This window comes from Halichoerus grypus, chromosome 5, assembly GCF_964656455.1.
Source record: "Halichoerus grypus chromosome 5, mHalGry1.hap1.1, whole genome shotgun sequence".
Lineage (NCBI taxonomy): Eukaryota > Metazoa > Chordata > Mammalia > Carnivora > Phocidae > Halichoerus > Halichoerus grypus.
The window spans coordinates 93,476,664-93,547,309 of record NC_135716.1 but is presented as its reverse complement, the minus strand read 5'-3'; the positions used below and the strand labels follow the sequence as shown (position 1 = coordinate 93,547,309).

At 41.5% G+C, this 70,646-nt stretch overlaps 3 protein-coding genes across 9 annotated transcripts in view; all 3 read left to right on the top strand.

Annotated features, from left to right (window-relative positions):
* DCLRE1B (DNA cross-link repair 1B) overlaps window positions 1–494 on the top strand; it is a 7,202-nt gene extending 6,708 nt beyond the window's left edge. The window contains exon 4 of the mRNA XM_036088472.2: window positions 1–494. This exon is cut by the window's left edge and continues 2,445 nt beyond it. The gene's annotated coding sequence lies outside the window, so the exon portion shown is untranslated.
* Window positions 495–15,432: 14,938 nt separating this feature from the next.
* Window positions 15,433–64,641, top strand: HIPK1 (homeodomain interacting protein kinase 1). 7 transcript variants are annotated; one of them, XM_078072575.1, is made up of 18 exons: window positions 15,438–15,560; window positions 16,074–16,228; window positions 25,693–26,770; window positions 35,284–35,407; window positions 42,383–42,502; window positions 43,309–43,395; window positions 44,087–44,271; window positions 44,586–44,748; window positions 45,674–45,899; window positions 49,686–49,807; window positions 50,942–51,076; window positions 53,701–53,843; window positions 54,256–54,438; window positions 54,941–55,147; window positions 56,647–56,888; window positions 58,535–58,665; window positions 59,369–59,437; window positions 59,789–64,641. In XM_078072575.1, the coding sequence occupies exons 3-18, from the start codon at window positions 25,695–25,697 to the stop codon at window positions 60,275–60,277; spliced, it is 3,702 nt and encodes a 1,233-aa protein (XP_077928701.1). In that variant the 5' UTR covers window positions 15,438–15,560; window positions 16,074–16,228; window positions 25,693–25,694; the 3' UTR covers window positions 60,278–64,641. The 7 variants fall into 7 exon arrangements, 6 of the variants coding, with proteins under 6 accessions (XP_077928703.1, XP_035944352.1, XP_035944354.1 ...); XR_013447974.1 differs by lacking the exons at window positions 16,074–16,228; window positions 59,369–59,437 and adding an exon at window positions 59,570–59,697 and having other exon boundaries at window positions 15,433–15,560; window positions 59,789–59,923; XM_078072577.1 differs by lacking the exon at window positions 16,074–16,228 and having other exon boundaries at window positions 15,433–15,560; window positions 53,704–53,843.
* Window positions 64,642–66,104: 1,463 nt separating this feature from the next.
* OLFML3 (olfactomedin like 3) lies at window positions 66,105–69,089 on the top strand. The gene is made up of 3 exons (XM_036088473.2): window positions 66,105–66,498; window positions 67,172–67,457; window positions 67,786–69,089. The coding sequence occupies exons 1-3, from the start codon at window positions 66,385–66,387 to the stop codon at window positions 68,604–68,606; spliced, it is 1,221 nt and encodes a 406-aa protein (XP_035944366.1). The 5' UTR covers window positions 66,105–66,384; the 3' UTR covers window positions 68,607–69,089.
* The last annotated feature ends 1,557 nt before the right edge of the window (window positions 69,090–70,646 follow it).

Genomic DNA, 70,646 nt, shown 5'->3' with positions numbered 1-70,646 from the left:
TGTTCCTCATCTGTAAAACAGGGACTGCAAGACCTACCTCTCCTGGTTGCTCTGGAGGTTGGATAATTGGTAAAATTCTTAGCTCAGTGGCTGCGCCATGATGGGTATTTCAAGTATTGGTTCTCTTAGACTCTGGTTCTCTAAAGAGATTATTCCGTACGTAAAACACAAAATTTGGAAGTCATATAAAAACAAAGAAGAAAAAGTCAATTTTAATTCCTCCATGTACATCAGTTGTTTCCTTCTAGTCCTTTTTTGTATGTATAAATGTATTATATAATTTTTTTTTCAAAATTGAGGCAATACTGTATATAGTTTCAATCCTGCATTTTACTTACTATCTTAAACATTTCTTTGTACCATTAAATATTATTTGAAATGTAATTATGAATAGTTGTATAATACCTTATATAGGTAATACCATTTCCATATTCAACATTTTATGTGCCCTTTTTTCGCAATTATACATATTACAGTGAACATCTTTATGCATCTCTCATGGCATTTTTGTTTATTTCCTTAGAGTAAATTACTGGAAGTGGGATTACAATTTTAAGTTATTTTGGGGGGGGGCGGGAAAGGGCTGAGGGAGAGAACCTATGCCCAATGTGGAGCCCGATCTTACAACCCTGAGATCATGACCTGAGCCAAAATCGAGTCGGACGCTTAACTAAGTCACCCAGGCACCCCTACAATTTTAAGTTCTTAATGCAAATTGTGCCCAGTTGCCCTCCGGAAAGGTTTCTTACCATCCTTTCTGCAGAAGAGGATAGGATTAGAATACCTTGAAGATTCATCAAGTTCAAATAATGTCATTAGACTGGAACATGTGAACATACGGCAAATCATCTTGTGTGTTAATAAATAATTTATTGGGGCTGTGTGGGCAAAGGCTTAGCCTGAGCTCCTTCAGGAGCTAGAGCTGTCTCACTTCTCTGCTACCCAAAGGTGGCTGGGAGAGATAAGGTAGTCTTCATACAAGGGCCCCCAGATTGGTGTTATCTTCTAGTGACAAGGGAACCTGTCTACTCTTGGCCTGTGCTGTGTCACACGCATTCCTTGAAATGGGATCTCTGTGAATTCAGATGGGGGGGGTGGAAGCAAATGGCTTTGAGGAATTTAGTTGTTGATGGCATGTTTGTGTTTTAATAATGGGAAAATTTTCTAAAGTAAATTTGTCTGGCTTATAATAGAGATTGGCAGTTACCTTATTTGATATCTCAATAGTCTCATGTAAAAGTGCTACACTGCATATATCTGTAAGTAGCCAGTTTTTTTTTAAGATTTTATTTATTTACTTACTTGAGAGAGAGAGACAGCGTGTGTGAGGGAAGAGGCAGAGTGGGAGGGAGAGAGAATCCCCAGGCAGACTCCCCGCCAAGTGTGGAGCCTGACATGGGGCTTGATCCCACGACCCGATCATGACCTGAGCCAAAACCAAGAGTCAGCTGCTTAACCAACTGAGCTACCCAGGCACGCCTTAGTTTATTTTTAGAATCTCAGGATGATCGCACAGATCTAAGGAGATCTTACAATTAGGCTTGAGGATACCGGGAGAAAGGAATTCCCTAGAGATCAATTAGTTGTTTCATGATCTGTGGGAAAACATGTACTTTTCTACAAGGAGATGGACAGTGGCTTAAGTCCCTTTAGAGAAAAAAAATCTGCCTGGCTGGCTTTGAGGGGCCATCTCTCACTCCCTTTGTGGTAGGAAATAGGAGATAAGCGAGTCTGCTTATTCGAGGAAAGAGATTTGGACTTGGGTTCTCTGTGTCAAGTCCACTCCCAGGGAGATTGTTCTCTGCATTCTTGGAGTGGTTCTTAAACAAGAGAAATCCCACCTGGGAGACCATGTTTACGTATTGTTGATGCTACCACCACTGAATAGCTGTCAATTTCTTACCTGTCTCCCACCCTTCACCCTCCCTAATCACTACCACAACAAGCTGTTTTGTCTTGGGTTCATGGTGCTTCCCACTTCCTCCTCCATGGAACACCCCACCACATCAATACAGAATAATTCTGCTTGCCATTATAACCTAAACCTACAACTCCTGTGGGATTCTCAGAATGGTTAAGCTTGTCTTTATTTTGACCACAGTGCTTTCATTTAGCTGTACCCTTCCACCTTGACTATCTCCTTCCTAGATAACTTCCTCTTCTTTGAACACATCCTTAACCCACTGGATGCTCCCAGAATCTCAGGCTTGGTTCCTTTCCTGGACAGATGGCTCATTGAATCATCTTTCAATCACAAAAAAACTTCTGGCAAGCCTTGGCTTAGTCTTTCCCTTATAATATTCAGATATTAAAAACCACAATTATATTATGGCTATTTTACCAATCCTGAATCCTTCCATCAATTTTCAATAATTTTGGGGAATGGAGGATGAAGTTTGTCCTCCGTGCTATAATCCCATTCTTAATGTGTTCACTGTAATGTGTGTTTCTGTAGAACCAAGAACATTGGGTCCAGCTCACTCACCCTACTAACCGGGCTCCATAGAAACAAAGCATCAAGGTGGATCTAGACTGCTGTACAGAATGAGTCAGGGATATAAGGTTTGGAGAAAACCTGCTAAAAGGTTTTGAGCACCTAATTCCTAAACTGGGGAGGAGCCCCACCAACCAACAATTCTCTGATACCAGTTGGGTGTCCTATAATTCAACTCAATTCTGACACTCTCTACCTGGAGATAGCCTCCACTCCCAGAGGTGAATGGCTCAATCCTACAAGACTGCTCTCTTCCCCTTCAGACACCAGTCACAAGTCCAGGTTGTCGCCTGTGCTTTTGACCACTGGCTATAGATTGGAGGTTCCAACGACTCCTCCTTGGGTTTGATTCATTTGCTAGAGCAGCCCACAGAACTCAGAAAAACATTTTACTTACTAGATCATTGGTTTGTTATAAAAGGATATCACTCAGATGGAAGAGATGCTTAGGGCAACGCGGAAAGGGCGAGGAGCTTCCATGCTCTCTGAGCATGCCACTCTTCCCAGATTTCCAAGTGTTCACTCCTTCAGAACTCTGTCCTTACTCTGGATGACTTCAACATTCCAGCCTCTCCGGTTCTTTGACCTCCTTACCTCCAAAGACTTTATTTCTGTCTTCCTCACCACCGTGTCATTACCAGAAATTGAACTACATCTGAAATCTCAATTTTAAATCTTTTCTCCCAGCTTATTTTTTTTTTAAAAGGCTTAAAATGTATTTTAATAAGTTGATGCTGACTCCCAGCTTATTTACTAAAGTACCTCCATCATCAATGTAAGCCCGCTCTGAGCTTCACTTCCCACCTTGACCCGACTGCATCCCATGATCCATCGATATAATACAACTCCCTTGCTCTCTCTCACTCAGACACACTTGCCTTGAAAAACTCAAATTCTGAATAAATTCTACTATCTATCTGTTCTTTGCCTGTACTGGAGCAGCTAGATGCTGTTGGAGAAACCCCTAACCAGGCTGACTGGTTTCATTTTAAATTCATGACCTCAGGGGCATCTGGGTGGCTCAGTTGGTTAAGCAATTGCCTTTGACTCAGGTCATGATCCCAGGGTCCTGGGATCAGTCTCCCTGCTCAGTGGGGAGCCTACTTCTCCCTCGCCCTTCCCCTCTCCCTGCTTGTGCACTCTCTCTCTCTCTGTGTGTGTCAAATAAATAAAATCTTTAGGGGCGCCTGGGTGGCTCAGTTGTTAAGCGTCTGCCTTCGGCTCGGGTCATGATCCCAGGTCCTGGGATCGAGCCCCGCATCGGGCTCCCTGCTCAGTGGGGAGCCTACTTCTCCTTCTCCCTCTGTCTACCACTCTGCCTACTTGTGCTCACTCTCTGTCAAATAAATAAATAAAATCTTAAAAAAAAAAAAAATCTTTAAAAAAATAAATAAATAAAATTCATGACCTCATACATCAAAATGGCCTTCCATTCTGCTAAGCAATCCTATTATGTTTCTTCAGTGGGCTTGGTTTCCAATTGTCCCTTTCTCTTGGCTCTCCCTCCCCTCCACACTACCATCTGTCAGTAAATCCTGTTGACTCTACCTTGAAACATATCCCGAATCTTATTTCTTTTCCCCATCTTCACCTCTACCACCTTTGTCCAAGCAGCCTTTGTGTTGTGTCTGAGTTATTGCAAGAGCCTCTTAAATGTTCTACCTGCTTCCAACATCGCCCTCTCCCCTGCAGACACTCAATCTGCTACTCACAGCAGGCCTGATATAAATTGTCCCAGGTTGCTTCTCTGTTCAAATCCTCCAAGGTGTTTCCAGCTCACCCAGAATAAAACCCAAAGTTCTTACCACGGTCTTCCTGGCCCACGTGTTCTGCCGCGCCCTTCACTTACACTCTCCAAGTCTGCTGACCTCCTTGTGGTTACTCCAGCGCCAGGCAAGCTCTCACCTCACTTTTTTCCCTCCCCTTACCAGGCCCTCCATTCAGATACCCACATGGTTTCCTTACCTCCTTCAAGGTTTTGCTCAGCAGGGCTATTCTTGGTCATCTTATTTAAAATTGCAACCACCTGGCCGGCCACTCCCTCTCTCCCTTCCTTCCTTTTTCTCCATAGAGCCCTTACCACTTTCTAACATACTCTAACATTTACTTACTGAGGTTGGTGTGTACCTCACTGTACTGGAATGTAAACTCCAGGACTTTTTTTTTTTCCGTTTCTTTTGTTCACTGTTGCATCCATAATGTCTCGAACACATGGCAAGTTCTTAATAATAAACATGGTGGAATGATGAATGAATCTAGAAAAATGGATGGATTGTTCATCCTTGAGGCAATCTTCCCTCAATAAATACTGTTTCTCTCAAACAGGAAATAAAGCAAGTTCTTAGCCCTCAAGGAGCTAACAGCTATTGAAAGCTTACCTTGGGGCACCTGGGTGGCTGAGTTGGTTAAGCGGCTGCCTTTAGCTCAGGTCATGATCCCAGGGTCCTGGAATCGAGCCCCACATCGGGCTCCCTGCTCAGCGGAGAGCCTGCTTCTCCCTCTCCCTCTGCCTACTTGTGCTCTCTCTGTGTGTCAAATAAATAAATAAAATCTTAAAAAAAAAAAAAAAGAGAAAGCTTACCTTGGCAAACACTTTTTATATATTAGCTCTAAATCTAGCAACTCTCCTATGAGAAAACTAGTGTCCACAAGTTCATTAATTCATTTGCTCATTCAATAAAATTTACGGAATGCCTACCATGTGCCAGGCATGTGTTCTAGACATTGGGGATACAAAATAGTGAACAAGAACATGTCCTGCCCACATGGCATTTACACTCTAAAGAAGAGAGACAGGCAGTATACATAAAGATCAGATAGTGATAAAAGCTAAGAAAATAAAACTGGCTTATGGGTGTGGGGAGCAGTTCAGAAACAGGTCAAGGAAGGTGTGTCAGGGGATCGACACTTAAGATGAGACTCGAGTGACTAGAAGGAACCAGTCAGGTAAAGACCTGGTAGCATCAGTGCGAAGACCATGTGATGGGAATGAGTTTTGTGTCCAGGGAACATTGAGAAGAGCATGTGTCGGAGAGGGAGAAGATGAACTCAGAGAGGGAGGCAGAAGTGGGGTCAGAAGTGACTTAGGGGTTAAAGTAAGCAGTTTGGGCTTTAGTCTAGGTATAATAGGAAGCTACTGGAGTGCCTTACAGTGTGTGTGTGGGTGTGTGTGATATGATTTGATATGTATTTTGAAAGCAACAGATGGAGAATGGGGCAAGAACGAAAGCAGGCATACGAGTTAGGAAGGTCTTGCAGCTGTGAGATACTGGTGAGCTAAACTTGGGGCTTCTGGAAGAAAGGGGATTTGCATTGTGTCTGGCTATAAATCTATTAGAGAAGCCTCTTTAGCACAAGCAGCTACAGAAATAAAAGACATGACTTTTCCACCACCATAGCTTTCACAAAGGAGATATATATACATATGTATCTCCACAAATATATACATACTGATATTTGGGGGGAGTAAGGAAAGAGAAGAAGAAAATAATGAATTTTACAAGTAACTAAAATACTTCATGAATTAACACTACTTCCTATAATAGACATATTTTACAACTATGTACTTAAGAGAAAGAAACATGTTTTACTTGCTTTGGAGTCAACACAAGCCTTGGGGTTAAAGGTTATATTTTCTGAGAGATTAGGACTCTTCAGTAAAAACAAACAAAAAATTATTTATCAGAGCATACTTAATTTTTAAATTGTTTAAATTATTATAAAGTTTTGACCATAAAATTGTATTGGGAATAATATTAGTCCTGATTTTTTTTTTTAAAGATTTTATTTTATTTATTTGACAGAGAGAGAGAGAGACAGCTAGAGAGGGAACACAAGCAGGCAGAGTGGGAGAGGGAGAAGCAGGCTCCTGGCCGAGCAGGGAGCCCGATGCGGGGCTCGATCCCAGGACCCTGGGATCATGACCTGAGCCGAAGGCAGACGCTTAATGACTGAGCCACCCAGGCGCCCCAGTCCTGATCTTTGAATATCTGCATCTATGAGGAGAGATCTATAAGATATAGTAGAAAACAGTATAGTCTAATTCAGTGCGAATTGAACCTTTTTGTTTAATTCACCAATTATAATATTCCACATCCTTACAGAGGAGCACCAGAATGAACAGGTAATTTTTTGTTATTGAGTGCATCCTCTCTCTATAAGGCTCTTAGTCAATATATACATAACTAAAACCTGCACTCCCTTTTAATCAATATAGGACTGAAAAATCCATATTATTATTAGTCTCTATCTCACTTCTGTCTGTGAAATCACAAAGTCTGTATCAGTGGAGATGAACAGTAGTGGATTCAGGATATTTTTTGGAAGTAACATTGAAGACTTTTTCTGATGGATGGAATGAGGGAGGTAAGAAGGTATTATCATCTCCATTTTATTTTATTTATTTATTTATTTATTTATTTGAGAGAGAGCAAGAGAGCACATGAGAGGGGGGAGGGTCAGAGGGAGAAGCAGACTCCCTGCTGAGCAGGGAGCCCGATGTGATGCCAGACTTGATCCTGGCACTCCAGGATCATGACCTGAGCCAAAGGCAGTCGCTTAACCAACTGAGCCACCCAAGCGCCCTATCATCTCCATTTTTAAGAATGAGGAAGGTGTGGGGCGCCTGGGAGGTGTAGTGGATTAAGCGTCCCACTCTAGATTTTGGCTCATGTCATGATCTCAGGGTCTTGAGATCAAGCTCTGCGCTCAGCAGGGAGTCTGCTTGTCCTTCTCCCTCCGCCCCTCTGCCACTCCCCACTCAAATAAATAAATAAATAAAATCTTTTTTTAAAAAAAAGAAGAATGAGGAAGGTGAAGTTCATAAGCATGCCTACTATCACCCTAGTTACTAGAAAACTCAGGATTCCTACTGATGTCAAGACTCCAAAGCTCAGTCGTTAAGCGTCTGCCTTCGGCTCAGGTGGTGGTCCCGGGGTCCTGGGTTTGAGCCCCGCATGGGGCTCCCTGCTCTGCAGGAAGCCTGCTTCTCCCTCTCCCACTCCCCCTGCTTGTGTTCCCTCTCTAGCTGTGTCTCTCTCTGTCAAATAAGTAAATAAAATCTTAAAAAAAGCCTCCAAAGCTCATGTTTTACTTCTGTACTGGACATTATGGGAGCATGGAGGTTGGTCAGGCAGAAGCCTATTTCACCTCAGAGAATTTACCCTCTAGGGTTTTGATAAGGCCCCCCCTCCTACCCACCTCCAAAGGAGAGGGCCACTTGCTAACCCCTTGATGACAGCTTACAGATTTTATAAAAGTGAGTTTCCAAAAGTAATAATAAAAAATTAAGTTAAATTCACAGCCAAAGATGACGACTGTTGAGATTTCCAAAACTCTATTCTATAGTTAACCGAATTCTGATGCTTTGAGCACCATGAATAAACAATCAGGTAATTTAGTAATTTAGTCAGCCAAATAGTTATTGGTACTGACCACATATCAGGAATTGTGTTAGGCAAGGGATACTTCATTAGGGCCTTTTTGATTTCTGAGTCTGCAGGAAGTGCAAAATGACTTAGCACAAATAATAGTCAATGATTGAATTTCGATTTTCTGTCCTGAATCATAGCCCTCTCCCTTGTGGGTCTCTGTGTCCCTTCCCAGAGCATTTGTTTTGGCTTTGGCTTTTGCTTAGAATTGGGAATAGGGAGAGACATATGGAGGGCAGGTGCTAAAAGCTTGTGTAACAGTTGGTCGAAGGTGAGAAGCTACAGAATGGTGGAGACATGATAATGAGACATGACAATGATCCAGGGAAAGGGAGAGAAAAGCACTATCCCTTGGTTTTGCTGAATAAAGAGTTGGTATATGGAGAAAGTGAGAGAAAGATGGTCATGTGTAGATAAGGAAGGAAACAGAAATGATTAGGGGGAAGGAGGGTCTGAGGAGGAATAAACATGGTTGTAGAAGTATTTAAGGCATTGCTCTTCTCCCAGAAGGCTCTGGATTGACTCTTGAAAATTAGGAAAGTTAGGGATCAAGTCTCTTGCTCATTATCTCTAAATCCTGCAAACCCCCTTCCCCTCCCCTTTTTTTGAAGTGAAATTCACATAACACACAATTAACCATTTTTTTATTTATTTGACAGAGAGAGAGACAGCAAGAGAGGGAACACAAGCGCGGGGGGGGGGGGGTGGAAGGGGGAGAGGGAGAGGCAGGCCTCCCACAGGGCAGGGAACCCAGATGCGGAGCTCAATCCCAGGACCTCGGGATCATGACCTAAGCTGAAGGCAGACGCTTAATGACTGAGCCACCCAGGCGCCCCACAATTAACCATTTTAAAGTATACAATTCAGTGGCATTTCATGCATTCATAATGTTAACTAGTTGTATTTGACTCTTTCTCTTTAATCCCACAGCCATGGCCTCTTTCCAAACTCCCTTTCCACCCAAAGCCATCATTTCTGCTGGGACCCAGTCCCCAAAATGTCCTATTTTGACACAAAAAGAAAACAAGACCAGCAAGATTTACACTTGAGAGCAGGGAAGCCATTTCCTACTTGCAATCCCACTATTCAGCCCAGCAACCACCCCAGCTTTAGTGGGGAGATGCTGGGGAGGATAAGAAGTGTGGGAGCCATTAGGGGACCAAACCTTTTTACCATACAGAGGAGGGACTCACTTACCTGATTATCCTAACACAGGTGGGTGCTTCACTTCTCTGCTCTGTATACCACACTCATCTCTGCCTGGTTTTAGTTTCTAACCCCATGGCTCTCTGGTGGCCTAGCGCAGACCGATAACTCCTTCCCAAGGAGTACTTGTCATACTGAAGAGCTCGTGTACATTGTATACGATAATGTAACAGCATATTTATTCTGTTCACATGTTGCATGGAAAAGGTACTTAAAGATAGTTACTAAAAACAAATAACATCTCACTGATGGCCTGGCTGAAATAGTGCTGTCTTCTTTAAGTCCCTGTTCAGTCAATAGTAATACTTCTAGATGCTTCTGCAAGTGATCTCCAGACAGTTAACTGCTATATTCTTGAGCACTTATAATGCCACTTTGAGGACCAATCTCAGACTTGTTATAACTGTTCCTAATTTATTTCCTTAATTAGATTGTGAAGCCCCTGAGGACACAGAATGTGCTTTATTCATTTTTTATTCTGTCTAACTGAATGCCTGGTACTTATTATTCAGTCAATAAATCCTGGAAAGAAACGTTTTTTAAAAAGTCCTATTTAGTCCCCATCATACATGCTGGATTTGCCCTCTATGAAACCAGTTAAGGGTCCAGAACAACTTTTCCTGGCTTATTCCTGTGGGAAGTGTTAAGAGAGCAAAGTGATTCAGTTCATGATTTCCCAGACGTTGCTGAAGTGGACAGCAGGAACCCAAGCAGCTTCCTTGGATATTAGGGACTGAATATGGGAATTGACCAGAATAGATTCTATCACCCAGTTGGATCAAACCATCCTTCCCAGTTTGTCGGTCACCACTCATACTAGGAAAAATCCTTTGTAGGAATCACATTGCTTCTGCCCCATCACATTGCACCATGCCACTTAAATTGCTCTTACCAAGATCAACAGGGACCTTCTCACTGCAAATCCACTGGCCTCTTTTCCATCCTTATTCTCTTTTACTCTCAGAACATTTGGATACCACCAATTAGCTCCTTTTTCTAGAAAAGCTCTCCTACTTCTCTCCTGTGTCACTTAAGAATGATTTTTGGCAGCAAAGAACAGAAAACTTGTCTCACGGTGTTCTTGAAACATACGAACATTTATTTACTTAAAAAGTCCAGAAGCAGTGGGCACTCCCAGGTTCATTCAGAAGCTTACCTCTGTCGTCAAGGACCCCTTCTTTCCATCCGTCTCCTTTGCTGTCCTCAGCATGTTGACTGTCTTCCATCTTTGTTTGCTGTCACATTTATGGTCACAAGATGGCTATGGCAGCTCCAAGCCTGGTGTCTTCATTCCTTTGTCTCAGCAAAAAAGAGAGGCAGGAACAAAAGAATTTCTTCTGTGAAGGTCCTGTCTTTTTTATACAAAAAGAAAATTTTTCCTATGAGCCTCCCATTAGACTTCTTTTCCTATTTCATTGACCAGAACTGAGTCTATACCCACTCCTAGACTAGTCATTGGTGACAAGAAATGGAATTACCAGGATTGGTTTGGACCACTGTAATTTATTTCCTGATTTGGTGAGAGGAAGTTACCTTCTTTGAAATCAAAGGATCTTCCTTCTATTTGAACAAAACTGGGATTCTACTAATATGGGAGAAGTAACATAGGGAATGGCTTTTGGACAAGTGTGGCAGAGACTGGCCTAATTTTTACGAAGTCATGTCTCTTGGGCACATAGATAGTGTCACCTCCTAATCACTGTAGCAGTATCCATGTTCCTGAGTTCCCACCAATGTGATGTGTGCAGAATAGATCTATGTGTTTGCTACCTGCAGGCCTGGCCTATAAAAACTTCCCACACGGGGTGCCTGGGCGGCTTAGTTGGTTAAGTGTCTGCCTTTGGCTCAGGTTATGATCTCAGGGTCCTGGGATCAAGCTCCGCATCAGGCTCTCTGCTCAGCAGGGAGTCTGCTTCTCTCTCTCCCTCTGTGCTCTCTCTCTCTCTCTCAAGTACATAAATAAAAATCTTAAAAAAAAAAAAAACTTCCCACACAAATAATCCATATTTTCTCTTCCCTTTGGTTTTTCTGGGCAGATAGAAAGCATCCAGTGGAGAAATCCAATGCTCCAAGGAATGGTGAACCTGCAAGAATCAAGATGAGTCCAGAACATCTGACATTCAGACATGCTAAAAAAGACAGAGGAGCTTGAGGGGCGCCTGGGTGGCTCAGTCGTTAAGCGTCTGCCTTTGGCTCAGGTCATGGTCCCAGGGTCCTGGGATCGAGCCCTGCATGGGGCTCCCTGCTCCATGGGAAGCCTGCTTCTCCCTCTCCCACTCCCCCTGCTTGTGTTCCCTCTCTCGCTGTGTCTCTCTCTCTGTCAAATAAATAATAAATAAAATCTTTAAAAAAAAAAAAGACACAGGAGCTTGAGAAGGCCCCCACTGACTAAATCTGGAAAGTTTTAGCACCCAAATAATTAAGGACTGTAAAGAATTACAAACCATTGAAAAACATAGTAATCCATGAGTCTATATCATTATTAGATAACTAACTAACTAATAAGAGATAAGGGAGGATTGGTACAAGTAAGAATCATCAATAGATGCTAAATCTAAGGGAACACGTTTAATGAGGAGCAGGATATTTGCAGGGTCTAAGATGTCTCTCCACAGATTGCTTATTACAAGGAAAAAATAGTAAATATACTGTGGGGGAATCAGACACCTCAACAAGGTGACCAAAATTATTATCACCCAATGAGGGACAGAGACATCATCTGACTTTGGGTTTGACATCCTGAGAAGGACACAATATCACTTATGCAGTATTCTGGCCAGGAATGGATAACCGGGATCTAATAATGAATAAATGTGAGACAAACATGAACAACAAATCGGAAATGAGGAACATTCTCTTGTCCAAACAAAGGGGGTGGGCTGTACCCCTCAAAAATATCAAAGGCAAAGAAAAGCTAAGGAACTGATGCAGATTAAAGGAGACTAAAGAGACATGCAATATATGATCCTAAATTGGATCCTCTACTCGAAGGGGAAAAAGGGTAAGAATGACATTATTGGATTAATTGACAAAATTTGGAATATGGATGGTAGATTAAAGTATGGTATCAATGTTAAGTCTCCTAGAATTGATAACTGTATACATTGTGTATGTAAAGGAATGTACGTAGGGATAAAGGGGCATGATGTATGCAATTTACTTTCAAGTGGCCAGAAAAAAATGTGTGTGTATGTGTGTTACCTATTTGAGACTACAAGTGTTAGAGCAAAAGGGGCAAAACATTAATCAACAAATTCAAGTAAAGGATATATAGGTGCTCTTTTTATTATCAACTTTTCTGTGTGTTCGGAATTATTTCCAAATAAAAGGTTTTCTGGAATCTAGATTTAAAAAATCAGAGGCTTCCCTCTTGTTTCAAAGGCTTTTTCCATGTTCTATCTCCTATCCTTTCCTTCAGACCTTTACTCTCATTTGGTTTTCCCAGTTTTACAACGGTTGGCTTCTACTTGAATTCTCTTTTCTTCCTGACCCCTTGGATTCACTAATGTTTGGATAGTTGGACGAGTTTTTTGATTCAACTTCTCTCATGACACAGCTTTTTGGTCAACTTCTCCTAGTTAGCCTTAAGCACTGCAGCTCCTGAGCGAATTTCTTGCCTGCAACATTGAATCTAGGCTCTAGGCCCCAGAGGAATATCATACCCTAAGCGAGATTCAATGCTTCCAACTAGCAACAGCTCCCTCTCCCTCTCCAGCTGCACTGATTTTGTCTAGGAGGAAATAGTTCTCCTATCTGCCCCCTTCTCTCCAGGGTCTCTCCTTGACCAAACCCTCATCAGAGCTTTCTAATTAGGTTGTCTTTCTCTAGTCTTTACACCTTCCAGTCAGCCATCCTCCTCATTGCCACTGGCTCTCTAAAGCACAGATTCCTTCATATTACCTGTTTGGTTAAACCTCTGAGTTCTTCAGTGTCTTTAGAATCTGACTCAACCTACTTTACTAATTCCATCTCTTGCCACTTCTCTGCTGAAGTGTCAGCTCTTTCAGAGCATGGACCATGCTTTTTCTTTTTTGTTTAAATATCTCCTTTTCTGAAGTCTTCTCTGGCTCTGTCATTCAAGTCTTATATATGTCGCCATGCATTTTTTCCCCTCATTGACCGTAAGCTGAGGAAAGGCCACGTCTTATTCATTTTGCATTTGACCCAGTATCTAGGAGAGTGCCTGGAGTAGAGGAGGCATACAGTGGTTGGATGGATGCATGAATATTAGAGAGGGGGAAATAGTAGATTTTGAGGTCTCCATGTAGTGAGGGAGACTGAAGAAATGACCTAAGAACCATGAAAATAGATCAACAAGTATAAATAAGGTACAAGGAAGTAAATAGATGATGATGTAGAATTAAGTAATTAGAATAAAATGGGAGTCAATCAGGAAAGGCTTCCTCAAGTTGGATTTTGAGATGTGTTTGAAGAGGAAAGGGACATAACTTGAGATAGTAGGAGCCTAGAAGCATGTCATGGAGTTTGGTTGAGCCAAGGCATGGTAAGTAATTAGTGTGTTTGAAGCCTGTCTACTCCAGAGCTTAAGTTCTGCCTTTTTCCTGGCTCCTCCCCAAGTGGGTATGCTCGCCCACTCTCTATATTTTGATGTTTCCCAGGTCAGCCCAATGTAGGACTTTCTGTTCTAAGTTCCTGTGAAAATAAGCAAACAAAACTGCCCTGTGTGATTGAACACGTTCTAACCTTGGTCCTCTAGGGAAATAAACTTCCCTTTTCCCAATAAAATAGAACTGCTCCCAGTGCTTTAAGTCAGAAAAGAAACCCTAAGGTACTAACATAGCATTACTGCTTCTTCACAAAAGTATTAGCACATCTTTTGTGTGCGTGTGAGGAGATGGGGATCCAAAGAGGTCAAGAATGTATACTAAGTGAGATCTGAGAAATACAGTGTAATAGCAGAATCTTGACTTAGCCACACCTGTCCGCCTCCTCAAAGAGTATACGCCAACACCCATGATGCTGGACAGTCGCTCTGTAGGGTTCAGATCATTGCTGCCTCCAGCACTTGCGGGATAGAAAAAATAAACAGATTATACTACTGTCTCTCTAAAAATGGTCCCCACTTTAGGAATAAGAACATTTTATACAGCGGGAGGTACATCTGAAGTCCTAGGAAAGAATCTCTTGACTCTGGGAGATGGCAACAGTTTTTCTTTTAGGATAACCTAGGTTTTTTTTTTTTTTTTTTTTTTTTTAAGATTTTATTTATTTATTTGACAGAGAGAGACACAGCGAGAGAGGGAATACAAGCAGGGGGAGTGGGAGAGGGAGAAGCAGGCTTCCCGCCAAGCAGGGAGCCCGATGCGGGGCTCGACCCCAGGACCCCGGGACCATGACCTGAGCCGAAGTTAGACGCCTAACGACTGAGGCACCCAGGCGCCCCAGGATAACCTAGCTTTTACAGTGTCCATTTTCTCTGAATGCTGTGTGCCCAACGCACTCCGTTTCCTGAATACCCAGTCTTACTATCTCCTGGTAGAGGCAACAACATTATGGTACCATTCGGTCACTGCACGTTTTGAGGGGCTGGGTCCAGAGCACACCTGTTCCTTCTCACCTCCTAATGCAAACACAGGTTCCTATGGCGGGCAGCGGGAGAGTCTCCCTAAGGGGCTCCTGATGTACGTGGAGGCTTCCAGATCCCGTACACGGATGCCACTCTGCCAGAAAGTCTCTAGATGGCAACGAAACGTTAGAGCCTAAACTGAAGTAATTCCTCACCAGCAGGGGGTCTTCCCGGTTAGGCACTGCCCAATCTCTGGGGGTGTCACACTAGACTGTGGTGATGTCACACTGGCTGGGATGACATTTTACAGCTGGACCCCCCTACCGCCACCAAGCACCTTTAAATCGCCGCGGAGTCTGTCGCCCGGAGGGGGCGGGGAATCCGGCCCCCGCACTCGATCCACGCTGGCTCCCCACGGAGGCCCCCCCACTCCCACTCCCATCTGTACTATGCGGTCGTCCTAATCCGCCCGCCCCTCGACACTTCCGCCTCAGTAGGTGTCATGGCGCGGGGCTGGTGAATGGTTCCCGCGGGGCGGGGCCGCCGGATGGGGGGCGGCCGCTCGGCGCTCGGCTCGTCGGGTCTGGCGACAACGGCGGCTGCGGAGCGAGGGGCCCGGCGGTGGCCCCGGACGGCAGCGGGAGGCCGAGGCGGGAGCGCGCGGGGCTGAGGTGGCGGCGGCGGCGGCGGCGGCGGCCAGGGGCCGGGCGGCGGAGCGGGCGGGAGGCTGAGGGGGCTCCCCCCGCGGGACGGGCGCGGGGACGGCTCCGGGGGGCGGGGGCCGGGGCCCGGGCCGGCTCGCGCGGGGGGTATGATGACCCGGCGACGGGGCCCCGGATCTCGTCTCCTCCGCCGCCTCCTCACGGCAGCCCCAGCTCGCGGCTGAGAACCAAACCCACCGGCGGTGAGTTGGGCCGAGCGGGAAGGGGCCTCGGCGGGGAGCGAGCTCCCATCCGCTTCCCGAGGCGGGGCCGGGCGGGCCGCGGGCTCTCCGGGGCGCCCGGCCTGCGGGGGGCGCCTCCCTGGGCGCGCCCCCACCCGGGACCCGGCGCTCAGTCCTGCGGCCCGGCAGCTCGCGGCCGCGGAGGAGCTTGCGTTCCCGGGAAAGCGGGGCGGCTCCGGGCTTGTTTTCGGGGCAACTCCCCCTGCCTCCTGCCACTTCTCTTCGGGGCGTGTTGTTGTCCTCAGATGACAGGGGGCCGCCTTGCGCCTCCTCACCCGGCCGGTTTTTCCCGGCCGTGGTGGCAGGTTCCCAGCGTGTGGCTTGTGCGTGTGTATTTCACAGCTCTGCTTATCACCATGGTTTTGGGTTATTTGTGCTCTTTGCGACCAGGAAGCGGTATCTGGAAAGGACGGCGGTGGTGGGGTGGGTGTGGAAGCTTTTCTATCCTCTCTGCTTCTGTTCTTTAATCGTTAGGTTTGTAATTTGTAATGATGGTGGAGACTACGTGGGACCAGCCCACCTAATGTGTGTCAGTGCAAGGCGGATTTAGAGGTCTGGCTCAGAGGGAAACTTTTGCTGTCTGTCGCCACTTTCCCACAGCTTTCGTTTAAAGAAAAAAGAGAGAAAAGGTGAGGAAACAACCAAAAAACTCTTGAGTAAGGCCCGCGCTGTTCACAGGTCTGTGGGAAAGAGGCCCTTTTTGTGTTTAGCAACCAAGACTTGGGGCTCGGTCTCCAGGAGCGCTGGTCTAACCTCCAGTTTGTTGTGGTGACAAACCGTGAGCATTGGCCTTGTGTTTATGCTGGGCGAGTTTTCTTTCCTGTTTAGGTGGGGGAAGGGAGGAGGGGCTCGAGAAGGGGAAGAAACAATCCTGAGCCCCAGTATGTCTTTCCTCCCCTTAAAGCACTCACTCAGTTGTAGATAGACTTCGTTTTGAAGCAGCCCTAGGTGCTTTTTCTTAGTGACACTTTGGGAATTTTCAGTAATTGCATCAAAATATTCATTTCAACTGTAGACTCTTCTGCCCAGTCTATCCTTTATCTTATTTGTTCCCTAGTAACTGATGAAAACAGCAGCCTGGCTTCCTGCTCTTGATGAAGTGGGGTTAAATTAAGTGGCTGATGCCCTCAGCAAAACCTACAATTTTGCTCTTGTTTGTGTAAAGCTATTTTTGATTCCTGGTCTGTAGTGTGTGTGTTTTAAAGATCGTAGAGAATTCAAATCATTACAAGCTTTTACTTATATAGGTCTAAAGCTTTCTGTAAAACATTTAAAAATCTAACAAGTCCTGTTACCTAATAGTTATTCAGCTGGTGATTTTGGATCTTTACACGTAATTACCCCTGAGTTCTGTGTTACAGTACTGGTATGATGAAGTATATCATTGACTTTAAGATACTGATCCTTGCTGGGAGGGTATTTTAGTAAAGTAACTTGTGGTTGGAACTGGAGGCAGCCAAGCCAGTAAAGCATCTGATGAGTAAAATGGTGAGTGAGATCTTGTAAATATGTATACTGGCTCTAGTTGGTAAGTAGGACTTTGCTGGTGATACTCATAGTTTATGCTATTTTTGGATTTTGTAGTTTTATGGATTGTAGAGTAAGTTGATTGGTAACTTGAGATTTTAAAGCAAACCAGAACTCCCTCCTAAAAGAAAAAAAGATAATCTCAAAATTCACAATTCTCTGGAAAATAGAATTTCTTCATTCTGTGGTTTTGTTTTCATAAGCACAGCTCAGTCAGTGGTTCTGTTGGGAGAAATCAGTGAGCCAAACCTGCCTTGTAAACTTCTTACACTTGGAACTTGCACAACTTGTTGTTAGTTGTATATTGTAACTGGTCCTTTTGTAATTTGAAGTAATTTTGCAAACATGAACTTCCTGATCTGCCCTTTTATGTTCATTTTCACGACTGTACAAAGCAATCCATGTTTTTTTAGCTTTTTTTTTTTTTCAAGTAAGTTATTAATTTCTCCCCAGTTTCTTCCCTTAGGTTTCGTGCAATTCTGAGCACAAGCCATCAAAACAATTTTTCCTTCAAGTACCACTTCAACAATCACTGATTTGCTTTTTGGTTCCTTTTTTGTTCCTAATTTCCCAGCTCCCTAAATGACTTAACGTATTTTTGTAGAGCATAATTTGGCTCAGTAAAAAAACTTACATCCTGTTTTTGTTTTTCTTTCTTTTTTTTTGTGTTACATCACCTAAGCAACATTCTAAATTCTTGGAAGATAGGGAAACTTATGTATATTTCTTTTGGATTTTTTAAGGGCACCTGGTAGGTATAGTGCTTTCCCAGAGTGCTTAATGAAAAAGAATCAGAAGACCTGAATTCTTTGCCAGCATTGCTACTCATTAGCTCTATGTAAAACTTGTTTGCCTTTCTTGGATCTCCTTTTTCTCATCTTGGAATTAGGGGGTTTTGGAAAGAGTCTCATAAGGTCTGGTTTAGCTGTAAGAATCCCTGTACTTTTTTGCCAGTGTCTTCTGCTTCAGTCAAGTACATCTCCTTACTTGAAACAGTTTTTCATGTTTCCACATTCCCTGGCATACTGGCAAAAGTTATCTCATTCATCTGAAAGAAGTTATTCTGCCTTCCATCTGCCAAAGTGTTGTTACCTTATTTAAAGTCCTATTTTCCTTAGGCCTTTGCTGACTGATCTAAACAGGGTCATCTCAACGTTTATGTTCCATATTGATGCATGCTTTGTTAATTTGACGTTTTCCTTATGCTTGAAACTTCTCGAGGTATAGCTTTCTTCATTCTAAACTTTATAGGCCTTGTAAACTGTTGGGTGCACATACCAAGATCATACCTTTTTTTTTTTAAAGATTTTATTTATTTATTTGACAGAGGGAGGAGAGAGCGAGAGAGGGAACACAAGCAGGGCAAGTGGGAGAGGGAGAAGCAGGCTTTCCGCGAAGCAGGAGCCCGAGGAGCCCGACGCGGGGCTCGATCCCAGGACCCCGGGATCATGACCTGAGCTGAAGGCAGACGCTTAAACACTGAGCCACCCAGGCGCCCCCCAAGATCGTACCTTTTTACCAAACATAAAAAACACCTACTTTTCTTTTGTTCTGTAGCTATAGAGCCATCATTCCAAATAAATAGCAGAGTGATTGAAATTTAGGAAAAGATATCCTGCCTAGAAGGAAAGCACCCATCAGCTAGTTTACCAAAATATTACAAAATATTGATTATATGGCTGTAAATTACATAGAATTGTAGGGTTACTCTTTCATCAGCTAACACCACTTATTCCACGCCCTCTCTTTGCATACTGGTTGGGCAATTGGCTTGTTGGTTCCTTATGAAGGAAAGTGTTACAGGAAAGGGGTGGGGAACTTCCATTCAAATGGTGTCCTTAGGGTTTCACGCTTATTTTTTCCTTCATATATCACTACACTTAGAAAACTAATTTAGGTCTTCTCTTATAGGCAAGAGACTATAATTTCTATTTCACTTGAATATTTCTCTAACTTAGTATGACACCTGAGATCCCCTTATGTTTATATATGGAGCTGTAATGATCTCTTTCTAGTCATTCATTCTAACAAACATTTGACACATACCATATGTGATAGATGCTGGTGATACCAAAAAGAAAAAAAAGACACCTACTCTGGTATTGAGAATTGCCCTCACAGAACTGGCAGTTTAAGAAAAGTCAACTTTTTTTGGCGGGGGGGTGGGCGGAGAGGCAGAGAGACAGAGAGAATCTTAAGCAGGCTTCACACCCAGCGTGGAACCTGATACAGGCCTCAGTCTCACAACCCTGAGATCACGACCAGAGCCCAGATCAAGAGTCGGACGCTTAAGCGACTGAGGCACCCAGGCGTCCTGAGAAGTCAACTTTTAAATAGTCGTGCTTAGAATAACATTTAGGGTGGCCTCATGAGTTAATATGTGATCTGGCCCTTGTCTGTCTCTTTGGGCCCTGTTTCTATTATTTTCTCTCCTATTCTATTCAAATAGGCCAAGAATGTGCCTTGGCACTAACTGTTGTCATTCACTGGAATGGCTCCTTCTTGTGAGTTATATCTTAGCTTAAGGGCTACCACCTTACAAGGCCTTCCCTGACCACCAAATTTAGAGTACCTCTGCCCTTCCCACCGTCTCTGTCACATCATTGTGTTTTGTTTTCATTATAGCATTATCACTAGCTACTGTTTTCTTGGGTGTGTGTGTGTGTTTGTCTTCCCAGAGGAAAGTTAAATTCTGGGAGACAAGGGATCTTGTCCTTCTGGAACACCACTGTTATCCCTAGTTTCTAGAACAGTGCCGGGCAGACAGACTAGGTACTCAATATATGTTTGTTAAATGAGTAAATGACATAAATAAGTACAAGTGTGATAAGTACTAAGAAGTGGTACAGAATGCTGTGGGAGCCTTTACCAGGAAACCTAAGCTAGTACAGAGTGATCCGGGCAAGGCTTTCTGAGTGTATTTGTCAGCATAAGGCTGACTAAAACATACATAATCTAGGAAATTAGTTTTTCTTTCGTGTAACAGCCTGAAGTAAATGTTCCAGGTTGAAGTGAGCATTCTTGGTGGGCAGGTGGCTCTGCTCTTACAGGATCATTCAGAGACAGTTCTTTCCATCTTATTGCTCTGTCATCCCTTGAGCATTGTTTCATGGTGGAAGCTGGGTCTCCATGGGTTTCTGCTGGTGGAAATGGAAAGGAACACAAAAAGCTAACCCACACATCACTCTGTCTGTTGGTGAGAGGGGCTGGTGAACATAGCCATGTGCCTGGGGTGAAGGAGAGAGTAGATTTTGATCCAAACCAACAGCCTATACCACACTGAAAAAAGTGAGGTTTAAATGGAGACTAACAGGATAAGTAGAAGTTAGAAAAAGAGAAGACTAGGAGGGGACAATGAAGTTCAGAGAGGGACTATTATGTGTGAAGGAACTAAGATGGGAGAAATAAGGCCTACTCTAGGAACCCAGAGAAATTTAGTGCTACTGGAAATTTAGAGATTTCGGACTTTATCTCAAGGTTTTAAGCAGAAGACAGATAAGCATTTTTAAAAGCTTCAGTTGTAAGGTAAAGAATGAGTTGGGAGAAGGGAGTTTAAAAAGGGGGCTTGAGAGTACCATTTGGGGGAAGCAAGTTAGGCTGTTGAAATAGTCCAGGATTGTCAGCAGGGGTGGAGAAAAATGGGTGGAGTGGAGAGATAGATGATGTTGTGGTGAAGGAGTTTTCTTCCCAAAACTACTCCTTGCTTTATTTTTACAGAATGTGTTTTCTTATTTACCTACTTTAATGATGTGAATATTCTTTATATATCAGCGTGCTGGAGAAGATGTATATCTGTGTACACATCAGCTGAGGACAAGTGCCAGAGGAAGCAATCAATATACAGTACTGATTTTAGGTTATTTAGGTCACCAATTGTTAAATTGTATCAAAGAGGCAAAGATGATGCTAAGCGAAAGCAGTAGGAATTTATTATTGATGTGGAAGATGGAAGTTACCTGAAGAGTAAGGGCAAAACACTGACAAATGATTACCTTGGTTGTCATAACCAACTGTTCCATTCATAGTTACAATATTTGAATCATTTGTAGTAGTATTACCTACCTATAGTGCCCATAATGTGGGGCACTCTGTAAATGTTTGATAGATGTGACCACGGCAGGGAGTGGGGAAGCCTTTAATTTGATTGTTTTTGAAAGCCTTAGGTTCTAGCAAGACTCAGTTCTCTTTAGCAATAAGTGCAAGTACTAGTAACCTTTTGCCTGTTAGTTCTAGTTCCCGATTAATGCATGCAGTGGCCAAATTTGTCAGTATATTTAGATGGAAAGTCAGGTTTGAAATGAAAAGACTAGTTTATTACTAGAGTCAAGAGGTGCAACATTTTCAGGAAGTCAGAAGTAACTTTTAATTTATTGGGAGCTGCTCTCCTGCTATTTGAGAATATTCTTAACAGAGTCTGATACATAGTAAGTTTTCCACAGATGTTAATTCTGTTCCATATTTTTGTTTGGGAGGCCTCACCCTAGGAAGAAAATTGCTTCCCCACTTTGCAAAGGCAGGTTTTATGGAACATAGTATCTTTATCTTATGTCTAGAAATGGCTGCTTTTAGCTGAATTTCAGGGTGTCATATAGATAAGAGTGTTGATTTTTCTTTTTCTTTTTTTAAAAATTTTATTTATTATTAGAGAACACGAGCAGCGGGGAGGGGCAAAAGGAGAGGGAGAAGCAGACTGCCCACTGAGCAGGGAGCCTGACATGGGGCTCAATCCCAGGACCTTGAGATCATGACCTGGGGGCAGATCCTTAACCAAATGAGCCACCCAGGTGCCCCAAGAGTGTTGATTTTTCCAGGCAGTTTTGATTTTGTATTTTCTTCTCACCTTGTGCTGGTTGAGGTCAGGATGAGTCTCAGCCATACTGGCATGAAACTGACTTAAGTACCACACACCCTTACTGTGGGGAAGGCCAGTGAAATTCTGGGTTTCTCTTTCCCTGTGGGTGGACTTAAAAGTTTGTCTTACTGAATAAGAATTGCATTCGTTTATATACTTAGAGAAAAATTCCTAGAACTTTGCATTTTGCAGTGCTTGCTGTGAAGATTTGAAACCATCAGTATCTGTTATTTTGTTTATTGGGTGAAAAGTTGTCCATAACATTACTCTGGTAAATGCAATATTTTAATGGGTGTCTAGTTATGAACATACTTTTAAAAATTTGGTATTATACTTCATGAATTCTTTTCAGTATTATTACTTTAAGCTTTCATATTCTTAGACATAGCTACAAACTGCAAATTTTGCATTCAGTTGTTTTATCAAATACTTTTAGGCACATAAAGGTTGTGCTCCTGTTTCTTGATAGATTGTTAAAATTAGTAGCTGAACAGATATGCAATGGAAAACAAATTTCAAAAATTTGCTTCCTTTCATTGTTCAAAAATTGGCTCAGTTTTATGATAGATGAGAAGTACTTTTGCATATATTTTAATAGGTAAATTTTGTAAAGGTACTACTTGGTTTCACATTTTTCTTTTAATTTGTTATTATGTCAGTGATATAGGCTGAACAAGAGGACTTGTAAATTTGTAGCCTTGGAGTTAAATTGCACTGGCTTTAGCTTTTAATTTACACTTTTTTCTCTTCAGGGTTCACATAAATTATGGAAACTCTTGTTTAAAGTAAATCCAGACCACATCTTAGAAATTGAAGGCTGGGGATTTGTTCTTCGTTCCAGCTGTCTAGTCCAGTGCAGATGGTTTTTAGTTGCATTCAGGCACAAAGAAATGTACACATTGCTTTTTTATGTTCTGTAACATCCTTTGTCACACTTCCTTCCTTTCTTGTTGTGCGTGTTTATTCTCTTATGACTAGTAAAATTATACTATGTGTAGTATAGGAGACTCCCCCTATATCTCAAAGACTGCACAGGTAAAAGGGAGGGACATTTGAAAAATAAAAGCAAGCATTTGAAAATCCTGCAGTTTGAGTGGTAGGGAGTAGATATAAGTTGGTAGGCAGGGGTCAAAAACATCCAACAAATACTGCATGTCTGAATATTGCCAGAGTCTCTGTGGTAGTTCCTGGTGATAAGCAAAGAACAAGACAGACAGATATGGTACCTATCATGGAACTTACACTGTAGCTGGAAATGTGAGTAACATTAAATAAATAATTTCGAGTTGTAAGGGAGAAACAAAGTGCACGGTGGGGGGGGGGGATGGTGGTAGTTGTGGGTGTGTGTGTGTGTGTGTGTGTGTGTGTGTGTGTATGTGAATGAATGGTTTTCCCAGAAGAAAATCTTCAACACATCAGAGGGCCTTCCAAGAACTGAAAAGGGCAGTATGGCTGGAATGGAGGAATCAAGGTGGGGAGATTTTGGAAGACAACAACCAGATTTTTGGAGAGCTTTTTAAGGCAGATTGAGGATTTTGGATTTTATCCACAAAGCAATGGAAAACCCTGGAGGCAGGGGGAAGAAGGTGGTTAAGAAAGAAAGAGCAGTCATCTGATTTGCATAGTTTAAAAACAAAGATCCCCAGAGTGCATTCAAGATTAGTTGGAGGCTACTGGCTACTGGCTCTTTGAACTAGATTGGTCCCAATGGCTGATTTTGAAATATACTTAGGAGGTAGAATTGGTAAGATTTGGTTATAGATTAGAGTAGTAAGGGAGGAGGAGGAGTCAGGACAATAATACTAAATGAATTCCAGGCACTGAGCACTTTACATATATTAAATAATTTAATTCTTAGAATAACCCCATGAGGTAGGTATTATTATTACCAGTTTATAGATGAGGAAACTGAGACTCATTGCCTCTCTGATTTTTGGCTTGAGATGTTGGGTATATATGGTGGTGTCATAATTGAGACAGAAGACTAGGGGTGGGGTGGAGGCTCATAAGTTTAATTTTGGACGTGTTAAATTTGAGATGTCGGCAAGATATCCAAATTGCAGTGTGGAGTGGTTATTTGGAAATAAGAATTTGGAGTTCAGGAGAGAGAAGTCTGGGGTAGAAGTAAAGATTTGAGAATCTTTTGCAGATGACTAATCCTGGGAAGGTAGTTATTGGGAAGGGGGAAAGTATGGATAAGAGAAGAAGAATTAATATAGAGCCCCCAGGCATCTGAGGGTTATATGGTTGAGAAGGGAGAAGATAAATAGGAAATGGCTTGTATGCTATGTCAGTTGTTTGAACTTTTTTCTGAAAGTATTAGCTTTGGGAGTCTTGGGGTTTATTGGGCTTGAGGTGTTTATGGGATATTCCGGGACAGAAAGCTGGGCTGTTCTACGCCCTTTCTCCATATTTTTCTAAGAGTAACTTCCTGTAGTTCTTCAGAAGATCCTCTCAATAGGCTCACATCATCTTGATTACTTTCTTCTGGTCATTTTATCAGTGGTCCTCTTTACAATGTAGTGGACAGAGCTAGACACTATTAAAATAGTTAACTGAGCAGAGTAGATAGCCTTCACTTTGTCCAGTACATTCTGGACACTATTTCTATGAATGTAGTTTTTTTTTTTTTGGATTTTATTTATTTATTTGACAGAGATAGAGAGAGAGAGCACAGATAGGCAGAGCAGAAGGCAGAGGGAGAGGGAGAAGCAGGCTTCCCATTGTGCAGGGAGCCCGATGTGGGGCTTGATCCCAGGACCCTGGGATCATGGCCTGAGCCTAAGGCAGCGCTTAACCGACTGAGCCACCCAGGCACCCCTCTATGAATGTAGTTTAAGATTGAATTAGCTTTTGGTGGGGGGGGGGGGAGCATTATTACATAATGTTTCTCTTACCAGCTGAAAGTGTTTTTCAAATACATGTGCTCCTCCTAGACCTTGTATTTCTTATCCTGGTGCTTTGTGCTAGTCATATTTTGGACTATGTAGGATTCTATATTTGTGTTAAGTTTCATCTGCTCGGTTTGTCTTGCAGTTTCTACCCTATTGTGGTCTTTTTGGACCTGTTACTTAGCAAAATATTGAGTATCCTGTCCAAATGATTCCTCTGTAAATTTTATAAGTGTGCCATCTATGTCTAAATTTAAATAATTGATCAAAAAGCTCATCAGGGCAGGAGTGAACACAGAGCTGTGGAATGAGCTCTGGGGCCAAAGAGCCTGGGTTTGAATTCCAGTGTTGCTACTTAATAGCTGTGCTATTTTGGGCAAGTTACTTTAACCACTCTGTATCTTAGTTTCCTCATCTGTAAAGTGGAAATAATGATAGTATCTTTTCCAAAGAGTTGTGGTGACAAATATTAAATGAGTAATGCATGTGAAGTGCTTAGACGACTACTTGACACATAGTAAGTGATCAGTCATCTAAGCTATTATTATTATTATGGTTATTATTTTATTAACCATAATAGATGTTCATGCTCTTTTAACAATATTACCTGTTGCTGAGTCTCAAAGAGTGATTAAGGGTGTGTGAGTAGACCAAAAAGTTGATCTTCTGTAATAGGAAACGTGTTTTGGAAAATGTATAAAATAAAACGCCAGCCAGATAGGTATATTTTACTTGTGGTTTTTCTAAACTAAAAGTTTTCTCATCTGTTAGTTGAGGGGTAGTGTAACATTGAGGGTCTAATTCTTCCTCTCTCTCAACGTAGGTATGGCATCACAGCTGCAGGTGTTTTCCCCCCCATCAGTGTCGTCGAGTGCCTTCTGCAGTGCGAAGAAACTGAAAATAGAGCCCTCCGGCTGGGATGTTTCTGGACAGAGCAGCAACGACAAATATTATACCCACAGCAAAACCCTCCCAGCCACACAAGGGCAAGCCAACTCCTCTCACCAGGTAGCAAATTTCAACATCCCTGCTTACGACCAGGGCCTCCTCCTCCCAGCTCCTGCAGTGGAGCATATTGTTGTAACAGCTGCTGATAGCTCGGCCAGTGCTGCTCCATCAACCTTCCAAAGCAGCCAGACCCTGACTCACAGAAACAACGTTTCTTTGCTTGAGCCATATCAAAAATGTGGATTGAAAAGAAAAAGTGAGGAAGTTGACAGCAACGGTAGCGTGCAAATCATAGAAGAACATCCCCCTCTCATGCTGCAAAACAGGACTGTGGTGGGTGCTGCTGCCACGACCACCACTGTGACCACAAAGAGTAGCAGTTCCAGCGGAGAAGGGGATTACCAGCTGGTCCAGCATGAGATCCTTTGCTCTATGACCAATAGCTATGAAGTGTTGGAGTTTCTAGGCCGGGGAACGTTTGGACAGGTGGCTAAGTGCTGGAAGCGGAGCACTAAGGAAATCGTGGCTATTAAAATCTTGAAGAACCACCCCTCCTATGCCAGACAGGGACAGATTGAAGTGAGCATCCTTTCTCGCCTAAGCAGTGAAAATGCTGATGAGTATAATTTTGTCCGTTCTTATGAGTGCTTTCAGCATAAGAATCACACCTGCCTTGTGTTTGAGATGCTGGAGCAGAACTTGTATGATTTTCTAAAGCAGAACAAGTTTAGCCCACTGCCACTCAAGTACATCAGACCAATCTTGCAGCAGGTGGCCACAGCCCTGATGAAGCTCAAGAGCCTTGGTCTGATTCACGCTGACCTTAAGCCTGAAAACATAATGCTGGTCGATCCAGTGCGCCAACCCTACCGAGTGAAGGTCATTGACTTTGGTTCTGCTAGTCACGTTTCCAAAGCTGTGTGCTCAACCTACTTACAGTCACGTTACTACAGGCAAGTGATAAATGCTAAAAAGCATATCTTAGACTAGAGATCTGTCTTTACATTTAACATATATTACATAGAGCTACATACAGAAAACAATGAATTTATTTACAGATTCCAAGGTAGAATAGGATAATATGTTTTACTTTATTCCTTGTCTGGCATTCCTATATGTAACATTATTTTATTTCTGAAGTTTTTATTTAAGATAGAAAAATTAATTCAGTTCAATTCTGAAGCTTGTTCCTAGTTGAATTATACTAGCATCTGGTTCCTTCTTTAGTACCATTATGCCTAATTTTCCATTTTAAAGAGTCTTTACAAATATAAAGATGTTTACTTATTTGTAATGAATTTGGGCATATGCTGCTACTTTTTCCAAGTTCCTTTCTTGGCAGGTAAAATGCTTTGGGAATAATTCCAGGTTTAACTCTAGCAACATTTCATTCTTTGACGTTTTCTTTCTTTTGTAATAGAATTGGATTTGATGATTGCTAAGGGCTCTTCCTGTTTTAACATCTCCATAATAGTTCTAACTTATTCAGTTATGACCTTATTTGGTTATCCTAGAATGTGCTTGACCTAAGTGCCTTATATTTTAGTGATTTATATTTCCAGATTGATACTTCTAACAAAGCTACCTTTTTAATATGTAATAATTATTGGGATAGTTCTTAAATGCTGGTATATTACAATGTTGTCTGTGCTATAACCAAGGAGATTTACTGAAAGAAAAGGGGCAAGTCTTCTTAAATGAGCTTTCATTGTTCAATACCTCATTTATTTACTTGTCTAGTTACTAATTCTAAGGAATCTGATACTTAATTTTAATGATCATTAAATACAAATTGTCCACTCACCCAATCAAGAAGTGAAACAATAAACAAAAAAAAATAGGTAATCCACAATACGTGTTTATCAGGAGATATGTCTAATCTGTCAGAAGCCTCTATTAAATTTTGAGTAAATAGAAAGTCTGAGCTTAGAATTCCATATATTATGTGTGAAAATAATAGAAGGGTATTTTAACCTGTACAAGATTCACATGTGCCATCTACATATTTTTTCTAATTGTGTAAAATCTGCCTAACATGAAGTTTACCATTTTAACCATTTTTAAATGTACCATTCAGTGTCATTAAGTACATTCATAGTGTTGTATAACCATCACCACTATTTCTAAATTTTTTTCATCACCCAAAACAGAAGCTCTGTAACCATTAAGCAATAACTCCACCTTTCCCCCTACCCCTGGTAACTTCTGTTTGACTTTGTGTCTCTATGAATTTGCCTATTCTAGATACTGCGTGTAAGTGGAATTATGCAATATTTGTCCCTTTGTGTCTGGCTTATTTCACTTAGCATAATGTTTTCAAGATTAATCCATACTATAAAATGTATCAGACTTTCATTCCTTTTCATGACTAAATAATATTCCAGTGCATGCATGTGCTACATTTTGTTTATCCATTCCCTTGGGTTTCCACATTTTTGGCTATTAGGAATAATGCTGCAAAGAACATTAGTGTTCAAGAGTTTAAGTCCCTGTTTTCAATTCTTTTGGGTATATAGCTAAAAGTAGAATTGCTGGATCATATGGTAATTCTGTGTTTAACTTTTTGAGGAACCACCAAATTGTTTTCCACTAGCAATGCATGAGGATTCCAGTTTCTCCACCTCCTCATCAACACTTGTTTTTGTTTTTTTGAAGTTGGGGGGATAATAGCCATCCTTCTGTGTGTGAAATGGTATTCATGGGGTTTTATTTGCATTTTGCTAATGATTAGTGATGTTGAGCATCTTTTCATTTGTTTGTCAGACATCTGTGTATCTTTGGAGAAATGTCTGTTTAAATCCTTTGTCCATTTTTGAATTGAATTGTTTTTTTGTGGCGTTGTAAGAGTTCTTTATATATTCTAGGTATTAATCCCTCAGCAGATAGATGATTTGCAAATATATCTTTCATTCCATGGGGTTGCCTTTTCACTTTGTCAATGGTATTTGCACAAAAGTTTTAAATTTTAATGAAGTTCAATTTGTTTTTTTTTGTTGCTTTTGCTTTTGGTGTTATATGTAAGAAATCATTGTCAAACCAATGTCATGAAACTTTTTCTGCTTTGCTTTCTTATAAGAGTTCTATAGTTTTTAGCTCTTATTTAAAAGAACATAAATATGACATAGATAGCTCTTGTATTTGGATCTTTGGTCTATTTTTAAGTTAATTTTTATATATGGTATAAGGTAGTGGTCCAGTTTCATTCTTCTGCCTGTGGATATTCAGTTTTTCTAGAACCATTTGCTTAAAAGACTATCTTTTCTCTATTGAAAGGTCTTGACATTTGTCATAATTCATTGACCATAAATACAAGGGTTTATTTCTTGGCTCTCTCTTCTGTTTCATTGGTCTATATGTCTGTCTTTATGCCAGTACCACACTGTCTTGATTACTTGTAGCTTGGTAGTAAGTTTTAAAATCAACAAGTGCGAGATTCTAGCTTTATTCTCTTTCAAGATTGTTTTGACTGTTTAGAGTCCCTTGAGATTCTGTATGAATTTTAGGATGGATTTTTTATTTCTGTAAAAAATGTCATTGGTTTTTGAAGGGATTGCTCTGAATCTGTAAATCATTTTAGGTAGTAATGACATCTTCACAACATTACGTCTTCCAATCCACTCTTCTCTGTTTTTCTCTTTTCCTTTTATAGTTTTGTAAAACTCTGATTATTTCTTACTTGAGTGAGATGGAGTAAAGAGATTCCTATAGCCTTGGTTTCTCATTTCATGCTGCTCTAGGCAGTTTGGCTAATTTTGAGAATCTTACCTTCATTTAGTTATTCACAACTTGGAAGATTTAGGTTCCAAGTACTTTTTCTTTTAGTATTCTCCTTTGAGCAATCCCACCACCACCCACTCAGGTATATATACAGAAACACTCTACAGGTGCACTTAAGAGCTCAGTTCTGCATCTCGTTTGGAGCATTGGGGAGGTAGGAGGGAGGGCACTGCTGAGGGGTGTGGAGGCTGATCAGCTCTTGCTTCTTGATCTCTTCTCTAGTCAGTGCCTGCAGGTGTTCTTTAACTATCTGCCTTGTCTTGTGGTAACGGAAGCAATGTTAAGATTGAAAAAGTGATAGAAATAACAATTATTTTGTGAAATAATTTTGATGGATTTTCTCTTAAAGGGTAAAGGAGATTTGGGGGGTAAATAGTTCCGGCTGCTTAGCTTTCTCTAATAAATAATTCATTCAAATAATTTTCATTGTTAGGTTGCTGATCTTTGCCCCTTTCCCTTTCCCTATCCTTTTGATGTATTTTTTTTTTAAGTTTTTTTTTTTTTTTTTAATTTATTTGAGAGAGAGAGAGAGCACGAGCAGCGGGGATAGAGAGCACGAGCAGCGGGGAGAGAGAGAAGCAGACTCCCTGCTGAGCAGGAAGCCCAGTGTGGGGCTCGATCCCAGGACCAAGGCAGATGCTTAACTGACTGAGCCACCCAGGCGCACCTTGATTCATTTTTTTTTTAAAGATTTTATTTATTTGAGAGAGAGGGAGAGCACATAGGGAGAGTGAGAGGGAGAAGCAGACTCCCTGCTGAGCAGAGAGCCTGGCATGGGGCTGGCATGGGGCTCGATCCCAGGACACTGAGATCATGACCTAAGCCAAAGGCAGACGCTTAACTGACTGAGCTACCCAGGTGCCCTATCCTTTTGATTTAATTTAAGACGTCATTTGAGTAATTCAATTATGTTTTGTTTTTATAGGAAATAAGATTTTCAGATTTTTAAGTCCATTGGTAATTACTCTTCAACAAATCATCCTGCAAATCCATTGCATTTAGTTCTTGACTAGAGGAGTAATTGTGAATGGAGCTCAGTTTACCCCTTAAAAACAGGAGTTCTTTCTGCATATTACTGAGTAATTAGTATGCATACTGAAGTTCAATGTCCAGGGCTTGACTACATTTAGGATTTTTTTTTCATTTAGGATTTAACATGAGTATTCTCTAGTGTCACAGTAATACTTGATAATGAACCTTAGGCCAATGGAATAGCAGCTCAGGCATTCCTTCTTTACCGTTAGTTTTATCCACAGTGGTCCTCTTTGTGTTGCTTTTAGAGTCTGTTAAGTCCTCACCCTGGTGCCTTTCAGAAAACCTCTGTGAAATCCCTCTGGCCAGTGAAGCATCCTGGCTCCAAAGCCAGACTTCCCCTTACCTTCCTTTTTAGTTTACATTGCTTCATCCTCTTGATAACATGCCAAAATATTATCAGTTGACATAAATTTTTGCCACCGTACTGTCTCTGTTGGTCATGGGCATGGCTAAATGCCTTAGGCAATGGAAATAATATACTTTATTTCCTGGCGCTATAAATGTAGATGTAGACTACTTCCAAAGAAGTTGCTGTCTTTGGGGTTTGAATTTAGGCACAAGGGTTTGCCGTGCTTACAAGCTCAGTGCTTTTCCATTCTGAACAAACTAGCTGGCTTTACTAAAGTTAAGATCACTATATTTGTTACGTATGGAAGGACAAGGGCTAGAGAAAGAAAGCATATTTTCAGTTTATCCTAGACCAATAAACACTATAGTTTCACCTAAGCCACAGATGCAGGAAGTTAGGCTTTATGTAACATCTCTGATCTGTAAGTTTGATGCCTCTGAGATGGGCAGGAAAAAACAAGAGTGTTCTTGACATTGAGCAGAGATTAATTTGTGCTGTTAAGTGATTCTAACTGCAGCTTGTTCCACGTTCTAATGAAATAACGCTTTATGACTTTGGAGGAATTTTTTAGTTTAAAGAGATTTGAGGGGCGCCTGGGTGGCTCAGTCGTTAAGTGTCTGCCTTCGGCTCAGGTCATGATCTCAGGGTCCTGGGATCGAGCCCCGCATCGGGCTCTCTGCTCCGTGGGGAGCCTGCTTCTCCCTCTCCCACTCCCCCTGCTTGTGTTCCCTCTACCGCTGTGTTCTCTGTCAAATAAAATCTTTAAAAAAAAAAAAAAAGATTTGAAGTTGGAAAATCAAAAGGCAAAGATTGCTATTTCTGCTACCTGGTTGTAGTCATTAGAGCCCGTTTAGTATTTGTTCATTAAGGATGGGATGTATTTTCAAAGAGGGGACCCACTATGTCCAAAGTACAATTAATGCCATTTTCCTGCAAAAGTGAATACTGCCAGTTTGTTTTTTTTCCCCCCTCTTCTCTTGTGCTTCTGTAGGTCATCTTTTTTAAATGTCCAGTTGTTAGAATGTCAAAGCTGGAAAGGGACCTAGAAGAGTAATTAACCTCACTCAGCCTCCCTATACAGATGAAGTAGAAGCAGAATTTTAGTGTTGAGAGTTTATATTGAGGGATTGAGAAATAATGGAGGCCAAGGGGAAAGATGATATAGTAATGAAGATAGTACCAAGAATTATATTCTGAATTCAGAGTTTAAAACATTCAGTCTTTAGAGATGAACCTGCTTTAAATGTTCTGTTCTGTTCTGTTCAGTAAAAGAAAATAACCTCAGTCTTTTTGCTTCTTAGAGTTTAGGTCAGTCAGCATTTCTAGTTTCTAATGATAGTGAAAAGCCCTCAATAGACTGAGCAACCTTATTTTATTTTTACTTTCATTGGTTTTTTTTCCTCCTTTGATACTCACCTTTTTGTATGGTAGATGTAGTAGAGTTACTGTTTTAAGTGAGTTTTTGCTGCAAATCCTTATCTGCTTTCGTTACTCCAGAAGCAGAGTGAAACCAAATGGAAAAACTGATTCCAGCTAGTCTTTAGGGGTTTTTTTGTCTAATGGGGCTTGGGGGCTGGAATTAGTGTTTTTCTTAATTTCTCTGAAACTTTAAGCTTTGGAAGCCTAACAATTATCACATATTATTGCTACCTTTTTAAAGAAGTAAGTTATTGGGTGGCCTCCCCCTCCCTATGACCTACCTTTGGATTTTAAAATGTCTTCCTGGTATAGTGGGAATGGCAAAATCAAATCTGTTGCTCTTCAATTGATGCTTAGGAATGTTCTAAGCCCAGTTTTTATTTTGGCACAAAGCCATTTGCATTCTCCCTGCCAGCTATTTTTGGCACTGTCATGAACTTGGAAATTAATGATTCTGCTCACTGAAAGTAAAAATTTTGTCCCTTTTCAATTTTAGAAAAGCTTTTATGTTTCTGGATACTCTTACGCTCTAGTTTATTAATGCTATTAAACTTGTGCCATCTTAAAAACATGCTGCAGTGGTTGGGATTTAATTAAACTCTGAAACTCCATCAGTAATATGTGGCTCTAGCCACCTGCAACAGGAATATCCCTTTTGAAGTTTGTTTCTTTGGCTAACAAAACCACAGTTCACATCAATTAGTATAAAAATTGGTGATATTAGTCCTTCCACTGACAGCTGTCAAATAGTGAAAGTCTCAGCAGGCCTGGATCATTCTTCTGCTATTTCTGTACTAGGATCAGGAAAGCCTTTAGATCCTATGAAGTCGGGGCGCCTGGGTGGCTCAGTCGTTAGGCATCTGCCTTTGGCTCAGGTCATGATCCCAGGGTCCTGGGATCGAGCCCCACATCAGGCTCCCTGCTCTGCGGGAAGCCTGCTTCTCCCTCTCCCACTCCCCCTGCTTGTGTTCCCTCTCTCGCTGTGTCTCTCTCTGTCAAATAAATAAAATCTTTAAAAAAAAAAAAAAGATCCTATGAAGTCCTCTAATTTACCTTATTTTCTAAGGGCTACTTACTTAGAAAATTACTTGGGGGAGGATATTCTTATTTAGAGAAAAATCTTTATACACTCCCTGCTCAATCCTGCCTGCCCCAGAGCAACAATGTGCACATAATACCTCAAATTTGGACAAACTTAGGCACTCCATGAGGGGTGACAGCCCATTAGAGGGCTCCTTGGGGAGAGAAATCTGCCGAGGGGTCTGGATCTGGTGTGCCCTTACAGATTCCAATTCTGTGACTTGTAAGAAGGAAGGAAATTGTCTGGAGATGATGATAAAATGTTTACGAGCTCAGCCCTTAGATCCAGATTGCTTGCGCTCCATCATTCAGTAATTGTGTGGCCTTGGGTGAGTTACTTAACTTCTCATCTGTAAAATGGAAAGGATACTTTATTACATAGCATCTAAAATACCATTGATTAAAAGATGAAACATTTATGTTTCATAATAAGAAAGTAAAATCACTGCCGTTAAGCTAAAAAACATCATCATTTGCAAGAATCTTCTTGACTTTAGAGTGTTAAAATATGAAAAAAAAAAACCCATGCATCTTAAAGTGATGACTTGGGGGCACCTGGGTGGCTCAGTCGGTTAAGCGTCCGACTCGATCTCAGCTCAGGTCTTGATCTCAGGGTTGTGAGTTCAAGCCCCGCACTGGGCTCCATGCAGGGCATGGAGTCTACTTAAAAAAAAAAAAAAAAAGAATTGATGGCTTAACAGTAGTAATATCTACATTCGTAGGATTGTTGTAAGGGGTAAGTGACCACATTTGTAAAGAACTTAGAACAGTGCGTGGCACAGAGTAAGCACTATATAAGTGTCATCTTTTATTATTATCAATATTAGTAATGCCTGTTATTATTTATCTTCCCCCTTTTAAACCCATTTAGCTCATAATTTTAGTCACGGTTTGAAAAATGCCATGTACCACCATGCCAAATAGATTTATATAGGTGGATATATACAACTTTTACTTACTTGGAGACAGTACGGTACAACTCTGGAACCAGATTGCCAGGGTTCAAATTCTAGCCCTTCCACTTATTAACTGTGATTTTGGGCAAATTACTTACTCTGTTTACCTCAGTTTCCTCTATAAGTGAGGATAATTATACCTTGGATATGTGTGTGTATGTATATGTCTCTCTCTCTCTATATATAAAGCTTTTAGTTTATGGTATTATCTTAGTCTTCTCTTTAAGGCCCCCTAGGGTTAGGTTTCTCACTGGGAACATTAATGGAAGTGAATATTTCTATAGTGCTTTCGATCACTATATCTCTGGGAAGGCATTTCTGTTACCAAGGGGTACTTATTGATCAGGTCATTTAATTGATTTTTCTATAATTAAAAAGGTGCTAAGAATAAAAAGAATAAATGTGTGATCCCTTATCTGTGATTTCAAAATTCAGATTTCAAAATTAAAGAACTTTTTCTAAGTTTGGTTTAAGCTCATTTATTGGCAAAATCTGTCTTGAACCAATGTAAGGCTATTTAAAGTCTTTATTTAGCCAACTTAGTATGACTGTTCATTTGTTTCATTGTGGAAATATCAATGTGTCCGATTATGGGGTGCTTCCCTAATAAACTCCATTGGGATTACTGCGCAATATGTAGTTTTATGCATGGTGATACCTTTCTGAAATTCAAAAAAATTTTCAATTCCAAAACACATCTGTCCCCAAATGATGGATTTTATATCTAAGATAGTTTTCAGTTTCTTTAAATCAATATGTACAATGAGCTAATACTAAAACAGGACTTAGTCAATAGTTAATTTCCCTGAATAACGTTTGTTTTTGAATTTGCTATTTTTGTTTTTGCTAGAGCCCCTGAAATTATTCTTGGATTACCATTTTGTGAAGCTATTGATATGTGGTCATTGGGCTGTGTGATAGCTGAGCTGTTCCTGGGATGGCCTCTTTACCCTGGTGCTTCAGAATATGATCAGGTAAGAGTATATATTGGGATGGAAATAGAATGCAAGTATTTACTAGTGGAATAGATTCTAGAGGAAGAGAAGTACTTACTAGTGAAGCATTTAGATATTAGGGAAAAAGTAGTCCAATTAGAAAGGATATTTTTTAAAGACTAGAATTTTCTCTACCTATTTCTTAGTCTGATATTATGTTTGCAATTCAACAATTTAAAAAGGTTTTTATTTCATATTACCTTAGATTGGTACTTTTCCAGATCTGTCATGCTTTATTAGAGACTGACTTTGGTTAACAAATGTGTCTTGTGAGTTTTTAAGATATGAAAGTAAAGAAGGATGAGGAATTGGAATTTTAAGAGTGAACTTTGTCTCATTCAGAGCTGTTACTTCTTCTTATACATGACATATACTGAAATAAGTACTTTCTGCATACTGAAACACATTGGGCCCTGGAAGCTGTGATGTATACTGGGTTTCTGTAAAATAGGATTTAGGAGGGAAATCATATGAGTTGAGAAGTATTGTAATAGAAGATGGTCTATGTCTCAAAACAGAGAAGCTTTACAGGATATGCTACAGTTTCCCAAGGAGCTGGTCCTGAGGGAAAAGGTTTTGCCATGGACATAAATTGTGAATTCTTATTTCTTGTTCTTAAAAAAAAAAAAAAAAAAAGGTTCTAATCACTATGCTGTATTATGGGCATAGACTGTTTGATTCCACTAGTGTATCCTCAGCTCCTGACATTATGTCTGACACATAGTAGGTACATGAGGATATTTTGTTTTTTGTTTTTAAAGAGAGAAATGGTTATCTGGAATTATTAAAAGGAAAAAAGAGTAAACAGTATTTTCCCCTATTCAACTTAGAATTTTGATTCCTTGATCCATTTTTAGGTCCACCTTCCAAAAATTTGACTCTTTGGGCATGTCTTTGATTGAAACAAAAAATGAGTTGCTCATGTGATAAGTAACTGGTCACCTTGAGCTTTGTAATTTAGCCTTCCTTCTACCTCGTGAGAGAGAAGCCAGTTTTCTTATTTTACAATGACAAAAAAGTGTGAGGGAGATTAAATGATGCAAAAACACAGTTGGTTGAACTAAGCCACTGATTCTCATTTTTGGGTCATAGACCCTTTTGAGAATCTGATGAAGGATGGGTATGGATCTTTTCAGAAAAATTTATGTACAGTGTTTTGAGTACAAATTTAGGGGATTCATGGATCCCTAATTAAGAAACCTTGCTCTGAGCAGTTACAGCCCCCCAAGTGCCATTCCTAGGCCAACCTTCAACCTTTGTAAACAGATTGGTATTGTAAATTTCCCTAGGAAGTGGAAACAAATGAAATTAGGTTTAGAAGCTAAGGTACAACTGGGGTTTTTTAAAATAAAGAAATGATCTGATAGTTTTGAGAGATTTTGCCTAGTACATAGATGTGAAACTGTGGGTGGTAGGAGGAAGTCGTTTTTCCCATGCTGAATAAATAGGATACTGCTGTTGTAGAGCAGGATTGTGGATAGGTTATCTTGGTGCATCTCTGGTTATACACAAAGATTTCTGTTGCAGGATCTCTGTTCTTATAGTCAAGTTTCTTTAAAACAACTTATACTGAGATATAATTCGTATACCATATAATTCAGCCATTTAAAGTGTACAACTCCATGATTTTTAGTATGTTCACAGGGCTGTAAACCCATCACCATGGTCAGTTTTAAAACATTTTCATCTCTCTGTAATGAAACCCTGTACCTCATTAGCAGTCAATGCCCATTCCCCCCAGCCCCTACCTCCCCCCACCCCTGGCAACCACTAATCTACTTTCTGTCTCTATAGATTTGCCTATTGTAGTTTATCATATTTATCACATACAGTGTGTGGTTTTCGGGGCAACTGGGTGGCTCAGTTGTTAAGTGTCTGCCTTCGGCTAAGGTCATGATCCCAGGGTCCTGGGATCGAGCCCCGCATCAGGGTCCTGGAATCGAGCCCCGCATCAGGCTCCCTGCTCGGCGGGGGGCCTGCTTCTCCCTCTCCCTCTGCCTCTTCCACTGCTCATGCTCTCCTGCTCTCTCTTTCTGTCAAATAAATAAATAAAATCTTAAAAAAAAAACCAAAACAATGTGTGGTTTTCTGTGATGGGCTTAATTTACTTAGCATGTTTCTCATCCGTGCTGTAACCTATATCAGAACATCATTACTTTTTATGGCTGAATAATGTTCCATTGTATATATGTATACCACATTTTGTTTGTCCATTCATGTGTTGGTGGACACTGAGTTATCATCTTTTGGCTATTGTGAAAAATGGTGCTATGAACATTGGCATACAAGTGTTTAAGTTCCTGTTTTCAATTTTTGGGGGTATATAGCTAGAGGTAGAATTGCTGGGTCATATGGTAATTTTATGTTTAAACAAACTTTTTCACAGCGGTCACACCATTTTACATTCCTACCAGCAATATACAAGAGTTATAATTTCTCTACATCCTTGCCAACATTAGTTATTTTCTTTTTTACTTTCCTTTCTTTTTTTAAAAAAACAGCCACCATCCTTATGGGTGTGAAGTGATAATCTCATTGTGATTTTGATTTCCAGTCCTCTAACAATTAGTGATGTTGAGCATCGTTGTTTATGTGCTTACTGGATATCTGTATATCTTCTTTAGAAAAGTCGACTCAAGGGGCGCCTGGGTGGCTCAGTCGGTTGAGTGTCCAACTCTTGGTTTTGGCTCAGGTCGTGATCTTGAGGTCGTGAGATCAAGCGTGAGTCGGGTTCTGTGCTCAGTGGGAAATCTGCTTGAGATTCTCCCTCTCCCTCTCCCCCTCCCCCCTGCACACACGAATCTACCCCCCCCCCCCAAAATCAATCAATCGGTCAGTCTTTAGAGAAGTCTGTTCAAGTCCATTGCCCATTTTTGAATTGGGTTGTTGTTGAGTTGCAGGAGTTTGTATATATTCTGGTTATTAATCCCTAATCAGATACATAATTTGCAAAAACTTTCTCCCATTCCTTGGGGTTGCCTTTTCACTGTGTTGATAGCATTGTTTGCACAAAAGTTTTTAATTTTGATGAAGTCCAATTTGTTTGTTTTTCCTTTTGTTGCTTGTACTTGTGTATCATATCCAAGAAATTATTACCAAATCCAAAGTCATGAAGCATTTCTCCTATGTTTTCTTCTAAGATTTTTATAGTTTTATCTCTTGCAGTTAGGTCTTTGAGCCATTTTAAGTTGATTTTTCTACATAGAATAAAGCAAGGGTTCAATTTCATTATTTTGCATGTGGATATTCAATTTTTCCAACACCATTTGCTCTAAGACCGTTCTTTCCCTACCTTTCTTAGCATCCTTATGAAAAAATCAGTTGACCATAAATACAGTGATTTATTTGTGGACTGTAAGTTCTGTTCCATTGATCTATATATCTATCTTTATGCAGGTATCCCACTGTTTTGATTACTGTAGCGTTATGGTCAGTTTTGAAACCAGGAAGTGTGAGTCCTCTTTGTTCTTTTTCAAGATTGTTTTGGCTATTCCAGGGCCCTTAAGATTCCATATGAATTTTAGGGTGGGGTTTGTTTTTTTTTTTAATTTCTGCAAAATAATTACTGGTGGTTTTGTTTTGTTTAAATAGTTGAGTGCATTGAATATTGTCTTCCAATCCCATAAATGTGACCAGATTTTTTAGGTTTTCTTTAGCTGCATTATGTAATTTTCAGAGTACAAGTTTTACATTTCTCTTATTAAATTCATTTCTAAGTATTCTATTTTTTGATGCTGTGGTGAATGGAATTATTTTCTTAATTTTATTTTCAGATTATTCATTGATAATGTATAGAAATACAGTGAGTTTTGTAATTGATCTTTTATTCTGCAACCTTTTTGAGCTCTTTTTATAGTAGTTTTCTTTCTTCTTTTTTAAGGTTCTTTTATTTATTTACTTTTTTATTAAGTAATCTCTATGTCCAGTGTAGGGCTTGAACTCATGACCCCAAGATCAAGAGCTGGGGATACAGTGCTGCATAAGACATTGTACTTGCCCTCATGGAAGCTATAGTTTGGTGATGGGAAACAGATACTAAGTAAATAATTATGTAATACTTTTATACATAATATATAAATTATATACATAATATATAATAATTATATAATATGATTGAGATCTCCAGTTCTTTTACAAAGTAATTTTTACAAAACACAAATTTGATCATGCTACTTACCTGCTCTTCAGTGGTTTTTTAATACTTTTAGAATGAAGGGCTAAATTCTTAATATGGCCACTGAGCCCCTACATAGGTTGTCCTTCCCCTTTTTCTCCCCCTCTCTAGATTGATCTTATACCATTTCTTCTTGCTTTTCATGCTCTAGCACATTGGCATCATTTCAGCACTGGTTAAGAATATGCTTCCTTCCAGCAAAGGCCCCTTGTACATACTGTTCTCATAGTTTGGAATGCTTCTATACCACCCATTCATTTCATCTAGTCAGTGCCTACTCATTTATTAGCTCAAGTGTTACTTTCTCAAGGAGCTTTCCCTTACCAGTCCCCAGTCTAGCTCGGTTCATTTGCTAGGTATTTTTATAAAAGCCTGTTTCTTTTTTTCAGAATGCCAATTCAGTTTGAATATTCAGTGTCTGTCTTCCTCACTTGACTGCAAGGTTTATGAGAGCAGGAACCATGTCTATTTTTAAAACACCAGTGCCTGGCTCAATAAGTACTTACTAAAAGAATGAATGAATATATGTGCTATATATAGTTCTATTCCACATGATAAACTTAGGGATATAGAGGAGGATATATACTGTATTTTGTCATATTTAAGACACTATTGATTGAAAGATACACCAATTTTCTGTACCTGTAAGAAAGAATGCTGCCAATTAAACCATGTAGTTACCAGTTGTAGGACATACCTTGATTTCAAAGATGTTAGTGTGAAAAAATGTGCCTCTTAGGATCAGTGAAATGTAATTTTTTTAAAAGTGAGATTATTTAATTTGTACTCTGTTTTTCTACTTAGTATATTGTGAAATATCTTTATGTGTCATTAACTATACTTCTCTGTCATTTTATTTATTTTACTTATTTTGAGAGCATGAGTGTGCACGTGTGAGCAAGCAGGGTGGGGAGGGGCAGAGGGATAGGGAGAGAGAGAATCTTAAGCAGGCTCCACGCCTAGCGCATCTAGTCCCAACGTGGGACTCGATCTCAAGACCCTGAGATCATGACCTGAGCTGAAATCAAGAGTCAGAGGCCTAACTGTCTGAGCCACCTAGGTGCCCCTCTACTCTATTGTTTTAAATGTCTGGGTAGTATTTTATTGCAGAAATTTTATTCTGGATTTTAAAAAATATTTCACCATTTTTGTACGCAAAAAAAGTTCACATTAAAAATGTTCTTATCTACATTAAATTTTTTTTCTCTTTTGTTCTTGCTGTATTGGCTTCCGTTATGTAGCTCCCGCAGATTCAAGAGTAATATCCTGCTGTTATCTGAAATTGTCTCGTGATAGCAGGCCAGATTTGGCCTATAGGCCATAGTTTGCTGATCTCTGCTTTACACTGTTAAAAAATTAGTGAGGATCCCAAAGAGCTCTGTTTGTATAGCTTATATCTATTAGTATATACTGCATTAGAAATTAAAACGGGGCACACCTGGGTGGCTTTCGGTTAAGCATGGTAGTCTTGATTTTGGCTCAGGTCATCATCTCAGGGTTGTGAGATCGAGCCCTGCTTCAGGCTCCACACTTAGCACTGAGTCAGCTTGAGATTCTGTCTCTCCTCTCTCCCCCTTGCCCTCTGCCCCTACTCCGGCTTACACACGTACTCTCCCTCTCAAATAAGTAAGTAAGTAAATAAAATCTTAAAAAAAATAATAAAATAAAAAGTGTAACTTATAAAAAAAAGACATTAAAACTGAAGTTTTTAGCGGGAGAGGGAGGAAGTAAGATTTATTTCCTGGCTTACAAGTTTCTCTCTAATATTATCTTAAGTACAGCCATTCAAATATGGAAGAGGTGGTAAAAAAAAATTGCCTCTTGTATCACTCTGAGTAGTGGAGAGAAAAGCAAATCACCTCTTCTTTTGCTTTTTTGGGTCATTAGAATTGTGGAAGCAAACAAATGTTGAGCAATAAAAGTGGGAAATTTTTAAAACACAACTATATACAAGCACATGTTTCATTAGCCATCAGAGCAATGACATCATCACACATCCTCTCTGGAAATCTCTACTGTATACCCATAAGGGAATGAAAAAGGCAGATAACTTCTGAGTATTATTTAAAAAATAATAAAAAGTTTTTGCTTTGTGGACTCCCTGAAAGGATCTTGGGGACCCCTTAGCGTCCCCAGACCAGACTTTGAGAACTGCTAGCTTAGTTCATAGTAGGTATTCAGTAAATGTTGATTGAATTATCACAGAGCCTGCCCCCTAGTGGTGAAGGGGTAGAGAAACTAAATTAAGTATTTAATTTTATGGTATGAGAGAAAAGCTCTATGGCAATTTAGAGTAGGGAGCTAGAGTAACCAAGCAAGAAAGAAGCTTATAAAAATATTTTCCTGATCTTTTAAATTTGATAATGTATCAGCAAATGAAACAGAAAAATCCTTGGTGATCCATGAGATAGTTGTTGGAAATTATTCTCTTCTGTCCTAAAAATCTCCTAAAGTTTTCTGAACTTTGTATCAGAGGTCTACAGAGAAGCAAAAATGGTTACACACACAGTTTTCAAAACTGAGTTTTCCTTGTAAATAACAGATACAGTAACATGGAAATAGCTGAATAAATATTTGGGAATTACCTGTGAGTGGGTTAGCATTTATATGTATTTACAGATAAATTTCATTTGTATTGATTTGGCTAGAACTAATAATATCTTAGTGTAAAAGTTTTTAATATTTTTTAGTATTTCATATTTCATATTAATAAAATATTAATATTGTAATATTTCCCCTTTCCACTCCAAATCAATGTTTTAATGGTTTTGATGTTTCAGATTCGTTACATTTCACAAACACAAGGCCTGCCCGCCGAATATCTTCTCAGTGCTGGGACAAAAACAACCAGGTTTTTCAACAGAGATCCTAATTTGGGGTATCCGCTGTGGAGGCTTAAGGTCTGTCTCCCCTACTATACTACCCATTCCTGTACTCTTCACTCCCAACTTTTTAGTTATTAAATTCTTGAGGTAGAAGAAGGAAAGGGGGTGGTGGTGGTGGCAGTGTATGTTTGCAGGAAGAAGTACTTGGAAAAATTATTTAATTGTACCCCTTTGACCTGATCCTTAGCTAAAAAAATAAACACCATTCAGTTGTCTGAGGTTATTTTGTATATTTGAACCAGCAGCTGAGAAGGGGGTATGGAAAATAGTGCTCACCATTAAGTCACAGGAAGAACTAGAGTAACTTAGCTAGGACTGTTGTTTAGAGAATTCTCAATAAATATGAGAAAATAACATAAATTTCTAACTCCCCATGTTAAGGCCTTATATATTTTCATGAAACAAATGCCTGCTTTTTACTTCTGAGCCTACTCCTTTAACTTGAGAGATCTCTGACTAATTTGAGTAACCTTGTGAATCTCTGCCCCTGAACCTGTTTAATAGTTAGCATTTGAAATATCATTTCATATGAAAGTAGCTTTAAGAGAAAAATGGTAATATCCCCTCTTACATGACATCCTTCAAGAACTGTGTTAGATCACTGTTTCCACATTTAATTTAGCACTATTAAAAGGGTGGCCAGATATCCAGGTCCCGCCCATCCACCAGAAGATTTTCTGGCTGTAAATTACTTTCATGTTTGCCATTTCTGATTGGCAAGGTGACAACACTTGTTTCTTTGTATTTTTGGCTTTAATTTAGAACAAAACGTTGAAAATAACATACAGATGGAATTTTTTTTTTTAATCTATATTTTATAGACACCGGAAGAACATGAATTGGAGACTGGAATCAAATCAAAAGAAGCTCGAAAGTACATTTTTAATTGTTTAGATGACATGGCTCAGGTGAGTATAGAAGGTTTCAGGAAGCCAGGTATTTATATATCTCTTAATCAGAGAGACATTTCCATTGATTAGTTATATTAAAAATAGATTCAATCTGTTATCTTCTATATGTTTTCATTTTTTAGAGATAAAAGTTCATTAGTATTCTGCCGTGTATTAAAGGAACATTTGAATCCTAACCAAGGATACTTTTAGAATTTTGTGTTTCTCCCTTGCTTTTTGCTTAACTGGTCTTTTTGTCTGTCAGTATTTTGAAATACTATTTTTGAAGATTTCTTTACTGTCCATTTTCTCTGCTAAATAAATACTTAAGAGCTAACATTAATTGAGTGCATATTGTGTTCCAAACTCTGCTTAAACACTTTATACTTATTATGTCATTTAATCTTTTCAACAATAGAAATTTTTATATTTAAGTAATAATAATTGCTTTCACTTGTTCGTCCAAATTTTGAATGAAAAGACTCATTCAGCTTTATTCTACCAACACACTCTACCAAACTGAAGGTTTTATTTAGACAGCATAAGAAGAGTTTCCACTTGTGAAAATGATTTTTCTGTAATAAAAAGAATTTCCTCAGGTTTTTCTCTTGAGATCTATTATCTATCTATCTATCTATTATTCATATGCGTAGTATCAGCATTAAAGGTTAAGTCATGAAGTATAATATTTCTAAATTTTCCTTGGAAGGTGAATATGTCCACAGACTTGGAGGGAACGGATATGTTGGCAGAGAAGGCGGATCGAAGAGAATACATTGATCTGTTAAAAAAAATGCTAACAATTGATGCAGATAAGAGAATTACTCCTCTGAAAACTCTTAACCATCAGTTTGTGACAATGACCCACCTTCTGGATTTTCCACATAGCAATCAGTGAGTATGGTCTGGGGCATTTGCCATGATGTGGTCCAGTGTTGTTACCATCTTAATAGCTAAACAGAACAATCACATGAGTAGCAGCCTTGGTACCTTCATATTTTGCTCACTGATGCTTTCCTTTCTCATTGAAAAAATCATGAGATTAAAAATAAGATGTATGTTTCTTCTCTTTATGGTTATAAAAACTCTGGATTCATTTTATCTAAATATACTTGGGGAAAAATGTTGATCCATATTCATCTTGAGTTTTTTGTTGTCTGTTTAAATCTCAGCATTCATTTTACTGAATCTTTAATCTCTTTTTTCAGTGTTAAGTCCTGTTTTCAGAACATGGAGATCTGCAAGCGGAGGGTTCACATGTATGATACAGTGAGTCAGATCAAGAGCCCCTTCACTACTCACGTTGCCCCAAATACAAGCACAAATCTAACCATGAGCTTCAGCAACCAGCTTAATACAGTGCACAATCAGGTATTTAGTAAATGATATTGGAAACTCAAACCTAAGAGGGGTAGAAACCAGTAAGAGTACAGTTTGAGATAAAGAAACCAGTTTTTGTTTTGGTGGTCTTGTTGCTTCTTACGAATTTCCTGCATAGCAAAAGTGATGGAAGACCAGGTGGACTGATGATACCTACCGGTCATGTACCGCCAAAAACTAAATACAAAGGCCTAATCCAGGCCCTCACAGTCTTCGCATAGTCCCATAAACGGACCATAGCTATTGTACTACCTACTGCTGTTAGTTGTACTGACTTTAGCCACTGACTTTCTCTGTTGGGAAGGTTTTATATGTCCAATTACATGTGTTGAAGGGTGTTTCCAATAATTTTTTTCTCTACTGTACATTAGATCCTCAGAACTTACTCATCTGTAACTGCAAGTTTGTACCCTTTGATTACCTTCACCCATTTTCTCTCCCACCTTCTACCCTGTCCCTAGCAACCACCAATCTACTTACTGTTTCTATGAGTTCGGTTTGGTGTTTCCAGTAATTTAAGAGTGGTTTTGCATTTGTTTGCCAAACGGTGATATTTACATTTGTTATTGAAGATGTGAGCTTCCTAATATCTTAGCTAGGTCTACTTTTAAAAGGAGATTTGGTGGTATTTCACATCCAGCAACTTTTTTGTACAGAAGGAAGAGGTAAGGGTTTATTTGAGGCTGTCCTCAGTCAGTACAGGACTGTTTTTTATTCTGTGTTTTCTTATTCAACCTTATAGTATGCCTTAAATTTAGAGATTGGGAAGATTTCTTAAGCAGAGAGTTATTTCAGGGACAGTTAATACTACATTTTAAAACTTTGTTTTAAGTTTTTCTGGGTAGATTCTGCATGTGTAAAAATACTGTTATTTCCACTTTATGCCAGTATACAGCTATAATCCTTTTGTTTTTAGGCCAGTGTTCTAGCTTCCAGTTCTACTGCAGCAGCTGCTACTCTTTCCCTGGCTAATTCAGATGTCTCACTGCTAAACTACCAGTCGGCTTTGTACCCATCGTCTGCAGCACCAGTTCCTGGAGTTGCCCAGCAGGGCGTGTCCTTGCAGCCTGGAACCACCCAAATTTGCACTCAGACAGATCCGTTCCAACAAACATTTATAGTATGTCCACCTGCTTTTCAGAGTAAGTGGGGAATCTCCTCTATCAAATGGTATCATATCAGAGCCACAGATCTTGCTTTAGGCAGTTCCTTAGTAGGTATCTAGTTGTTTAGTTTTGATCTCTGACAAGTTTAAACTCTGTCTCTGAATATGAAGATAACTGAAATTAACAACGTGGATTTACCCTTTTTACATTGGTTATGTATCTAATTATGCTACTGTCTGACACGTTATGGGAGTTCAATTAACTTTTCTTATTTGAACTGCCCTGATACCAATTTCTTGCCCACTGAGACCTTGTACCAATGTCCTATATCTTGTTTAAGTATGTATCTCTCAATATGCAGAAATATTAAGCTTGAAGAAATTTGTTACAAACAGAAATTCTATATTGAATCTTATTTCCTTTATCATTCCACTATTAATAAAATTAGCCTTCCAAATAAAAGGTAATTTTATTCTAAAATGTAAAAATTATGCTTAAGAATATGGAAACCTCATGAGTTACATTCAGAAATAAAAATTATTTATTGAACTGAAAAATTCTACAAGCGGAGGTACATGTATGGGGAGTGCATTAAGTTTATCTGCTTCAGCTTATGAATCATATTGTTCCTACAAACTTCTATCAACAGAGGAACAGAATAGCTGAAGAAAGAGGCTCTGACCCCATGTGTTGCAATAAAATTTAAATGTTCACATTCCCGTCCTTCCTCATTTTTTTTCATTATTGTTCTGTAATTCAGTCTGTCCTTTTCCTTTTTTCTGAAATATGGGAAATGTGTTTATTGATATGGTGAGCCATTTAAAAGGTTAAATTATTTTAAGGATATTTTCTGACAACACACTTGACTTGCCCAACAGAAAGTCATTGTCAGTACCCTGTGGTAATAAATCAGGATTCAGGCTTGTCATAGCACTTTACAATAGAAGCAGGTAGCATTTTTATCTTCTTACTTCAGTTACTTATTGACTGTGACTCTCTTGTTTGTTTGGTTTCTGACAGAGTCGGAGCAAGCAGAAGGAAAAGAGGGGCTAGGGGAAACTGAGAGATTACCGGGAGGACAGGAGAGCGATAGCGATGTAAACCAGGGAGAGACCACAGGGAGAGCGGAGGAGCAGATACCAAACCCGTAAATGCATATTTAGCCTAACTTACCAAATAATTTTCTGCATATGCTACATAAGAGTAAATTCTATACTTTGGGTTGTCGTATGTCGAGTGATTCTTCTACTGAATTTAGCAAACTAGTCACCCTCCTCCCCCTCACCTTTTCCAAAGTGAGTCTCACGGGAACAGTTTTCAGATGCGGGACTCTGAAGTCTTCTGCTGCTTCTCAGATGATATTTATAAGATGAAGCAGAACTTTTTGGTTCCTTTAATAAAACAAAATGTAGACTCGATGTAGAGGGGAAAAGTGATGTAACTCTTTTGCTGTAATTAGGTAAGTATAAGTTTTGGAAATTTTTTTCTGTTTAGGAAGTCTGAATAACCTGAGGAGTTAGAGCAAATTATATAATTTCCAAACAAAAGGGAGTTTTTAAGTTAATGAGGATGAAAATAGCTGATATGTATTACTACATGCCAGATAATGTTCTGTTTGTACATGTATTAATTCATCCTCAACAAACAACCCTAGGAAGTGGGTAATGCCATTATGCCCGATGTCATATCTCATTATAGATGAGAAAATTGAACCTGATTCTCTCATCTGCCCAAAGTCTTAATAACTAGTTAGTGGTAGAACTGGGGTTTGAATCCAGGCAGTGGGGTTTTGAAATATGCAGTACCACCTCTTAGTATTTAAACTCAGCTATAAAGGTTGTCAATTGGTTTGTCAGCCACAGCCGTATGCTGGTTTCTGCCCAGCAGTCCTCTATTCCAGGTTGCCTCCTCTTCTTTCACCATCTGTTTTTTTTTACAAGATACTATACTTAGAAGAAAATTGACCCTCATCAATTAGACAGTTCTTTCCATACTTCCATGGTTTTTTATTTAACGGGTTGTATTCAACAAAAACAAAACAAAAATCAAAGCTTGAATCATTTCCTAGTTCAGGGCTCAGGGAGAACCTTCCAAAAGTGTTGCCTTGTTAATTCTTTGTTTCCACTTGTAGTTTCCTGAAGAAGCAAGTGTAAATAGCTTAACTGCTGTGGCTTAGCCTAAATTATGAAAGCAGTCTAATGCTTATTTAGTTAGATTTGTAGGTCAGTACTATAAATATTACTTTCTGTACTATTCCAGTTGACCAAAATAGATACACATTTTACTCAGTGGTAACTATCATTTTGTAATTTTGTCCCTTTTACTTTATTATCTTGGAATGTATAGGTGAACTTCTATCATGAACATTTCTTCCTAAATTTTACTTGCCTTTGCCCTCTGTTCCTGCCCTGTTTGTAGGAGGCTATTACAATAATGTTGTCTTGTAGTTGGCCATGTGTCCTGGGAATTTAGACAAGAATTTTGATGTTGCTTAGATATTTTATTAGCTAGCATTGCCTTATGAAGAACGGCTGGCCGATTTTTTTTTAATCTGGATATCTGGATTTGTTACCTTTTATTTTTATATAAGTAGCACTTTTTAAAAAAGTTATTATAGTGTTTTAATTCTAATTTTACTAGTCTCTCTTACTTCGTGTATTTCTGGATTGTGTTTTCCAGTATGACATCTTACTGCTAAAATACTTGTAAATCACTGAAATGGAAAATTGGAGGACTTGTGGAAAATCACAGTGTTAGAGTTTAGGAGTTATGCTTATTTGGTAGTAATATTAAGAGAAATTAGTTGGTGATAGCTTAGAAAGTATCACTGAAGAAGTATTCTAATTAAAATAAAATGTTTGTGTCCCACTTAACAAAACTGCAGGCATTAGTGAATTAGAGAAACTTCTGTTAGTGGATAATAGAAACTTAAATTCTCCACATTGAAAGTTTTGATAGGGCAAGTTTAAAAGAAAGTTTTGAAGTCTCTCTTCCCGACTCTTGGCAAAAGGGAGAACTGCCTTGAGCCTCTCTTTTCCCCAGAGTAAGAAATTCCCATTTGGAGGAAACATTCATTCAGCATTTGTGCCCAGAGCAAGGCAGCAAAAATTAGCTGTGCTTTAGTTGTAAAAGAGAAAGCTGTCAATGGCAAAGGCAGATTCCTAAAATAAGTAGAAAAAAAGTGTTCCTGTAAACCAAAATACCTACTTTTTAAATATTTTTATCCTGGGTTATAATTTCTTCAGTTCACATACTAGTTGAAGATAAAATGTGTAACTAAATTGTAAATTTTTTGAGGAGTAGGGTAAAACATCTTAAAATATTCTGAAAGGGTAACTTAGATGATAAATAATGATAATTTTTTCTTAACTAAGAGTCATAATTAACCAAAAGTTATAATTATTTTAAGTCTTTGCTTTTAATAGATTGCATGTAAAAAATACAAGTTTTTTTCCCCCCTAATGGATTAAAAGGTGAATGTAACTTAGTAAGTATAGGTTTTTTGTTTGTTTGCTTTTGCATATGCTATTAATGGGAATGGGATGGGTGTTACATTTTAAGTGTTGTAGGATAAAAAAAGTTTTTTTAAAATTCCCTTAAACCATCCCTTCTTGTATCAAACATCTTCCCATGAATTTAACCTGAGAGAGCCAAACCAGTCTCCCTTTTCTTAAGTCCCTAGACTTCTATGAAATTCCTATGTCACGTGTCTAGAACTAACCTGGGTGGTGGATGATTTGAACAGAAAAGCTAAAAACAAAAAAACCATAAGCAAACCACAGACCTAGCAAAGCAATTTAACTGTGGTGGTGTTTTCTACAGCTGGACTACAAGCAACAACCAAGCATTCTGGATTCCCTGTGAGGATGGATAACGCTGTGCCGATTGTACCCCAGGCTCCAGCTGCTCAGCCACTGCAGATACAGTCAGGAGTTCTGACACAGGTAAAAGCCGCAGCAGCTTGGATACTCAGTATTGCGGAAGCGCTACTGAGATGCAGATATTTTGTCCTAGAAGATGGTATTTACTTTGACTGTAAGATCTTTCTTGGTTATGATTCCGTGGACTTAAAAGGAAACATGTATAGAGGAATGATTGCTCATTCCTAACACTATTGCAGCTCTGACAGTGTCTTCCTTAGACTTACAGGGATAAATACCCAGACCTTGAGAAATAGTGTTTTGAGTAAATTTACTCAGACTTTGTGGGATATAGTTAATTTTTTATACACATGTAACAGCATTTTGATTCTAAAGATAAAGTGTTCCCCTTTTGTTCCCTTTAGTGTCCCCTTTGCTCACTCTTTCAGAATGATATCATGACAGAGAGGCTGGATCATACCAGGATGCCTCTTCAAGTATTACATTCCTTCACTCTGTGTGTTTAACTAAGCTATAGAAAGCCTTAAAACTTTCTACCTGCCACGGGACATGCAACTAAGATGGGCAAGAAAATCATGAAAGACTCATATAAGCAACAGATACCGTATTTTCAATTCTGTGTGTAAATGTTTGTGGCCCGTGACACAGAGGAAATTTGGAAGCCCAAAACTCTTCTTTTGGGAGTAGGACGAAGAGGAATTCTTTTTTTTTTTTTTTTTTTAAAGATTTTATTTATTTATTTGACAGAGAGAGACACAGTGAGAGAGGGAATACAAGCAGGGGGAGTGGGAGAGGGAGAAGCAGGCTTCCCGCTGAGCAGGGAGCCCGATGCGGGGCTCGATCCCAGGACCCTGAGATTATGACCTGAGCCGAAGGCAGACGCTTAACGACTGAGCCACCCAGGCGCCCCCGAAGAGGAATTCTTAATACATGCCTTTGTTAACTGAGTTTTGTAGAGCCGATCCTCTGAATCTGGCCAAAGAAGGATTCCTATATTTGATTGCCTTAGGCCCTTGACATTTGACCTAGTGGGCTGATGCCATGCAGAGCTGAAGGGGAAAGTTGTGTTTTACGTGCATTTTAGGTGATAAGAAATTCCTACTTGTTGGTAATATCTTGGGGGGAATGAGAACCCTTCTGAATCCAGATAACCTGCCTCCGTGTTTGTTTCACTCACCTGCCTAATCTACGTTGCAGGGAAGCTGTACACCACTAATGGTAGCAACTCTCCACCCTCAAGTAGCCACCATCACACCGCAGTATGCGGTGCCCTTTACTCTGAGCTGCGCAGCCGGCCGGCCGGCGCTGGTTGAACAGACTGCCGCTGTACTGGTAATTCCCCTCACTTGATTGTGTTACTAACGGAGTTTCTTTGGTTTCTTTCTTTTTTATTTTTTCCTGTTTGTTTTTGTTCTGTTTCCTTCTGGTTTTCTCATTTTTCAAAAAAAAGTTTTTTTTTTAACTTAGTCTTTGCAGAGGGCATGGAAGCATGTGCCATCTTGTGGCTGTGTTCTTGCTACATCTTTAATGTCTCATTGTTTTCCTCCCCAACATTTGCTGAAGCACTGTTTGACTCTGATATTCAGTGTGACTCTGTAAGGAGCCAGATCCCTTTATTCTTCTTTGCCAGCCTAGTGTGATAAAAGCTCTTGGTGTAGTCTCAGAAGAGCTTCAACACTGTATCTGTTTTCTGCCCTTTTACCCTCTGATCCTTGAGAATAAAGGAAATGGCCTTTAGTTCGGCTCTGCTGCAGGTATCCGGATGGCCAAAATTTGAACTCCTTGGCAAGGTAGCTTCCTTCTTTATTTGCTATTTTAAGCTTCGAAAATTTTTGTGCATGTAGAAATGTTAAAGATGCTCCTAATTAATTGCTTTATCAGTTGATGTTAACTTTTCTTCTAAGAACATATGAAGATAACTCTGCCACTCATGATCAGTGGCAGCTTATATCTTCCATTTAAAGATGGTCCCTTTAGAATATTTTTAGATCATATTTCATTTGTTGGTTGAGATTAAACGTGAACTCATTTTTAGGGGTTTATGGAGAAATTAATGACTTTACCAGTAGGTCTTTATACAGAGATGAAAATATGGCCGAAAACCCTTATGCAAATATAATACCTCTGTCACTAAAAGTCCTGGGGAAAAGTTACTAAATACAGCAGCAAATGTAATAGTATGGGGCTTAGAGATAGGAAAAACAAATAGGACCTCGAGGTGTATTTCAGGATTTGTACCCTTCAGAGTGGTCTTTGGATGTGTTTTGGTTTATTTGGGGGAGTTAGACTTGTTTTATTGGACATCCAGCATTTCATTATTTAAAAATTTAAAATTAGGTAAGCATTTGAAAACTTTATTGATACTATTGAATACTGATATCTACATCTTTTGAAGGGGCTTTTAAAAAATTCCCTTTGTTGTTTCTCAAGGACTCATGTTGAGTGTAAACACTTCCAGAAACATACTTTGGTTGTTGGAATTTGTTTGGTTTTTAGTTTAAAAGCCTTTGTCACCTCCAGATTAATTGTATCATGAGCATAAAACCTGAGTGCAAGGGAGTCAGATATATTTCCAATTTGATTGATCCAAGCCACTGGTTTTAACTTGCTCACCTGTAGTTTTGAGAATGTTAGTTGATACTTCTCCTTTGCTGCTTTTCTTAAGTTTGCACTAGTCATTTGCTAAGCTTTGCATATTTTTGTTCTTCCTCTGTCAAAACAGTTCGTCGCTTGGAACGCCAGATTTCTGCCTCACGTTGGAATGTTATTTCTTGCTCTGTATTAAACTACATGCTTTGTCTTGTGCAGGTGTTGGCTTATGGAAAGACGCATGGTGTGACTTAACATACTTCTCTTATTTTTTGTTTTGTTTTATTTTGTTTTAAATTCTGCTTATGGTAGCAGACGTGTTTGCAGTTTCTCTGCTTTGAAGGCTTCTTGTTTGGAACCGGTATTTGTAACAAGTGGATCTGTTACTTGCAGAAATATTTTTAAAACAGTGTGTTGATGGCCTTGCAGTTTGAAATTCAAGAAAGAACCATATGTACCCAAGCATTGTAGGTGATTGTACTGTAGAATTTAAGTTTAAAAAGGAAACTTTCAAATCTGTTCCCATTTTTTCAGAAAATGCCAGAATTTCTGTAAAAAGTTAGAAAACATATTTGTTGCTGTCTATTGCAAGTGCTTGTTAAAAACTAGAAATGATGTATTTTCTTGTAGTGATTAGTTTTTATGTTGAAGTATGTTTCCATAAGTGATACGTTAAACATTATATTTTAGGTAACTATTAAAAACAAAATATGGTGCTCCCTGCATCTATTTTGGAAATATTTTACTTACTACCTTATTTAATTCTATCATATGGCTGTATATGATGAAGTTAGCTTTCTCTTGCTGGCATATGCTTGTTTGCCAAAGGATTTTGGCCTTTGGTCATCCGCATCTGTCTCCATGTTCCAAGTCCTACCCTTTTAAAAAGGCACAATTCTCCCCTTTGTTTTATGGGTTGAATTGACCTGATGTCTTAACTGATTGGCACTTCAATTTTAAAATTCCTATTTTTAATCTCAAGGGAGCTGTCTTAACTCTTTCTAGGTGTATTTTTAGAATCGTTGCAAAAATGATACTCCATCATTTAACCGGAGCTTACCTCTGAACTTTTCAGACTCTTTGACTCTGCAGTATTAGAGAGAAACTCTTAACCACAGGGATCTTCTTTTCTTTAATACCCTGGTGGTCATGTTACAGAGGTGGCCGAGAAAAAGCAGCATGTTTTCTTTTCCCTATTCATAAGACTTGTAACTTTGAGCCCCTCTGACTTTTCTTTTTTGATCTCTGCAAGTTAACAATCTACAAGCAACTTCTTTTAAGATATGAATTTTTCTTTCATCTGAAAAACAAAAGAAAAAGCCAAGAATGAGTCAAGTCTGGATCTTTTTATGTGTGTTTCCTTACAGCAGGCTTGGCCTGGAGGAACCCAACAAATTCTCCTGCCTTCAACTTGGCAACAGTTGCCTGGGGTAGCTCTGCACAACTCTGTCCAGCCCACAGCAGTGATTCCAGAGGCCATGGGCAGTGGCCAGCAGCTCACAGACTGGAGGCAAGTACCCTGTGTTCCTCTCTGGGAGATTTGCAAGGGTAGATCCCCTAGGGTAGGAGTGCTTGATGGTTTGGTCAGACTGGGAAGAATATAAAGGAAAGGAGAGATGTATCTCTGTTTCAGATTCTTTAAGAAAACCCTTATCGGGCTAGGAGATGGAGTAATGAGAAAACTTGGAATATAGGAAAACAATAGATTCTGAGATCAGGAATCATTTATTTGGGATTTAAAGAAAGGCTTATGCAATTAGAAACCATGCAATGAAAACCTATAGCCTTGTCATCCAGGTGCCCAACTTAAAAAATAAAATGCAGCTCTGTTTGGTTGTTTTAATTGCTTTTAATACCTATTTGGTCCTAATTTCCCAGCGGTTTAGCCATTCAGTCTTCTCTGTGTCTTTCTGTTGGTACAGGAATGCCCACTCTCACGGCAACCAGTACAGCACTATCATGCAGCAGCCCTCCTTGCTGACTAACCACGTGACACTGGCCACTGCTCAGCCCCTGAATGTTGGTGTTGCCCATGTTGTCAGACAACAACAATCCAGTTCTCTCCCTTCAAAGAAGAATAAGCAGTCTGCTCCAGTCTCTTCTAAGTAAGTCTCTGTTAGAGCTGGTAGTTAAAGCTGCCAGTTTGACAGAGATGTCGCCAGCATTTAGAGTGCCGTGGTATAGACCCTTTTGGCGTGAAGCGGCGAGTAGCCGCCGAATTGAGCTAACCTTTTCACTTGGTCATGCATGCCAGGTGTGCCCTGGTTATGCAAATCCTTTCTCTCTGCTGCCACTTTGAATCCAGGCCGTCTTTTAGGCCGATGTTTTTGTTTTTCTGCCAACATTACAGAGAGAAATTTAACCATGGAGTAAAGGGCATACAAAAATAAAATTTATGTTGTATTTTAGGGTTCCTGTCCCTGGTGGAAACCCTGGCTAGAGCGGTTCGTTTAGTTTTTATTGGAACTTCTATAGTTAAGTGTTGTATTGACTTAATGGTTAGGTAAAAAGGAATCAAAGAACAAGTTGGGAAGAGTTCTGGGGGAAAAGATGGATAGTTTTGGGGACCGAGGACTGAACGGTCTTTCTTGTGACCTTTTTCTACAGGTCTTCTCTGGATGTTCTGCCTTCTCAAGTCTATTCTCTGGTTGGGAGCAGTCCTCTCCGTACCACATCTTCTTATAATTCCCTAGTCCCTGTCCCAGATCAGCATCAGCCAATCATCATTCCAGATACTCCCAGCCCTCCTGTGAGTGTCATCACCATCCGCAGTGACACTGATGAGGAAGAGGACAACAAGTATAAGCCCAATAGGTAAGATAGGTGAATGGCTCCTTGGCTCGGTGGCTCCGAACCTTAATCTTAGACTCTTGGTTTCAGGCAAGTGGTCCAGTTTGGGCTATGAAAGGAAGGACTAAAAAATGGTATTTTGGAAGTATGGCCTTGGATGCGTGAGTCAGAACACTCCAGTTTCCATGACTGAGCGATGTTAAATCAGTCTTTTCAGATACATTCGCTAGAAGGGGGATATTAAGTTGCTTAATATTTAGCTGCTTTGGCTTGGAATGCACATTATACCACAGACATGATTCCCTGCCTTTAAGGACCTTTAGAGTCTGAAAATAGATGCCATAGCAGAAGCACATAGACAACAGTTAATTGGAAAAGTTAGTAGATAGGAGGTTATTTGTAATTTCATAATCTGCAAAGGCCTCTTTGGAAGAGGTGCAACTTTAAGTATGGTCTGAAAGTTGAGGAATGTAAATACCAGATAATTTCCTCTTATTTCAGCACCTTAATCCAAGTTCTTAACTGGGCAGTTAACCAAGAGAGAGTGGATACATTTAAGAACTGTTACATACACCTCTCTCTTAGTGGGAACATAGTTAATTGCTTTGATTTTTCTGTGTTATATTCTTCACTGGGCCTTTGGTGCTAGGCATAAAGAAGACGGAATAACCCCACATTTACCTGAGGAGGTAGGATTCACACATGACAGTAACTGAGAAGACTTTGCAGAGTTATATATAAATGAAGTTTAATGACCTGAAAGAGCAGATTTAGAATGAAGTACTTCAAAAGAGCTATTTACAAATGATATTTACAGTTACAAAATGGTATTTACAAATGGGATGTAGACTTGAACCTAAGTATTGAAAGTGGTTTCTGAACGGATTTGGGGAAGAGAAAAGGTGAACTTTCCAGTGAGGAACAGTGACCATGGAGTGGCAAAAGTTGTGAAACCAGCAGGATTGCTTTGACTGGAGCCAAGTCTCTTTTAAAATCAGGAAAAATTAAAGTTAGGAAGATGGAGTTCAGTTTGTGAAGGAACATTTAAAAAAAAAAAAGTATGGCGAGAAGTTTGATTAGACATACTAAGGAACCATTTATATAGTCTAGCAGGATGATACGGGGAATACTATTGAAATGACCGTGAGTGGAAATGGCTGAGCGGCAACGTGGAAGAGTTGTTAGAGCTGTGTATCTGGCAGCATTCTGTCCCGGCTTGAATCCTGTCTTCACCACTTACCGCCTGTGTGACCTTGGCTGAGTGTCTTAATCTCTCTGTGCTTCAGCTTCCTCATCTACAAAATGGGGGTGATAGTACCTACTTCATAGAAGTGTTGTGAGGATCCGGTGAGACCTACGTGTAGTGTAAGAACAGTGCCTGATGCATAACAAGCACTCAGAAGTCTGCCGCTGCTAGCATTACTCTGTCGCCGTCGTCATCCTTGTCGTCATGGGAGACCAGAGATCAGCAAAGAAACATTGCTAAAAGGGGGTTGAATTTTCATGTATTTTCTTCTCCTCAGCTCGGGCCTGAAGGCAAGGTCTAATGTCATCAGTTATGTCACTGTCAATGATTCTCCAGACTCTGACTCTTCCTTGAGCAGCCCATATTCCACTGATACCCTGGGTGCTCTCCGGGGCAATAGTGGACTCCTTGTGGAGGGGCCCGGCAGAGTCGTGGGGGATGGCGCTGGCACCCGCACCATCATCGTGCCTCCACTGAAAACTCAGCTTGGCGACTGCACTGTAGCAGCCCCAGCCTCAGGTGAGCATCTTCACAGCCGCAGGTGAACTCTCCATCGCTGTGTGTGTGTCCTTAATGTGTCGCCATAATCTGCTTAGGTAGATTATATGGTAGCGATGGTAGCGACCAGTTACTTAATTCAGAAATCAGTTCCTTGTGATGTGAAATCATTTTTGGCAATCAGTGTATCTTACTATGTTTATTTTGTTTGGATTAACATAAAAGTGAATTTGTAGTCTCAGAAATGTACTCAGTTTTGATGGGAGAAGACAGACAAGAGCTGTTGTACCGCAGGGAGAATTAGCAGGCAAATTTTTTTTGGCACAAGTGATTCAAATTTGAACAATCCAGAGTGAACAGGAATGGATACTATTAAAAATGACTGCAAACTTTTTTTTTTCTTTTTTTTTTTTTTGGAAACCAGTATGTACTTAGATCTTTTCTTACCAGTGTCATAGCAGTAATACTTTTGTGGTTTTATCATCAACCTAGCAACCTCCATCTTTTTTGCTGTTAGATGCTGGGCTTAGGCTCCCCAGTTCAGTTATCAGGTAACGCCAGCTGCAGTAACAAACCGCAGACCTCCCTGGCTTGACGTAATAGAAGTTTGCTTCTTACTCACATGACTTCCCAGTGCTAGTGCTCCTGGTTGGTGGGCCTGCAGTGAGTCAGGGATCCTCAGCCTCCAATGAAAAGAAGAAAGAGTTTGGAGGAGGGATACCTCTCAAGCCCTGGAAACAGTGCAGACTAATCCCATGGCCTCACCTAGAGGCTCGGAGGCCCAGGAAATGGAGTCCTTGTCTAGGCAGCTGTTTTCCAGTGGCAGCTCTGTACACCAGAGGAGGGGGAGCGTGAAATTTTGGTGTCAGTATAGCCGTCTGTGCTGTACTGACATAAATTAGTGTTTTACTATGAATTATGTTACTGCCAGAGACATGAACAGGATTCTGATTTCAGGATATCATGTTAAGCTTCAGTGCGAACCCCCTCAGAACTGGGCAGCTGTCCCATTGCAGACAAGGCAGAACTTCCTGATGCCAGGCTACTGAAGAGCGTCGTTAGGAGCTGTCCATTGTTGGGTCCAAAGAATAGAGGCTACTCCACAAATCATTGAATAAATGCTTCCGTTTTCCTAGTAGGACCACAGAGGAAGCAGAACTTGGAAATTGATCTTGCTTATATCCAACTGCTCTGCAGTTTCTTAGAATTTAAAGATAGTGAGTGCCCAACAGGATCTAACCATGCCTTCTTTTGAAGCTCCTTTGACACCTAAATGTCCTAAGCATTACCAACATCTTACTCAGCTTCCCAGTGTCATTTCTATACATGTCTCACCCCTTCCTACATAAAACTCTAGGCCCCTTGGGGGTAGGGACTGTGTCCCACTGGTGTTTGTATTTCCAGCAGTGCCTTGCACATTACAAGAGACTGTGTAAGATTTACTGAAGTGAATCTTTCGAAGATCCTTCATGGAGCTTTGTAGCAAGACAGAAAAGAAATGGGTTGTACAGTTTTTGTTCCTCTGGTGTAAATGTAATTGAGGAAATAAGATACACATGAAACCTTAACTCTTGCAAACCTCATACAGATGTGGTCTGATGAATATGATGCCATCTGAGCTTTAGCTGAGGCCACTCATAACTGACTACGGTCTGACCCTTTTTTAGGTCTCCTGAGCAGTAAGACCAAGCCAGTGGCCTCAGTGAGTGGGCAGTCATCTGGATGCTGTATCACCCCCACAGGGTGTCGAGCTCCACGCGGGGGGACCAGCGCAGCACAGCCACTCAACCTTAGCCAGGTAAGCGCTAGGGGCTGCTGCCTTCTGTTTGGGGCCCTCCCTCTTGTCACTCTCTGGAGAACCCTGCTTCCGGCTGGACTGCTGAATAAAGCCAAATGAAGCCCCTTTTGTGTCAGACCATTTGGTGTTCCATGGCCTGCGTCATACCTGCATGTGCTGTGTCCCTTTATTCCCTCTGTAAGTGTGTTGAGGATGCACATTCCAGGTTTTCCTTCAGACCTCCCTCGTCTGTCCTGGAAGATTAGAGAAATGTCTGGAATTTAGAAAGAGCCTTGGGTGCTTTAGTCCATACCTGCTTCTGTACCACCACATGCTTTGCTACCAGATCCTCTTCCTTTATATCCCAGGTCATAAATAACCTGAGCCTCACACTGATTACTTGAGGCAAGAGACAGTGCAAAGCTTTGTGGCCACTTCATCAGCTGGTTCTAGTCCTATGTGTTGGCTTGAGTCTGAGATTCCCCCCCCGCCACCACTATGTGATCTGATGGGGTGGGGAGGGACACTATTGTGTTTGTAAAAGGGGCACTATTCATTCTTTCTTCAGCTAAAATTCTGGTGCTTGTATGATGTCTACCAGTATTAAGAAAGTGTAAATATGAGGGTGTAACTGTGAATGTGTGTGTGTGTGTGTGTGTGTGTGAGAGAGAGAGAGAGCACATGCAAGTGCAAATGTCAGTTCGAGTTAGTGCATGTGTTTTAGGCTCCACAAGTCAAGAGGGATATGAAGAACTTAGAGGAGAACAAAAGAAAACAATGGCAAGAAAGAAAGGTTAGGAAAAATTCAAATTCCCTGGCGCCAGAATAGGGTGAGTGAGTCAACAGTTACTAACTTGCAGGAGTGGGTAACCCTGTGAACTCTTGATTCCCTACCCCCCCCCCCCTTGCCCCTGTCATACTTAAGAGCAAACTGCTGCTATCTGGGCTGGGTTAGGATCTGTTCTGCCAAGAGGTGGAGGGATGGAGGCTGACTTCTGACAGCATTGCCAGTCTGGGAGATTTCTGTGCTGTGGCAGCCCAGGAACAGTACAGGTTAGAACTTCTACTCAACTCTCCACTTGGTCTTTGGTGCCCCGAACCGGAATGACCTCAAGGTTCCTCACTCCCTTCTTCCTCCTTCCAGAACCAGCAGTCATCGTCAGCTCCAACCTCGCAGGAGAGAAGCAGCAACCCTGCCCCCCGCAGGCAGCAGGCGTTTGTGGCCCCGCTCTCCCAAGCCCCCTACGCCTTCCAGCACGGCAGCCCACTACACTCGACGGGGCACCCACACCTGGCCCCAGCCCCTGCTCACCTGCCGAGCCAGCCTCACCTGTATACGTATGCTGCCCCCACCTCTGCTGCTGCATTGGGCTCCACCAGCTCCATTGCTCATCTCTTCTCCCCCCAGGGCTCCTCAAGGCATGCTGCAGCCTATACCACCCACCCTAGCACTCTGGTGCACCAGGTCCCTGTCAGTGTTGGGCCCAGCCTTCTCACTTCTGCCAGTGTGGCCCCTGCTCAGTACCAACACCAGTTTGCCACCCAGTCCTACATTGGGTCTTCCCGAGGCTCAACAATTTACACTGGATACCCACTGAGTCCTACCAAGATCAGCCAGTATTCCTATTTGTAGTTGGTGAGCAGAGGGAGGAGGGGTCATGGCTGCCTATTCCTGGCCCTGAGTTCTTAATAACGGGCTATGACGAGCTCTCCTCCCTTAAGCCCCTCTTGAAACTCCTTAGCCAGCAACTTGTTCTGCAGGGGCCCACTGAAGCAGAAGGTTTTTCTCTGGGGAACCTGTCTTAGTGTTGACTGCATTGTTGTAGTCTCCCAAAGTCTGCCCTATTTTTTAATTCTTTATTTTTGTGACAGCATTTTTGCTATTTGGAAGAGTTCAGATGCCCATCTTCTGCAGTTACCAAGGAAGAGAGATCGTTCTGAAGTTACCCTTTGAAAAATATTTTCTCTCTGACTTGATTTCTATAAATGTTTTTAAAAAACCAAGTGAAGCCCCTCTTTATTTAACTTTGTTTTATTGTAATTGCTGGTCAGAGGAAAAATGCTGATAGGAGGATTTGAAATCCGGTAACAAGTGAGAAAAGAAAAATCATCACTTTTTGCTTGTTTAAAAACCAAGATTTAATTGCCTATATTAAGAGCAGCTTACACAAGTCTGTATCTGACTATCAGGCATTTCTCCTCTCAAAATTTTACCTTTCTTATGGGACATTAGACTTACAGTGTTTTAGTTTTGTTTTCGTGTCACGTTACACTTACTGGGCAATTGTTATTTTTGCAAAACTGGTAATATACTGCTCTGTGTTACTCTTGGGATTCTCTCAGTTGCTCCTGTGTTTATTGTAAAGTAGTGTTAAAAAGGCAGCTCACCATTTGCTGGTAACTTAGTGTGAGAGAATCCATACCTACCGTGAAAGCACTAGGCATTACTCTTTTTAAATGAAGTACCGTGCATTCTTCTTAAGTTATTTTTAAAAGTCTTTCTCTCTTTCTCTGATTCAGCTTAAATTTTATTATTGGAAAAGCCATTAAGGTGGTTATTATTGTATGGTGGTGGTTGTCTTATTATATGCAAAATCTCTCTGTATTATGCGATATTGGTATTGATGAGCTTTGCCTAAAGGTTGTTGGCATTGGTGAGCTTTGCCTAAAGATTAATATGAATTTTCAATAATACACCTCTCTCTCTCTTTGCCTCATCTCTCCCTTCTGTTCTAAGTGATTTATTTGGGGAGAAAGCTAAAGAATCTGAAACCAGATAAGAACGTTGTGTATAGCTTTTATACTTTAAAGTAGCTTCCTTTGTATGCCAGCAGCAAATTGAATGCTCTCTTATTAAGACTTATACAATAAGTGCATGTAGGAATTGCAAAAAATATTTTAAAAATTTATTACTGAATTTAAAAATATTTTAGAAGTTTTGTAATGGTGGTGTTTTAATATTTTGCATAATTAAATATGTACATATTGATTAGAAAAATATAACAAGCAATTTTTCCTGCTAACCCAAAATGTTATTTGTAATCAAATGTGTAGTGATTACACTTGAATTGTGTATTTAGTGTGTATCTGATCCTCCAGTGTTACCCCGGAGATGGAATGGATGTCTCCATTGTATTTAAACCAAAATGAACTGATACTTGTTGGAATGTATGTGAACTAATTGCAATTATATTAGAGCATATTACTGTAGTGTTGAATGAGCAGGGGCATTGCCTGCAAGGAGAGGAGACCCTTGGAATTGTTTTGCACAGGTGTGTCTGGTGAGGAGTTGTTCAGTGTGTGTCTCTTCTTCCCTATCTCCTCCTTCCCTTATTGTAGTGCCTTATATGATAATGTAGTGGTTCATAGAGTTTACAGTGAGCTTGCCTTAGGACGGACCAGCAAGCCCTTGTGGACCCTAAGCTGTTCACTGGGATTTATCAGAACAGGATTAGTAGCTGTGTCGTGTAAATGCATTGTTGTCAGTGTCCCTGCCTTCGTTGAAAAATAAAAACAGCAGCTTTTCTCCTTTAGCACCACGTCTACCCCTTTCCAACCCGGAATCTCAGCTGAGTTCTCACAGAAGCATTTTCCCCATGTGGCTCTCTCACGGCGCATTGCTACCTTGCTTCTGTGAGAATTTGGGAAGCAGGTGAGAGGAGTCAAGCCAATATGAAATATGTGGTTGTTTTCTTTTTCTTTAAAGTATGTGCAATCACTTTTAGAATGAGATTTTTCTTTTCCTTTTCCCATGTGGCAGTCCTTCCTGCAAATAGTTGCCATTCCTAGTAAAATATTTGCTTGTTGAAAAAAAACATATAACAGATCTGTTTATACCAAAGAGCCTGTTGTATTGCTTACCATGTCCCCATACTATGAGGAGGAGTTTTGTGAGGCCGCTGGTGACAGGGAACTCACAGGAAGGTTTCTGAGCCGGTGAAGAATATTAAAAAGGAACCAAAGCCTGTTGAGTCATCGGGCTTTTGAGGTTTCTTTTTAACAACTTGAATATTCTTGGGGCTGTGAAATTGTCCTTGTACTCTCAGCTCCTGCATGGATCTGGGTCAAGTGGAGGGTACTGGGGATGGGGATGTTCCTGCCCATAAAAGATTTGGGGGAAGAAGGTTAACTCTAAGATATAGAAGTGTTCCATCTGAATTGAAAATTATGTACTTGAGGGCTAAGTCTAGGACTGGTTCTTTGTAGAGATGGCGTCAAGGAGGTGCAGGATGGAGATGGGAGATTTCATGGAGCCTGGTCAGCAAGCTCTGTACCGGGTTGAACACCGAGGAGCTGTCAAGGTATTTGGAGTTTCTTCATTGTAAAGAGTAAGGGCTTCCACGATGGGGCAGATAGTACAGTCAGTACAGCCTACCAGGAACATGTTGGTGTTTTCTGCTTTTTCTTTTTTTTTTTTTTTTTTTGTGGTCATTCTCCTGAGTTCGGTTTGCACCGCTATATTGGGGAAGATACCCAAGCAGTTTGTATAGTTTCCGTCACTAGTGTTACACAGTTTTCTGGTCAACGTGTGTGATCGTTGTGTTTCCCTTTTTTGCCAAGCATATTTTGATTTTCTTGTTCAAAGGCAGACCTAGTTTCTAGTAGAAACATTTTTTGTTCCTTATCTTTCCTCTACAAGGGATAAGATTTGTTGTTTTTGTAACAAACGAGATGCAGGAAAAAAAGTACAAAACACTCCACTCCTGCCCCCCTGTCCAATAAGTAGATAACCACTTAAGATGCGAGTCTTACAACTTCATGGGGAAAAGACAATACCAAGAGTGTGTATTGTTATCTGAAACATCCTTACTAGCAATGTGTGGCTTTAAGAGTTTTAGAAATTTTCAGCCTTAGTCTGCAAATTGGCATTTCAAATTTACCAAGATAAAAATCCATCTGTGTCCACTCAATGTGTATGTGCTCAATGTGGCTTTAGATTCTGTCCCTGGGGCTTAACATTGCCAGCCCTGACAGGATGGGGGGAAGCCCTGCGAATTCAGTGAGCAGCGGCCTAACCTCAGACCAGCTTAAGGCTTTACGTCCTTTCAGAACTTGCATTTCCAGCTTTTCCCCTTCAGGGTGAGAGAGAAAGTGGGGAAGATTTAAGTACAGCCACTCTGGGCTCATTGGGACACTTGATCACTCCAGAGTTTTAATAGCTCCCAGGAGGGGGATACTGCTGTCAGTGCTCAGCTCAGATACCAGCCCCAGGAATAAGAACTCCCATTTCAAACAGTTCTGGCCATCCATCGTCCTCCACTAGAGGGGCTCAGCTTGACTGCCCTTAGCCAGGCAAGCACAGTAATGTGTGTTTTATTCAGCATTATTATGCAAAAACCCACTGATTAGGTTGGTTGGTTTTAGGATAGGAAATGAAATTGCCTCTCAGTGACAGGAATGGCCCAAGCCTGCTTCCTGTTTTGGTTTTTGTTTGTTTGTTGTTTTTTTTTTAACTGATGGATGGTGCAGCATGTCTACATGGTTGTTTGTTGCTAAACTTTATATAATGTGTGGTTTTGATTCAGCTTGAAAAATAATCTCACTACATGTAGCAGTACATTATATGTACATTATATGTAATGTTAGTATTTCTGCTTTGAATCCTTGATATTGCAATGGAATTCCAACTTTATTAAATGTATTTGATATGCTAGTTATTGTGTGCGATTTAAACTTTTTTTGCTTTCTCCCTTTTCTGGTTGTGCGCTTCCTTTTACAACAAGCCTCTAGAAACAGTTTCTGAGAATTATTGAGCTATGTTTGTAATGCAGATGTACTTAGGGAGTATGTAAAATAATCATTTTAACAAAAGAAATAGATATTTAAAATTTAATACTAACTACGGGAAAAGGGTCCATTGTGTAAAACATAGTTTATCTTTGGATTCAATGTTCGTCTTTGGTTTTACAAAGTAGCTTGTATTTTCAGTATTTTCTACATAATATGGTAAAATGTAGAGCAATTGCAATGCATCAATAAAATGGGTAAATTTTCTGATTCATGTGGCTGTCTTTGACTTCTGTTAGAGGGTTACAAAGGGGATCAACAAATGGCATCTTTGGAGTGGCTAAATATATCGCATCTGAAATGAACGTCAGTGGTGGGTTAGAGGCAAATCCATCTTTCATACAAATCTCCACAATGGAAATGAAACAGGGTTGGTTGAAAACACTTCCCAGGAATGGAGTGTCCGGGCCCTAGCTGAAGATCATCTGGTCCTGGCCCTTTGAAGGAGGCACAGCTTCTGACCCAGGATAACTAAACTTTGTTTCCTAGCATGTTCCAGCAACCATCTGAAGTATAATGAAAATCAGAATCACCACAGCAGACGCTATTTTTCCCTCCTTTCAAGCTGCATTGTTTGAAGCATAGTCCTTTTGGAGAAGGACTCCGAGTAGATTTCTCTTGATTCTAAAGTGAAGAAAATTTCTCCTGATGAAGAATTAGAGATTTGTCTAAATCGATCACTGCAGGTCCCTGAATAAATGCTATATATTCGTTTGGCTTCTTTTGACACATGTGTTTCAGGCCACATCTACCCTACAGTGGCCATTAATTCATTGTGGGGTTCTGCAGTCGTGGTTGGGGTATAGAAATGAGACGCATTTAGAAACACCGTTTTGGACCATAACCTAGAAAGGATCAATAGGCTCTTCTCTCCCATTGGTAGGGAAGTCAGAACACATTTATTTGATTTAGACTGCAACACATATATATATATATTTTTTTTTTCCTAAATAAATGAAATGAGGGTGAACTCCCTGAACGTTCCCCAGTTTTGGTAAGAGAATATACCTAGAAGAGTTCAGGTAAGAGAAAGGCAAATAGAAAGGCTCTGCTATCAGTCTCACTTCCCAGGTAACCAAGAATGAATTTAACTTGCCAGTGATCTGGGGTTTTTTGGTATTTTTGTTTGTTTTAAAATCTCAGTTATATTCTCTTCCTTAGGCTAAATCAGAGAGAGATTGGGATAGCCCCTTAAGTAGTTGGGTAGTCTGTGGGGAAATCTGTGTTTTAATGATGAAAACCCCTGTAAATTCAATCTGCTTGGCTTGCTTTGTGGAAAATTTTCCACAGGACGTGAGGTCTAAGCCTTGGTTTCCCTGTGAATCCTGAGATGACACCAGGTGCTTATCACAAGATGGCGCCAATGAGCTATAGAAGAAGGTAGTGCAGACTTGACCACTGTGATCTTTTCTCCCACCCCTTCCCCTCAAACCTCATCTCCCCTGCTTCCCGCTTCCACCGAACAAGGCAGAAAACAATTCATGCTACTATTGCTGGGGAAGGAAAAGATTAATGATGGATGTCTTTTAAGAGGCCAGCGCTGGAAGGAAGCATGCATTCTCCTAAAACAGGAATAGAGTTTGCTGAGTGTACTCCGGGGCCCCTGCCTCCTGCTGCTAGCTCCTTTTTCTGGATGACTGCCCAGAAGTCCTCTGCCCCGGGGTTTCATCTCCTTCCCCTCTCCCCGGGAGCCTACAGCCTAGGCGGGAGGTGGTTAAGGCTTCTTCTGGCTGCTCTGCCATAGGGCCATCTGTGTTTGATCAATCCAGGCGGAAAGGAGGGGGTGGGGGCTGTAAAGAGACCGTGAAAGCATTCCAGAGTAGTGAGAGAGACCCGAGATCCAGAAAGAGAGAAGGCACCGCCCCCACCCCGCCTCCAAAGCTAAGCGGCGGGCTTGAGTGGAAAAGGCACAGGACCGCACGCTCCTACTCCGGCCCCCTTTCTCCTGCGGCCATGGGGCCCTGCACGCCTCTCCTCACCTTGTTCCTTTTGTCATGGCTGCGACCCCTTCAGGGACAGCAGCACCACCTTGTGGAGTACATGGAACGCCGACTAGCTGCCTTAGAGGTGAGTGACTCCTTTCTTTCCCGGGCCAGGCGGGAAGGACTCCACATCTCCTGTTGATTCACCCAGTGTGTCAGGGATCTGGGGACATGACACGATGGGGCTCTGTGAGGACCGACAGAAAACTCTATCTTTTAGTAAGAGTATCCTTACAATTGCAAGCCCTCCTCTTTCCCCACGGCCACAGAGCCATTCCAAAGCAAACAGGCCTTTGTGTTTTACCCTGAGGTGGCATGGAATAAGGGGACAGTGGACATGAGAGCTAGCATGGTAAGAAAGCATCTCAGGGTGAGCTGATGATTCTGTGAGAGTTAGAAGTTCCCAGAGAACCTGCAGCTTTCTGTCTTTTTAACAGTTTGAAGTCTGTGCCATTCCCGAGTTGAAATCTGTTCATTCCCAGGAGGAGAAGTATACAGTGGAGCAGAGACCCCTCATGCACTTAGGCCCCCCTGGCGGCTCAGAGGACATGAAGTGGGGGTAGAGGCCTAGGTGATCCGAGCCGGGCTCTTTGCACAGTTAGCATCTCCAAACATCTGGTTTCCTTTCAGTGGGGGTTGAAGGGGAGTTGATGCCTGGCTGAGTTTGTGCTCTTTCCCGTTCCTCACTCCCTGGTTGGGCCTCTCCCTGCCTGGGAGTTGTAACCCTTCAGCCCCTCTCCTGGCCTCCATCCCTGCAGGAACGGCTGGCCCAGTGCCAGGACCAAAGTAGCCGGCACGCCGCTGAGCTGAGGGACTTCAAGAACAAGATGCTGCCGCTGCTGGAGGTGGCCGAGAAGGAGCGTGAGGCACTCAGAACCGAGGCCGACACCATCTCGGGCAGAGTGGACCGTCTGGAGCGGGAAGTTGACTATCTGGAGACCCAGAACCCAGCTCTACCCTGTGTGGAGGTTGATGAGAAGGTGACCGGAGGCCCTGGGATGAAAGGCAAGGGTAGAAGAAATGAGAAGTACGATATGGTGACAGGTAAGTGGTCCAAAAGCAGAGCCCTGACACTCTCAGGACCTGTATTCTGCCTTGGTTCTTTGCCATTTTTCTCCTTGTCCCGGAGGCCACTTTGGCGCGATTTTCTGGAATCTGCTTTAGGAGAATCTCTATAATGACAGGACCATTGCGAGCGTTTCTGGGGACCCAGGCCTCTGTGGCGCCCTTTTCCCTATCCTCCCTAAGAGTGGAGGCGTCCACTGGCAAATGCCCACTGTCCTCCAGATGGCCCACCCTGGGGGGTTCCCGCATCGGGCATCTAACTCTTGCCCGTATTGCCTTGTCCTGTGCTTTTCTCCCTCCCCACCAGACTGTGGCTACACAATCTCTCAGGTGAGATCAATGAAGATCCTGAAGCGGTTCGGTGGCCCAGCTGGTCTGTGGACCAAGGATCCAATGGGGCCAACAGAGAAGATCTACGTATTAGATGGGACACAGAATGACACAGCCTTTGTCTTCCCAAGGCTGCGGGACTTCACCCTGGCCATGGCTGCCCGGAAAGCTTCCCGGATCCGGGTGCCCTTCCCCTGGGTAGGCACGGGGCAGCTGGTGTACGGTGGCTTTCTTTATTATGCCCGGAGGCCTCCTGGAGGACCTGGAGGGGGAGGGGAGCTGGAGAACACCTTGCAGCTTATCAAATTCCACCTGGCAAACCGGACCGTGGTGGACAGCTCAGTATTCCCGGCGGAGGGTTTGATCCCCCCGTACGGGCTGACAGCAGACACGTACATCGACCTGGCCGCTGACGAGGAGGGCCTTTGGGCTGTCTATGCCACTCGGGAAGATGACAGGCACTTGTGTCTGGCCAAGTTAGACCCCCAGACCCTGGACACCGAGCAGCAGTGGGACACACCATGTCCCAGAGAGAATGCCGAGGCGGCCTTTGTCATCTGCGGCACCCTGTACGTTGTCTACAACACCCGCCCTGCCAGCCGCGCCCGCATCCAATGCTCCTTTGATGCCAGTGGCACCCTGACCCCCGAGAGGGCGGCCCTCCCGTATTTCCCCCGCCGATACGGGGCCCATGCCAGCCTCCGCTATAACCCCCGAGAGCGTCAGCTCTACGCCTGGGATGACGGCTACCAGATTGTCTATAAGCTGGAGATGAGAAAGAAAGAGGAAGAAGTCTGAGGACCTAGCCCTGGTCGGGGAATCTCTCTCACCTCTACACATTTCTGTCCCCACAACATTTCCTGCTCCTCGTTGTCCAGATGTGGGCAACTTGTGCTTCGGGGCCCGTATCTGCAGCCAACGGAAGCCAAATTCTCATAGCCCCTCCGTTTCCTGGGGGACCTTAGATCTTCAGAGACCCTTTTAGAGCTGAAAGAGAGACAGCCCTAAGTGGCCACTGCCCTCCTGCCCCATGGCAATGAATTTCAGGCCAAAGACCACGCAGACCCAGAGCTCTGGACCCTCGCATGGGGGCAACCCCAGCAAATGGGCAACAGAATATTTCTTGCCTCCGTGTGAGTCCGGTGGGGGGAGAGGGTTCTAGGAGGAGGAGACTTTCAACTCTGGCTGTCTCCCTTCTCCCTTTAGTGCCCCGGAGAACGGGGCTTTCTCCACATCATTTTGTATTATTGCAACATTTTGCATTAAAAGGAAAAGCCACTGCTCCTCGCCTGTGTTTGTTTGGGGTGGCCCTCAGATCGGATTTCTCCCCGTGACCCTCCATTTTCCTCCTCCACCCCATTGCCACTCCTTAAGCCACATCTGGGACTTGGCTGGGCTCTCCTGCTGAGATAGAGGGGACTTCTCTAGTTACAGATTTACCGTGCGGCGCCTGGGGAAGCACACAATCCCGCCGCTTTAGGGGGCCGGCGGAAAGGCTTCCCTCCACAGCCGCCTCTCGTCCGCGGCGGCCCTCCCAGAGCCGCCCTTGGCCCCGCGCCCCTGCCGCCAGCCTGGGGCCCAGGGGCAGAGCTTCCAATTCCAGTTCGCAGAGGGTTTGAACCAGAAAATGGATCCGAGTCGCAGCGGAGCGCAGTGTGAAGACCAGAGCCCCGACTGTGTTTTGGGAAAGAACTTCCGGTGTCACTTCTGAGGTGGCCTCTGCCCCGGCCCCAGCCCCCACTGCCCTCTCCGGCTCGGGGCAGCCCGCGGGCCCGGTTACACGGTTACACAATCGAGCTTGCTCTGAACCGCGCTGATTTTCTTGCTGCCACGGCGTCTGCGGTTTGGGCGAGGAGGAGGGGCCGTGACCGTGCCCCAGATGGGAGCTCTACCAGTTTCCCAACACGTCCCTCCGCTCACCCCCACCACAGTCCTGGAACCTGGCTGAAGTCTGGCCAGGAGTCCTGGAAACTTAACCCTGTCCTGCCCTGGCCTCTGGCTCGGAATTCCAGGAGGCCATCCGGGGAAGGGAGAGGGACCCGGAGAGGAAAACCCTGGCTTTTGGACACCCCCACCCCCCGCCGTCGGAATGTGCTGAGCTCTGTGCCAGGCCCCACCCCCGCCGCATGCCCCCATTCTGCACTCAGGAGCAAGACCCGCTGCCCTTCTGGGGAAGTAGACCTCAGGCAGCCCGAGGGTCCTCCTGGTTATTGACCTCAGTGTGGGGAGGAGAAAGGAACACATCTTTTCCCTAAAGGACAACACCCCCACCCCCAGGATACGGTGGATCCGCCGGGGGGCCCTGTGATGCTCCTTTTGTCTTCTTTTCTTCTCTCCCCAGGCAGAGCTGCCCCTCACGTAGGTTGGTGAGGACAGGGAAAAGAGAGACAGTGAAGCACCTCACAAAGGCGCTATTGTAGGGAGCCCGGGGCGGGTGGGGGCTCTCTCCCATTCAGCTCTCCTAATGTGGGGCTGGCAACCATAATCACCACCTGTCACCCACAGAGGGGGCTGCCCACGGAACATCTGGCTCCCGCAGGCAGGCGGTGCACGGGAGGGGTGTGGAGGAGGGAGGGAGCTCTCCCGGGAGGGCCTGGTAAGAGGGGTCCCGGCGGTCGGCCCTGGCCGTGTGGGACTGTCGCTGAGTGTGTGCGCCTGCGTGCACGTGGGGGGGTGGTCTCTTGCGAGTGGGACCCACTCTCACAGTGTGATTGCTTACAAGCTGCCAAGAGGCTGGGGCCGGGTCTGTGGCGTTATCTTGATATGGCAGCAGACATCAGGGATGGGTTCTGGATGACCCTCAGGAGGGACTGGCTCTGAAACGGAGGGCCTATGAGG

What these genes read in the sequence shown, in the direction of transcription:
- HIPK1 (XM_036088459.2), top strand. Translation starts at nt 25,695, where the DNA reads ATGGCATCACAGCTGCAGGTGTTTTCCCCCCCATCAGTGTCGTCGAGT. An exon ending in TTACAGTCACGTTACTACAG is followed by an intron (nt 26,771 to 35,283) that starts GCAAGTGATAAA and finishes TGTTTTTGCTAG; the next exon opens with AGCCCCTGAAATTATTCTTG. An exon ending in AACAGACTGCCGCTGTACTG is followed by an intron (nt 51,077 to 53,700) that starts GTAATTCCCCTC and finishes GTTTCCTTACAG; the next exon opens with CAGGCTTGGCCTGGAGGAAC.
- OLFML3 (XM_036088473.2), top strand. Translation starts at nt 66,385, where the DNA reads ATGGGGCCCTGCACGCCTCTCCTCACCTTGTTCCTTTTGTCATGGCTG. An exon ending in GCCGACTAGCTGCCTTAGAG is followed by an intron (nt 66,499 to 67,171) that starts GTGAGTGACTCC and finishes CCATCCCTGCAG; the next exon opens with GAACGGCTGGCCCAGTGCCA. An exon ending in GAAGTACGATATGGTGACAG is followed by an intron (nt 67,458 to 67,785) that starts GTAAGTGGTCCA and finishes CCTCCCCACCAG; the next exon opens with ACTGTGGCTACACAATCTCT.